Consider the following 72,089-nt stretch of genomic DNA (forward strand, 5'->3'; position numbering starts at 1 on the left):
TGCTCATTTTTATGAACTCTTATGCTTGCTACTTTGATATTTCAAGTTTTATACAATGGTCAACGCGCTACTTGGGTTTGCATGATGTTTTGGAACCTCACTAAGTTTTGGCTCATCCTATTAGTTTTATTTTTCTTACAGGTGATACGAGCATAGACGTGAGGCTGGTACAGGCTGATGTCATCTAGTTTTGACTTTTGTGATTGTACTTGCGCTAGTGCTCAATTAGGGTTGAAAGTTATCTAGAATTTGAATCTTTTGTTATATTGGAAAATGTATGAATGTTTGAGACAGAACTGGGTATAAATGTGCATCCTAAATTTGGAAACTGCTGTTTCATTTACTTTTGAAGTTGTAACCCGTTTTATTGAAGTGAGTGAGCGAGTCCTGCGAAAGTTGGGCAGGCGGTCCGCTAAACCCTGGGGTACGCCCTAGGGGGAAGTGGGGTCGTCACAGTTCTTCTAATGACTATGTGGAATGTTGTGAATGTTTGCTTAACTGTTAAACGCTTTTCAATTATTGTTAAATGGATTTTCAATAGGCGAGTGTGTACTTTATCGTACTCAACCTAAGTGAATGTGAATTTTCAATGATCAAATGATTGAACGTTACTTGTGCATGAATGTAAGCCTTTAGCTGAACTGGGCCCTTGCCCTTCGTCGCTAGCCTATTCGAGCCAGAAGTGGACTCGGTCGGGTAGGTTGGTGATCTTGGGCCATTGCTTTGGTATACTCGAATATGATCACGAAGTTTGGTGGAGTACTGACCAGTGAATGAAATGCAATGAATGAAATGATCACTGTTGGTGTTTTATTTTCAAATGTTTTCACATATTAGAGGAATAAGGAGAAATGGTCAGCGACTGAATGACTGAATGAATGGCTCCAAGTGAGCATGTATCCTTCTAATGATTGAATATTTGTTTCTTGAATGACTGTTTATTACTGTGCAAAGTGTGCAACTTGTTAAATGTAATACTTCCATATTTTATCTACCTGATTGCTTGTTTGGGAACCTCACTGAGCTTTTAGCTCATTCCTTTAGTTTTATTTTCCCTACAGGGATGGAGGTCTGGAGCAATTAAGTATGAACTAGTGTGTACAACTCTCTTGTACTTATACTTTCGGTAGATAGAATGTATTTTGACATTAGATATTGTATCTTACATTTGGTTTTTGGGTTGTAAATAAGTTTGAATTTTGGTTGAATTATAGAACTAAAATGTTATTTTTTGGAGGCTTGAATGGTTAATCTTGAGAATTGATTGAAGTGAATGAGTGAATCCTGGCGAGAGTAAAGCAGGCGGTCCGCCAAACCTTTGGATACGCCCTAGGGGGAGGTGGGGTCATCACATTTACAATTCACAATTGTTTAACCTAGATGGGAAGGGACTGCATCAGACTCGAGAATCATAAAAAATGCACTTAATAGAGAAGACAAATTAATTATTCTTAATGGTAATTTTAAATTTTAAATTTTTTATATGTATAATTACATATATTAGTGTGACAGCCCCACTTTCCCCTAAGGCGAACCAAAGGATTTAGCGGACTGCCTGCCCAACTCTCGCCAGGACTAACGGTGCAGTTTAGAGCGATCTACTGCGTTCCGGAACTTATAACGCGCGTAAACAAATCAAACTGGCAAAATAACCCAAAATAAAAAAAAATGAAATCCGGAGTCGGCCATGAATAGTAACCGACCCGTCAGAACCCAACCAAAAATCAAGCAAACATTCACATGTTGAAATTTAGCATTTACAAGCCAAAATGGCATATGAAAATTACTCAAAATTAATACATGTACGGTTGCCAAAAAAAAAGTGAAAACGGCCCCAATGGCACATTTAGGGTTTCAATTCATAAACTATACAAAAGAGATATTCATCTAGTTCATTCGGCAACCAATTATCAAAAGTCATTCCAAAAGCAGTCAGATTCCTGTAAGGAAAACAAAAGGAACGGGGTGAGCTAATTGCCCAGTGAGAATACTATCACTCAAGCAACCAAGTACATATAAGCATCAAGCTTTTCATTCAATACATTAAAAGTAAGCAAAGGCACACATCACATGTGGTGATAAAAGGATACGGGTGGCACTCAAGAGCCCCTTTCCCTCGTTTGCATTTCTTGATCGAATTTCATTGACTCTCCGTCAATTCAAAAGTAACCAACCGTAGACTCCACTTTACTTCCATTCCTTCCACCCAACATACCCCTACCGGGCCCGAACTCCAAACACTTGCACTTTGGTATTACTCGAGTAAACCGGAATCGAGAGTCTCTCATACTACAAGATTTCATATAACATTTCCCCAAGGCACATCAATTGGCACGACCAAGCCCTCGCCGGCTCGATTCAATCAACTACCAATGGGGTTGAGCTCAAAGATAACAATTGTAGTCGTTGGATACTCGTCCAAACGACACCAAGCCATGTACCTTCATTTCATGTAACATGTCGTATAACATTCCAATAACATGGTAAACAATAAGTGAGAGTGATAAAGTACGCTCTCACTTCAATCAATTCACATTCAATTCACTTCAAGCAATTCACATTCAAAGCCATATAGTAACACACAAGTGAGTAGTACACTCACCAAGCTTGCAAATGAGGTTTCATGCACTTCCGTCAAAAGAACGTCGTGCACCAACGTCACACCCTAAAACATGCAAACAAGTACAATGAGACTCGATAACAAGTCATAAACCAATGCCAAATACGACCCCAATAGGGTTCAATAAGCATATACAAGCATTAGAGAAAACCAGAAAATCCGGAAATGGATTTAGCTTTGCCCTGAAAAAAAAACAGTTTTTGACCTCTTTTTGCGGTAATGGCACTCAAGGCACTACGATTACAGGATGAAGGTGTAAGATACACCGTTTCGAAGCTAAAAGACAGGGCTACAATATTACAGAAGGTCACTCAACCCAGTTTTGAGTGCAACCATGTCAAAAATACAAGATACTACACCAAAACCGTAAAACAGATTCACAAAACGCATTCTAGCGAAAACATCATAAATCAGGATATCCAAGTCCAAATCCAGAAATTCCAAAACCAGATGAAAACTAAGAAACATGGCTACATTTCATCAGAAGGCCTCAACAACCAATTCTGAAGTATTCCTAACCAAAACAATCAATTACAGGCGCAATTCTTACATTCGGATAAAACCAGGACAGCAAGGGTAATTTCGACTTTTCTCATCCTACACTGCTCCGATTGACCTGAAATTTTGCAGGCACCACTAAAATATCATTCCCTACAACTTTTATGTTTTAAGCCAAAGCCACTTCAGCCTCTAACTATAAGATACAAAACGGGGCAGAATGTACCTTAATCAAACCCTAATTTTCCAGAATTGCTTCCAAAACAGAAATTGGTTGTAATTACCCACTTTTTCCACCTCCTAGAGTCCTTATACATCATTTCCAATCATCATAGATAGCCACACAATCATGTTCATATTAAAACAGAAAAAATCACCAATAAATAGAAAACTTCACCAATTCAACCAAAACTCAAGATGTAATCCATAAAGTTTCATCTCATACCACCACTAATCATAAATTAGGCATCATTAGAGGAAGGAAAGTGGTTCTTCACAACTCACCTTAGAAACAAGAGAGAGAGAGCAATAGGTCCACTTAGCTTTCCAAATAACTCCACACAACACCTCACTATCACTTAATTTTTTCTATGGAGCAAAAACAAGAATCAATGGTTGGTTTTGATGATTTGGAGCAAAGCTTGGAGAGTTTTCTTCCTTTTGCTTAGAGAGAGAGAGAGAGAAAGAGAGAGGGAGAGCCGGCCACAATAATGAAGATTTTTGATGATTTTTGGTAATTTTTGGTTTATTTAAGTCAAAGGGTAAGACAAGAAATAATGGTCAAAAGTTCTCCCAACCCTATGGTGACACTTGTCACCTAATTAATGAATCTCTATCTCTTTGTTCCTTCTCACACCAATCCAAATAGCTTCCTCTAATTATCTCTTAACACCCGTTAAATTAAACCCAATATCCGAAACTTAACTTAGTTGGCCGAATTTTTCTGAACTTTTCGCACTAGTGGGTCCCACGTCCGGTATACACTCTTAATTTCTAAAAACCTATTCGATACTAGAAAAATCATCTAAAAACTATATCTGCTCCTTAAAAAGATCTAGAATTTTTCGTAACCACGAAAATGCAGAAAACAAGCCATGAAAGATAATAAAACCTAGAAAATGGGAAAAATTACGGGTTCTCACACTTTCTCCCCCTTAAAAGATTTTCGCCCTCGAAATTTCTCACCTTAACTCACGAAAAGTTCAGGGTATTTCTTTCGCATCTCCTCTTCCACTTCCCAGGTAGCTTCCTCTACCCCATGGTTTCTCCATAGTATTTTCACTAACGGAATCTGCTTGTTTCTGAGCTCTTTGACTTTCCGGTCAAGCACTTGGACAGGTTTTTCTTCGTAAGCAAGCGATTCGTCCACGTCGATCTCCTCGGGTTGTAAGATATGGGATGGGTCGGGATAGTATTTCTTGAGCATCGAGACGTGGAAGACGTCGTGAATTCGAGAGAGACTTGACGGCAGCTCTAGTCTATATGCTACCGCGCCTATCCTCCGCAGGATCTTGTAAGGTCCGACGAACCTCGGTTACAATTTCTTTCCTCTACCCGCCGTGACACTCTGTAATAGTGTAACCTTGAGGAAAACACGGTCTCCAACTTCGAACTCCAAATCTTTTCTTCGATTGTCCGCATAGCTCTTTTGTCGGCTTTGAGTTGTTTGGAGTCGTTGTCGTATCAATTTCACCTTTTCTCGAGCTTCCTCCATCCAAGGAATAGTGGTTGGATCCAGTGCCTTCCTTTCGCCAACTTCATCCCATTAGATTGGTGACCGGCATTTTCGTCCATATAGTGCTTCATATGGAGCCATTTGAATCGACGAATGGTAGCTATTGTTGTATGCAAACTCTACTAAGGTCATGTGTTGACCCCAGTTGCCTCCAAAATCCAGAATGCAAGTTCGTAGCATGTCCTCGAGAGTTTGAATGGTTCGTTCCGATTGTCCATCCGTCTGAAGGTGATAGGTCGTGCTCAAGTTGAGTTTCGTCCCCAGGGTTTCTTGGAACTTTTGCCAAAACCGAGATACGAACCGTGGATCTCGATCGGAGACGATACTGACTGGAACGCCGTGTAGCCTTACGATTTCGTCCATGTACAGTTGGGCCAACTTGTCCATGGAATATTTCATGTTTACCTGCAGGAAGTGAGCCGATTTGGTTAACCGGTCAACGATTACCCAAACGGCATCGTGTCCTCGTTGCGTTCGTGGCAAACCTGAAACGAAATCCATGGTGATGTTTTCCCACTTCCACTCGGGTATCTCAAGGGGTTGTAATAAGCCCGATGATTTTTGATGCTCTGCTTTAACTTGTTGGCAAACGAGACATTTTTGCAAGTACAGAGCAATTTCCTTCTTCATATTGTCCCACCAATAGTTTCCTTTTAGGTCTTGATACATCTTACTACTACCCGGATGGATTGTATACTTGGATCGATGAGCTTCCTCTAGAATCTCCGTTTTCAACGATTCATCCTTCGGCACCACTATTCGGTTTCGGTATTTTAAAATACCCTCAGGACCAAAATTGAAATCACTGGTTTCTCCTTTTCCCACTTTCTCTCCCCATTTCTGCACCAGTGCATCTTCCTTTTGAGCTTCTTTAATCCTTTCCAAGAAGGGGAAAGTCACTTTAATATTGCCAAAAATTACCTTATGGCCCCCAAGGCAGGGTTTCCACTCGCAAACCGACTCGAGCAAATTCCACTCTTTAATCATTAATCCTGCTACTTGCGCCTTGCGACTCAAAGCATCGGCCACTACGTTCGCCTTTCCTGGATGGTAGTTGATAGTACAATCGTAATCCTCCAGAAATTTCATCCACCGTCGCTGCCTCATGTTCAATTCCTTCTGTGAGAAAAGATACCTCAAACTTTTGTGATCGGAGTAAACCTCGAAGGTTACCCCATATAGGTAGTGTCTCCACTTTTTAAGAGCGAAAACAACGGCAACTAGATCCAAATCATGCGTCGGGTAATTTTGCTCGTGAGGTTTCAACTTCCTAGAGGCAAAAGAGATCACATTACGGTTCTGCATTAGTACACAACCCAGACCTTCTCGTGATGCATCAGTATACACAGCATATCTGTCCACCCCGTTTGGTAAAACTAGCACTGGAGCCATGGTCAATCTTTTCTTTAATTCTTGAAAACTTGTCTCACTTCGGGCGTTCCATAAGAACCGACCATGTTTCTTCGTCAAATCGGTTAGAGGACCGGCTAGTTTGGAAAAGTCCTTGATGAAACGCCGATAATATCCAGCCAGTCCTAGAAAGCTGCGGACCTCGGTGAAAGTTTCTGGCCTCTTCCAATTAGTCACAGCCTCTACTTTCGCCAGGTCAACTGAAATACCCTCTTGAGAAATTATGTGTCCTAGAAAAGTAATTTTCTCCAGTCAAAATTCGCACTTGCTGAACTTGGCGTACAGTTGGTGGTCTCTTAAGGTTTCTAAGACAATCCTCAAGTGCTGCTCATGCTCTTCACAGGTCTTGGAATAGACCAGGATGTCATCGATGACGACTACGACAAAGCGATCCAGGTAGGGCCTAAAAACCCTATGCATTAGGTCCATGAAGGCGGCAGGAGCATTGGTCAGTCTGAAGAGCATAACTGCGAACTCGTAATGCCCATATCTCGAGTTGAAGGCGGTCTTCGGAATATCCTCCTTCCTGATTAATAACTGGTAATACCCTTGGCGGAGGTCCAATTTCGAGAAGACCACCGCTCCTTGCAACTGATCGAACAACTCATCCATGTGGGGCAATGGATACTTATTTTTCACCGTAATATTATTCAGGCCCCGATAATCGATACACATCCTCAACCCACCATCCTTTTTCTTCACAAACAGTACAGGAGCTCCCCAAGGAGACCCACTCTCTTGAATGAATCCCCGCTCCAGAAGGTCCTGTAATTGTAACTTTAGCTCCTTGAGTTCAGCAGGAGCCATTCGATATGGTGTTTTTGAGATAGGTGAGGATCCCGATAGCAGGTCTATTTTGAATTCAATTTTTCTTTCCGGAGGTAAGGCTACTAATTCATCAGGAAACACGTCCGGAAATTCCTTCACTATAGGCACATCCTCCACTTTCAACTTATCTGTGGGGGTGTTAATCAAAAAGGCCAAAAATCCTTGCGCCCCTCGACTTAGCAATTTCCTAGCCTGAATGCCCGAAATCAAAGCGGATGAGGCTAACCTACCCCTTATATCCAACCTTAAGGTCGCCTCACCAGAAATGCGGAATTCTACCACTTTTGTTTTACAATCTAGTTGGGCATTATACCTGGCTAGCCAATCCATACCCAATATCACATCATACCCCTTAATGACCAAGCTTATCAAGTCCCCTAACAATCTCTTCTCTCCTACCCACACTTCACAATCCCTATAAACCATACTAGTAACCAAACGTTGATTCCCCATAGGTGTACTAACTTCTAGGTCGTATGGTAAACTAGCAGGTTTTATATCGATGCCACACATGAAATCAGGGTTAACAAAGGAATGAGTGGCACCAGGATCAATTAAAACTTTGGCAAAACGGTGAAAAATAGGGATCGTACCTTCTACGACCTCTGAGGAATCTGGGACCTGTTGAGGTTCTAAGGAATATACTCGAGCGGGCACCTTAGGTTTCGCCTCATTCCCCTTATTCAGTCCCGAATTGGTCTTTGGCGTGGTTTGAGTTCCCCTTCCGTCTTGCTTTAAGAGTGGGCAGGTAGCAAGCTAGTGGTCTGCGCTTCCGCAACGCAGACATTTGCCTCCCTTCTTCCAGCAATTATCTTCGGAGTGATTCGGCTTTCCGCAGTAACCACAGGGCCCGCGGGACGCCGAACCTGAACCCTTTTGGAAGTTTCCGCCTTGGCCTCTCCCGGCTGGGTCACCCCTAAACTGAGCCCCTCTGCCGGAACCTGACTGTCGTCCACCTCCAGCTCCGCGTCCGAACTTGGAGGGAGTACCTTTATCCCCTTGTCCAGAGCTGCTTCCAGGAAAGCCCCGCTTCTTCGCCTGGAAGTTCCGGACTTGCCATCGAGCACTCTCTACCCTTTGAGCCTTTTCTACGACCTCGCTAAAAGCATTAATTTGAGCCACTGCGAGGTCCTTCTGGATTTCGACGTTTAGGCCCTGAATGAAACGCCTAATTCGCCGTTGCTCCGTCATGATCAGCTCAGGCGCAAATTTAGGCAGGCGGGTGAATTGACTCCCGTATTCCGCCACCGATTGAGTCCCTTGGCGGAGTCGAATAAACTCATCTTCCTTCCTCTCCTGAACTAGAGGAGGGAAGAATTTCGCGTTGAATTCCCCAATAAAATTCACCCAAGTTCTGGGCGTTTGTTCCCGTTCCCATTTTTGTCGTATCACATTCCACCAGGAACGGGCCGCCCCTTCTAACTGGAATACGGCAAAAGTCACCTGCCGTTCATCGGTGTAGTGCAAGGCCGCAAAAATATCGACCATCTTCTCAAGCCATCTCTCGGCAACATCCGGATCTGGCCCCCCAATAAACTTGGGTGGAGCAAACTTTTGAAAACGTTCGAGAGCTCTATCTTCGCTCTCGATGTGGTTGCCAGGGTTTCCGGGGTTAGGGTTTGGGTTCTGGCCTTGTTGCTGCACTACTTGTGCCAGCAAGTTAGTCATTTGCTGCATAGCGGCAGCGATTTGCACATTGGGGTCAGGGTTAGGTCCAATAGAGGTTTCCCCAGTACCCCTATCCGGTGTGGGTTGTCTATATCCGCGCCCACGTCCCCGTCCACTACATGTTCCTTCCATAAACTTTTACTTGATCTAGGCAATGGTACTAAACCAATATAAAATAATGCATGTAAGTAAAATCCAAAACCTTTCCAAACAGATATATACATTCCAAGCAAGGCAAACAGCACACATATTAACAATCAGTCAAGTCAAGTTCAATCAAGTCGAGTACAAACATGGACAATCCCCAAGGGAATGGCCTCAACAAAAGAAATATACACGTAACTAATCTAGTCGTACAAAACGATTAGCTAAGGCACTTCTCCCTATCCACCCTATATACAAAACCAAACTATCCAAAACAAACCCTAGGAGTCGTGACCTAGTCCGATGACGAGCTAGTAGACCCACCCGACGGGGTGGATCCAACCCCAGCCTCGGCCCCAGCACATGCATCCTCGTCACTCACGCCCTCGACCACATCCGCGCAAAGGTTCAGGATCAATGCAGCTCGAACCTTCACCTTGCGAGCTCGTTTAGTCTCGCGCTCTTGGACTTCCCTAAGCTGAGCGCAGAAGTTATCAACCCTATCCTCTGCCTCAAGTACGTCGTCCTTCAAACCCTCAATGCGCTCGGCCTGTCTCTCATTGGCCGCCCTAAGTTGGGTCACCTCGGCCTCACGTCTTGCATTCTCTCCGGCCAACTCCTTACGCTCCTCGGCCACGGCAAACACTAGAGCGTTAGGGTAAGCATACTTATGTCGACACTCACACCGTCGGAGACGGTTAGACGGGCTCCAACGCACGACGGCCCCTCCTGGCCGTATCTGGTATGGTATCACGGGGAGCGCTCCACGAGGTCTCTCGCCCGGAGGACTATCACTAGGCTCACCCTGTCCGGCCATCCTACACCAAAAGAGCAATTAACCATAAATAAGCTTAAAGGCCATAAACAAAGAACCCTCAAATCGAGCATTTCTATTACACCCAAACTAATTCAAACCTAGGCTCTGATACCACCTGTGACAGCCCCACTTTCCCCTAAGGCGAACCAAAGGGGTTAGCGGACTGCCTGCCCAACTCTCACCAGGACTAACGGTGCAGTTTAGAGCGATCTATTGCGTTCCGGAACTTATAACGCGCGTAAACAAGTCAAACTGGCAAAATAACCCAAAATTAAAAAAAATGAAATCCGGAGTCGGCCATGAATAGTAACCGACCCGTCAGAACCCAACCAAAAATCAAGCAAACATTCACATCTTGAAATTTAGCATTTACAAGCCAAAATGGCATATGAAAATTACTCAAAATTAATACATGTACGGTTGCCAAAATAAAAGTGAAAACGGCCCCAATGGCACATTTAGGGTTTCAATTCATAAACTATACAAAAGAGATATTCATCTAGTTCATTCGGCAACCAATTATCAAAAGTCATTCCAAAAGTAGTCAAATTCCTGTAAGGAAAACAAAAGGAACGGGGTGAGCTAATTGCCCAGTGAGAATACTATCACTCAAGCAACCAAGTACATATAATCATCAAGCTTTTCATTCAATACATTAAAAGTAAGCAAAGGCACACATCACATGTGGTGATAAAAGGATACGGGTGGCACTCAAGAGCCCTTTTCCCTCGTTTGCATTTCTTGATCGAATTTCATTGACTCTCCGTCAATTCAAAAGTAACCAACCGTAGACTCCACTTTACTTCCATTCCTTCCACCCAACATACCCCTACCGGGCCCGAACTCCAAACACTTGCACTTTGGTATTACTCGAGTAAACCGGAATCGAGAGTCTCTCATACTACAAGATTCCATCTAACATTTCCCCAAGGCACATCAATTGGCACGACCAAGCCCTCGCCGGCTCGATTCAATCAACTACCAATGGGGTTGAGCTCAAAGATAACAATTGTAGTCGTTGGATACTCGTCCAAACGAGACCAAGCCATGTACTTTCATTTCATGTAACACGTCGTATAACATTCCAATAACATGGTAAACAATAAGTGAGAGTGATAAAGTACGCTCTCACTTCAATCAATTCACATTCAATTCACTTCAAGCAATTCACATTCAAAGCCATATAGTAACACACAAGTGAGTAGTACACTCACCAAGCTTGCAAATGAGGTTTCATGCACTTCCGTCAAAAGAACGTCGTGCACCAACGTCACGCCCTAAAACATGCAAACAAATACAATGAGACTCGATAACGAGTCATAAACCAATGCGAAATACGACCCCAATAGGGTTCCATAAGCATATAGTGAGAATACTATCACTCAAGCAACCAAGTACATATAAGCATCAAGCTTTTCATTCAATACATTAAAAGTAAGCAAAGGCACACATCACATGTGGTGATAAAAGGATACGGGTGGCACTCAAGAGCCCTTTTCCCTCGTTTGCATTTCTTGATCGAATTTCATTGACTCTCCGTCAATTCAAAAGTAACCAACCGTAGACTCCACTTTACTTCCATTCCTTCCACCCAACATACCCCTACCGGGCCCGAACTCCAAACACTTGCACTTTGGTATTACTCGAGTAAACCGGAATCGAGAGTCTCTCATACTACAAGATTCCATCTAACATTTCCCCAAGGCACATCAATTGGCACGACCAAGCCCTCGCCGGCTCGATTCAATCAACTACCAATGGGGTTGAGCTCAAAGATAACAATTGTAGTCGTTGGATACTCGTCCAAACGAGACCAAGCCATGTACTTTCATTTCATGTAACACGTCGTATAACATTCCAATAACATGGTAAACAATAAGTGAGAGTGATAAAGTACGCTCTCACTTCAATCAATTCACATTCAATTCACTTCAAGCAATTCACATTCAAAGCCATATAGTAACACACAAGTGAGTAGTACACTCACCAAGCTTGCAAATGAGGTTTCATGCACTTCCGTCAAAAGAACGTCGTGCACCAACGTCACGCCCTAAAACATGCAAACAAATACAATGAGACTCGATAACGAGTCATAAACCAATGCGAAATACGACCCCAATAGGGTTCCATAAGCATATACAAGCATTAGAGAAAACCAGAAAATCCGGAAATGGATTTAGCTTTGCCCTGAAAAAAAATAGTTTTTGACCTCTTTTTGCGGTAATGGTACCCAAGGCACTAAGATTACCGGATGAAGGTGTAAGATACACCGTTTCGAAGCTAAAAGACAGGGCTACAACATTACAGAAGGTCACTCAACCCAGTTTTGAGTACAACCATGTCAAAAATGCAAGATACTACACCAAAACCGTAAAACAGATTCACAAAACGCATTCTAGCGGAAACATCATAAATCAGGATATCCAAGTCCAAATCCAGAAATTCTAAAACCAGCTGAAAGCTAAGAAACAGGGCTACATTTCATCAGAAGGCCTAAACAACCAATTCCGAAGCATTCCTAACCAAAACAATCAATTACAGGCGCAATTCTTACATTCGGATAAAACCAGGACAGCAAGGGTAATTTTGACTTTTCTCATCCTACACTACTCCGATTGACCTGAAATTTTGCAGGCACCTCTAAAATATCATTCCCTACAACTTTTATGTTTTAATCCAATGCCACTTCAGCCTCTAACTATAAGGTACAAAACTGGGCAGAATGTACCTTAATCAAACCCTAATTTTCCAGAATTGCTTCCAAAACAGAAATTGGTTGTAATTACCCATTTTTTCCACCTCCTAGAGTCCTTATACATCATTTCCAATCATCATAGATAGCCACACAATCATGTTCATATTAAAACAGAAAAAATCACCAATAAATAGAAAACTTCACTAATTCAACCAAAACTCAAGATGTAATCCATAAAGTTTCATCTCATACCACCATTAATCATAAATTAGGCATCATTAGAGGAAGGAAAGTGGTTCTTCACAACTCACCTTAGAAACAAGAGAAAGAGAGCAATAGGTCCTCTTAGCTTTCCAAATAACTCCACACAACACCTCACTATCACTTCCTTAATGTTTTCTATGGAGCAAAAACAAGAATCAATGGTTGGTTTTGATGATTTGGAGCAAAGCTTGGAGAGTTTTCTTCCTTTTGCTTAGAGAGAGAGAGAGAGAGAGAAAGAGAGAGGGAGAGCCGGCCACAATAATGAAGATTTTTGATGATTTTTGGCAATTTTTGGTTTATTTAAGTCAAAGGGTAAGACAAGAAATAATGGTCAAAAGTTCTCCCAACCCTATGGTGACACTTGTCACCTAATTAATGAATCTCTATCTCTTTGTTCCCTCTCACACCAATCCAAATAGCTTCCTCTAATTATCTCTTAACACCCGGTAAATTAAACCCAGTATCCGAAACTTAACCTAGTTGGTCGAATTTTTTCAAACTTTTCGCACTAGTGGGTCCCACGTCCGGTATACACTCTTAATTTCTAAAAACCTATTCGATACTAGAAAAATCATCTAAAAAAGATCTAGAATTTTTCCTAATCACGAAAATGCAGAAAACAAGCCATGAAAGATAATAAAACCTAGAAAATGGAAAAAATTACGGGTTCTCACAATTAGTAACTTGCTGAAGTCTTTATAGGTAAATTTTACCTTGTTGATGGTGGCTTTATGTTAAAAAGTGGATTACTTACTCCTTATAGAGGCGTTGCCTACCATTTAAAAGAGTACTCAAATCGGGGGCCCAGAGATTATCGAGAACTTTTCAATCTTTGACATACATCATTGTGTAGTGCAATTGAGAGAGCATTTGGAGTCTTGAAAAAATGCTTCCCAATCATAGGTGATAACTAGCCAACATATGATGTCAATACGCAATCAAAAATTATTCTTGCTTGTTGTATTTTGCACAACTTTTTGATGGAAGTAGATCCATATTTGGAATATATTGACGAAGTAGGTGCAGAATTGGCACACCAATCTCCTGTCGAGGATGAAACTATTGCATCTACTAGTACTGAAGATAATTCATCACAAGGCGAATCTTTGAGAAACCAAATAGCCATGCAAATGTGGAATGATTATGTAGTTTAAAATTCTTGAATTTGGTGTAAACTTTTTGAATATTTTTTTAGCTATAAACTTCCTAACAATTGCTAAATGATATATTCTGATCTTGTTTTGGTGCATGCACAATGTTATCAAGATGTTGCAATGGTTTAAAATATTTATTTGTTGCTAATTGTGCTTTGTGACGACCCCACATTTCCCTAAGGCGTACCAAAGGGTTCGGCGGACCGCCTGCCCAACTCTCGTCAAGATTCACTCACTCGTATCTCACGCATACATCCATAGACAATAGGTAACATCGCAATTCAAACTTATAATATACATCAATGCACAAATCAAGATACAAATCTTCTATACACCCAAAATAGTTCAAAGGATATACAATCCAAGTACAAAGCATCCTAATCGAGTGATAGCGCGAGTACAAGTCAAAAGTCAAAACATCTAGTCTATACTAGTCTGTACACGTCTTACGCCCCGCTCGTACCCCTGTAAGGAAAACAAAACTAATGGAGTGAGTTAAAACTTAGTGAAGTTCCAAATATCAAATTGTCGATCAAATAAAGTAAAAGCAGCATAATAGTGATATAGCGAGCAAAACAAGTCAAGAAATGAGTAATAACACTTCACATAGCCAAACAATAAATTTTTCGCATTTCACATATAAGGATACAGTTGCTCATATATCGGCTCCACCATAGCTTGATCGAGTGGTAGTTGACACTCCGTCAACTTTCAAGTAAGAAACTAGTCCAGTAGAACACCACTTAACTCCACTCTCCGTCCACCGATCAAACCCCTTACCGGGCCCGAACTCCACAATAAACACTGGTGGTAATACTCGAGTATACTGATTAGTCGAAAAGATAACACTCCATTCGACATCACTAACTATCCAGGGTTCGTTATCTCATCGATCAGGCCCTTGCCGGCTCGACTCGACTAATTAGCCATAGGGTTTCTGGAATTCCAGACAAGATACAGTTCATATGCATGTATAGCAAGTCAATTGCAATCGATGAACAAGAATACATCTCATTAGGGCAAGTGCGATAAAGTACACTCTTGCCCTATCAATTCACTCATATATATCATGTAATCACATTGGACAAGTATTACACATAAATGTCAAGTTCAATCAGATATTTGGAAACACTCACCAAAATGTAATGCCTCAGTGATCATGTCTGGGTTGTACTCCAAGTTTGGAGTCCAAATCTGCGATAAAACATTGTTTAAGAACCTTGAAAACGACTAAGATTCGAAACTTAAACGTTTCGTTCAATAAGAATCAAGTAATTGAAATTTGTTTGGAGAGATTCGTGAAACACTTGCTCGCTTTTTAAACTGTGAACTTTTGTCACAATTATACTTGGAAATGCCATTGAAGTCGAAAGAACGAGGAAAAACGTATTTCTAGTAGTCGTTGTTTTATTTTCCAAGGGTACAAGTTCGGCCAAGTTCTAACTTATATACCTCGATAACGAAGACGCAAATATCCTAGATGGTTTAAGTGATATGCGCTCTCAAACCTTACTCAAGTCGCAAGTATATCTTTCTAGTTCTTGAGCGTAAATTTAGGCAGCACGCCCTTTGTATTTACCTATTTTCCAGCCATTTATGACTTCATTATTTTCCTCGATCAGTCCCAAAATCACACAAAATAATCTCATTTCACTAGTTGTTCAATAGGCTCAAAGTCATACAAATACAAAATCAAGCTAGGAACATGTGCGGAAATGAAGTTTGAGTCAAAAAACAAAAGATAGATTTGACATTGTTTTGCGTAACGGACACAACCGAGGCTACACTTATCGGATTGGGATGCAATTTATATCCTTTCGAAGCTAAGATAAAGGGTTACAACTTTGATGAAGACCACTCAGTCCAGTTCGTAGTGTAGCTAGGTCAAAATCTCAATGTACAAAACCAGAATCTCACAAACAGGTTCGCTAACCGTACTATGGTTAAACAACAATAACTCAGGCTACCGAAGTTCGATTGAGACGTTTTCAGGGGCGTTGGAAAGCTAAGACATAGAACTACAACTTTTGTGTTTTGGCCAAATACTAATTCAGTACGCATCAGGGTGAACAGACGTGGTCAGATTGGTGAAATGTCAAAACTGTCCCTAAAGTTCTACCTATGGCAGTCAGGGGTATTGTTATCTTTTCACATGTTACAGTGCTCAGATTGAGTTGAAATTTTACAGACAGCTATAAAACATCATTCTCTACAACTTTTATGTTTTATGCTAAGCCTAATTCGACCTCCAACCTAGTCAAACAGAACCGGTCAGAACAGGGGAGGTGAAAAACTGAAATCTGGAAGTTGGGGTTTCAAAGGGAAATCTCTTCATTTCTTGCTTACATCACTACCACAACCTCTTATGCAAGCTTACATATACCATATACCATCCAAACAATAGGAATTTCAAGTGAACCATTCTAAACCCTAACTCAAAATTCATCACTACAATCATCCAAAATCACATGAATTAAGCATCACAAGCAAGATTACAAGTTACTACTCAACTTAGACAAGACTAAGGGAAATAAATGTGATGGTCAGCCCATATACCTCTCAAATATGCTTATAAGAGTTATCCACCATCTCCTCTTGTAAACCTCTTGCACACCAAGCTTTCCAAGTGCTCAAAGAAGGATTTAATCGGTTTAGAATCTTATTTTTTTCACTCAAATGGTTCAAACTCAAGATGAATTGAAGTTGCTTTCTCTTGCTCTCTCTCTCTTATGCTCACGGCTGGTAGGAAGAAATGAGAAGCAATTGTGTGTTTTGTGATGATAAATATGGAGGAAAATTAGTTAGGTAAGAATCCATGGATGGCCGCCACTTGTCGCCACCAAAATCCATCTCAATTTTTTTTTCTTGTATTTTTGGGTCAAAAATTTTGGCCAAGAGAGCTGAGGATGGGGGAGATATTTTGCAACAATATCAAGGATATGTTATGGTAGGGAAGTTGTAGTCAAGTGGAGTGTTCAATCGGTAGTGAGCGATACCCGTCGGTTCAGGCCGATTTTTCTTAAATCGCGTATTCTAGGGTTTTAACTTATAATTCACTAACTTATTATTATCACTTCTAATCCGACACTTAATATCATCTAAAACTCACTCTTAATCACCAAATTTGATCCACACTCCGTACCGGATAGTCACACTACGGATAGGCGTAAAAACCCTAATTCGCACTATCTTGAAAACAAAAGGGAAAACCCTTAATTCTATGTTCATTTACACTTATTGTGGGGTGATTGAGTAGTAGGGCTATTATAAAGTAATATTTTTCAAATAAAAGGGAATTTTTAAGAAAAATATAAGGAATTTGCAAGTCCTCACATGCTTACTATCTTATCATTACCATTTAGCATTTGAAATGGGTGAAAATTTGAAGAAAGATCAGGAAGTGAAGAAAGAGCACTTGAAATGGACACAAACTATGGATGATGCTTATATCTAAGCATTATTGAATCAGCACTATGAAGGGTATCAAGTTGATGGAACTTTCACGACAATGGCATACAACAACATTGTCAAGGAATTGAAGGATAAACTTAGCAAGGATTTGACCAAAGGTCATTTGATGAATCAAATGAAGACACTTAAATTGCATTTCAATGAGTGTTATGACTTGTTTAGAAGTGGAAAATTTAGTGGCTTTTCTTGGAGCCCTGTGACAAAAACTTGGAATGCTGAACCTGAAGTTTAGGAGCAACTTTAAAAGGTATGCGCTCGTTAAATTTAGTTACTTTTTTTTTTTTGCTTATTTTCAATTCCTATTGTAACAACACTCCTATTTTTTTAGGAAAAACCGGATGCTGAAAAATGGAGGACAAAACAAATCCATAACTATGACAAATTAGAAGAGTTATTTGCTAAGGATCAAGCTACTGGACAAGGTGCTGAAACAGCAAAAGAAACACACAATAGATGGGCCAATGAACCAAATGGTACTGAGTTGGAAAGTTTTATTGACATCGACCATCTTCACTCTCAAAATGAGATTACTATAGAGTTTTGACAACACAACTAAAGATACTGGTATGAAAGTTTCCAAAGCTTGCAACAAAAAATCAGTACAAGGTATGTCATCTGCTCAAGGAAAAAAAGAAAGCTATCTGTTGTTGATGAAGAACTTGAAATTATAAAAGGTGCACTTGATAATATTGCTGATGCAATAAGGGAGGGAAATTTTATTTTTCAAAATTCTAGAGAACACTTGTACACTGAAAATGAGATTTACAAGGAGCTAACTAGTATTGGAGTTGAAGCGGACTCTATTGATGACTGCTATCTCTTTTTGACTCAAAACCATGCTAAATCAAGAGCATTTTTTGGTTGTCCAGCAGAAAGGCGCAAGAGCATATTGAGAAAATGATGCAACAACATATTGGGAAAATAATGGATGGTCTTCGTCATTCAGTCCATTTGGATGAAAATAGAAACACATTTGAACATATAAAATGAGTTGTGTTGACACCTGTACATCCTCTCTGTTTTGGTCTTTTGGAAATAGAACATGCTTTAGCTATATTTTTTGCATCAGGATATAAAGGCATGCAGAAAAGCCTTTTTAGTTTTTGGTATCAAGATGTAAAAGCATGCAAAATATCTTTTGTAATTATGTAGATCCCTTTATTTTTGCCTTTGGGATATGGAACTTGGATTCTACTTTTTTGTATTAGGGTGTACTGATATGGAAGTTGTAAACATAATTCTATTGGCCTTACCAGTTGTGATGATGAAATGGAACCATATGAATGTTAATATTTTGTTGTGTGGTTGTAGTAATTGTTAACTTGTATCAATTGGACCTACATGATCTAAAGTTCTTGACATAAGTAATTTACATCTTTTACTCTATAGTTTTCAATAGATTGTAGCATATGACCAAATCTACATTAATTTGCTTAATTCACATTTCTTTATAGAAAGGGCATATTTGTAAAGTAATTTGTTTGAGTATCTTTTCTTTTCATTTGTATTCAACTCTCAAACAAAAGAAAACTACTTATTTTCTTTTCTTTCTTAAAACTCTCAAACAATTTAGATAAAAACTTTGATCCTTTTTTTCTTTCCTAACTTATCCTTTCCCTTCTTTTCTTTTCTATTCTAAACTCCCAGACTAGCTATAAAAGAAGAAGAAGAAGAAGAAGAGATATGACTTCGTTGGTTCCTTTTTTTTTTTTTTCAAACCTGTTGGTTTCTTGCTCTATCTTAACTCCTTGCCATCTAATGGGCCACACAAGACATAAACAATGCTGATTTCAATTGGACCTCTTAGATAAGAAAAACATGAAGTCCATTAAAATAGAATAAAATTTCTTGTGCCAAGTGTCAAACAAACAGCAAGCCACTTATCAAAAGAAGGGGCTTGCTACAGTGAAAATACTCTCTTTTATTATACTTGAGGGACATTGCAACGACATATTGCCTCCAATTTTTTTCTCCAAATCTCCAATAAATAAATTAGTTTATATATGAAAATGATCAAGTCATGTACTCCAGGGACATGATGGGATTCAAAATTTTTCATGATTCTACCAAAATAAGAGAACTTATTATTGTTATCTCATTTTTACTCCAAAAAGAACAACCATACAATTCTTGAACAAATTCCAACATTCAAAATTGTTTGAATCACAATTATATCACATATAAACATTTGTGATTTCCCTTTAAATCAATTTTTTATTTGGGGTCTTGTTATACAAAGTTAAACTTATAGCATAATCTATTGGTAAATCCCAGAATTTCATGCTTAAGCATTTTTTTTATTGCATCAAAAACAACAAAGGAAACTCTGTACCCAAAATTTTGAGTTTCTTTCTTATATAGCATCCTTTAAAATTCATTTTGAATTTTAATGACTTTAAAACAATACCTAGACGGTGTACAACCACAATTAAGAAACATCTATTAACTCATCTGGACCCCTGGTCGCACAAGAGGCCTTATGAGTATCATTAATCATTGTTGTTGGTTGTTTGGCCATGTGCTTCACCAGTGATGCCATGGATTGGGTCTTTGCGAGAATTATTGGGACAAACATATTGTACGTTGGCTGAAAAAAAAAATGTTAAACGGTTAGGATAAAATGTTTGATCCACCTACTGGGATTAGCTAGGTGGCCACTAGTAACCCCTAAAAGAATGTTTGCTTGCGAGGAAATTGTGGAAAGGTGAAAGAAAATTACTAAAATTGGTAATATTTGCTTAGAACAAGAAACGTACAGAGAGACGATACATTTTGTGAATTGGTTTTGAATACATACAACTCGCAAGACTGAATACTGAATCCAGACATGGCCTTACCATGTGCTACCATATTTGTACTTTGTTATTCAATATTTTTGTTGTTTAGTTTTTCGTTTTGTTGGCAATTTACAATAGCTAGAATAATTCATAGACGAATAAAAGGTTACACAAGCACAACGACAATGAAGAAACATTCTAAGGTCAGATCATGGCATACTAAGCTACAACACTTAATCCTACTTACAAATTGCAAGTAATAGTTTGATTCAAAAGATAGAACTTGAACAAAACCCCTCCTTTTTTTCTTAAAAAGTTCCTTTTGTCCTTCTGTTTGTAATTTGGACATTCAGTTTTCAAGTTCTTTTTCATGTGTGGTGTGTGCCATTCAAAAAAACCCTTGTCCGGTGAAAACTCTTCTGATTTTGAAATTTGCCATGACGGGAACGTGATCAAATGACCATACAGGTGAAGGAATTAACCTCTATCCCATTCTAAACTACAATCAAGAAGCTTTAAACGGGAGTGTAGGTTTTTCAACATGGTATAAAGCTTGGTGCATCGCTCATGCACAAATGACGAGGACTCTTCTGTTCGTTGAGTTTGCCTTCACAGATATCTACCATGATAATTCTTTAATTCCTTGGCATAATGTTGGCTCTATTCTTGACTGTTGGACTCTATCTTCCAAATCTAGTCCATGCGATCTTTTCAGTCTGAGTGACGTGCGATGAGGATATTAATCAAGCTAATCCCACAGCGGTCTAGACCAACTAAACTAATTAATCATCTTCTCCAACTTCTCTCTACTTTTCCTCTTTTCAAAAGCCTTCCCTTTGGGAGGGAGACCACTCCATGAATCTCATTTTGCTTTATTTTTCTAATACAGTCTCTCATAAGTCTTCTTAGTGAAAGTTTTCTGTTTCTTTTAGACATTTCTAGTGAGAATTTTCTATGCTCTTAGGAATTCCTATGGAGATTTTGTGTTTCTTTTTTTTCATTTTTTTGTTGTTAAATTTGAATTTATTTCAGATCTAGTTGTCAGATCTGAAATTTTTTTGGATCTTGGATTTATTTCAACAGATTTTATCATCATCACTGTTGGAGTTTAAAACCATTAGTCAATAGATCTAGTAATTACAACATGCACAGAAAGAGTTGCAGCGATCTATCTATTAGAAGATAACTTTAAAGTTTTTGTATTTTTTAGATTTGTTCATAATTTTTTGATTCTATCGTATCTGTTAAGTTGGAGATTTGTAATTTCTAATACATATTTAACCTACCATTAGAGTAGTGACGTAGATTAAATTTGCTGGACAATTTTCAGCAGTTTGTTAACAAAATTTGCTTTTATAAAAAAGATTAATAGAGATTTCAGATATCAATACTCACTATTAATTGGCTTTGAGATGGAATTCTCAATTCTTTGACAGTTTAAAACGGTTAATGACAAGTTTAGTTCAATCACTCTACACTTTTGTAATATAATAGTATCCCCAGTTTTAGACTATTCTCTCTCTTTAAGTGTGGAAGAGTCCCCCAAGGATAAAGCCCTAACTATACTAAGGCTTGAATACTTCAAGTTTTAGGGCGAATTTAAAGAAATATTTCAATTAGAGCTATTGATTGATTCCAATGAGTAGTGGACCTCTCTAGTTTTAATGTTACGTGCACATTGCAAAATTGAACAAATTTTAGCATCAAGAACTTGGATTTGAGAAAAACTTGGTTTGAGGGCGGTTTGACAAGAACCCATGTACCAGCACAGGACGATATTGACACTAATATGTGTCTTTTATTTGTTCCATAGATAATAAGATGGATTAATTTCTTTGAAAAAAGTTGCTAATGTCGGTGTGTAAATTGCAATTTACGATTTTTTTTTTAAACCTGGGAATACAAACAAAAGTAACCACGAAATGACTTTCTCATATGTCCCTTATGCTTTTCGAAATAAAAAAGTTGTCATGATGAATGCAAAGAAAGTTGTCATTTTACTAAAGCATTAACCAGAATAAACTACAGCTTGAGTGAGATTTGTATGTACAAAACGAATTGTTTAGCATATGATTACAATGGTTGACACATTTCAGACAATACTGGTTTGATAGTGTCACACTTTGAATCTCCTCAAATGTGAATACTCGGAAGAAAAAAAATAAAAAAGAAGAAGGCTTCCATTGATCTATCCATTGAAATGATAAAAAGACAGACTTTATTTGTCTCACATTGAGTAATTTACTTTGCATTAAAAAAAGACTTTATATATTCATTATAAAGTGTTGTATGACAAATTGTTATGATGATGTTTAATTTAACCATAATCAAAGAAGATTGCTGTAAAGATCTTAGTAATAATTTTGATAAGTAAACTTTAATTTTATTGTTTTACACTTTTTATTTACTACATTTTTCAGCAGGAAAAAAAGAAGACCATTACTTGTGTTTACTAGACCTGTTCAGTTATTTTCTGCAAGCATATCATGTTGTAACTTGTAAGTCCATAAAACTCTCAAACTGTGCTTCTCTTCTAGAGTTAATGCTTATTGACTAACAATAATTGAAATTTGCATTTTTTTTTCTGTTTAAATAATTTTTTTAGGGGAAAGCACAGAAAGTAATTGAGAACTGAAAATAGAGCCTGATTGCAAAGTGCCCCCCTTGAACTATAATTCTTTCTCCATCGCTCCCTTCAAGTATCCCTTTTTATCACTTTACAACGTTATTACTAATTTTTTAAACATTTAATAAATCGTGATAAAACTTTCTTGTTTCTGACCCAAAATACCCTATAATTATGCAAACATTTCAAGCATCATTGAGATAGAAGAACCTGATTGGTTAGAGGCGGAAGGAGAAAGGATCTTGTATTACAAAGGGAATATGAACCGAGGTGGGCTAATTGGGGAATATGGTTTATTTAGAGTAAAATTCGCATATTATATTTTTCTCAATTACAAGTGATGTAAGATTCCAGACTTTTCAAATTGTGAATTTAGGGGTTAGTGGCAATTGATGATATTTCAATGGCTCGTATTGCAATTAATCCTGCTAATATTCTATCACTTGATTAGGGTTAAAATACGAATCAAGTTACTCTATTTTGAATCAAGCCAGTAAGCTTGTATTCACATTAGTATTCATTGAAACTTTGACTTTGACTGAAGTTTGATTCAATTAGTACAAAATTTGGTCTACACAGACAAAATCCAGACTACTCAAATTTGACTTGATAATAGGTTGTTTGAATTTGGCTAATTGGCTATAAGAAATAAATAACCCAAATTTGCATACATTTTTGAATTTGTTAAAATAAATAACAATTTAAAAGGCAAGAAAGTTGTAGCTTCTATCTATCTCTTCTCTTCTCCAATTTCTCTCTATTTTTTCTTCTCTTCTCAAAAGACCATTGTTTTCAAGAGGAAGGCCAAGGTGGTTTTTCTCCCATAGATTCCGTTTTTACTTTCTTTTTTTAAGTAAAATCTCTTCTAAAATTTTTGAGTGAGAGTTATCTATTTCTGCTAAAGGTTCCTTGTGAGAATTCTCTATTCTCTTGAGAAAAACTAGTGAGATTTTTGTAGTTAGTTCTAGTTATTAGATATGAAATTTTTTTAGATCTTGGATCTATTTCGACATATTTCATTTTCATTATTAGAGTACGAAATAGTTGCTTAATAGATTTGATGATTGCAACATGCACGGAAGGGACAGCAGTGATTTACTTTATTGGAAAAGTATTTTTCAAATCTGTTCATAATTTTTTAGATTTTTGTATTTGTCAAATTGCAAATTCGTTATTTCTTGTGCATGCTTATTTTGTCATTAGTGCAGATTTCTATTATGTAAATTAAATCGTGCTAGACAATTTTCATCAATTTTGTTAATGAGATTTGCTTATTATAAAAAAAGAAAAGAAAAAGATCGGAAAAGTTTTGATCTAGTCATTAAAATTGAGATCAAGAATTAAAGGTTTTAGGTTCAAATTTTTTCCTCCCTCTCTCCTCTTCTTAAAACCAACTCGTCCCCTACTCTTAAAAAAAAAAAAAAAAAAAAAAAAGACCTATATCATTAATTTCATTAAACAAGTTTGCGCCTCTATTTTTATACATTATATTCACCAGCTCTGTATGCTTGTTTTCCTTGGGTTTCATAAAGGTGATCATAGTGGTCATTTGTAATTGTCGGGCGGCAGGATGGTTCGCCATGCCCCGTGCTAATTGTCCTCCATGTTGTAAAGAATTCACGTGTTAACCACAAATGGATGGAATAGCCATTTTGTTTATCCTACTTCATTAAGCTCCATTAGCTCTCTTAACACTATTAGAGTTTCGCTTCAAGAGAATGTTCATTACGAGAAGGCAATCAATATTAATTTTTGTTGCCCAAAGCTAGTAAGATTTCCACGGGATCATCTGAACGTGGAACATAATTTTTTTTTTCTTCTTTTTTCGCAGCCAATAGATACTTATGGTACATACCTTGGGAAAATACTTACAAGCCTATATATTTAGCTTGTTATAATTACTGACAAACTTCGGAAAAACTTGAAATGCAAACATATTTTTTTGTTTTACAAATTCGGTGACTTTGATTGATAGTAATTAAAAGAATCATAAAGAAAGGCCAATTAAAAAAAAATAAAGAAAGGCTATTATATTCATAAACTACGGGTGAAAGTGAGTGTTTCATCATTCCACCCTCATGTTCAAATCCAAAGAAAGTGAAACCTTATGTCAGTCCTACAACTTGTCTTTGTCATAAATGTAATGAATTCAACGTATTGATTCTACTTCATCCCACTTTTGGATTTTTTAGAATGTTCTTTCAATGCATAGAAGAAGAATTATTCATCGCCACTACAGGTTTAGTTCACCATATTACTTTGGACTAATTTTACTTTATGCCAAGAGACTTGTACCACATTTCCATTTTACATTATAAACCCTCAAATTTGAACACTTTTGAGCACTGAACACTCAAATTTGTACCATTTACATAATTACATCTAATGAACGACAATGTTAGCAAAATTAATGAAATAAATGATAGTACAAATTAATGACAATGTATCGTAGCTATTTTTTGACTTCTTTATTATCACTTTCAAGCACACTATCATTGTTTTGTATGGTTCTCATTACTAATATTGTTGACAAAATTAATGGGACAAAGGATGACAAAAATTAATGATAATATGGCGTTCGGTTCGCATGTTGGAATCGGATTCGGATTCGGAATCATTCATCCTGGATTTGGAATGGAATCAATCATTACAATACATTTATTTGGTTTAGTGCCAGAAATGTATATCATTACTATAGTTGATGTTTGGTTCGTTGGCTCTTTGTAAATGGGATATAAGAAATTTTCACTAATTAAATATATTAATATAAATGTATTAGTAAATTTAGTATAACTAATTAATAATTTTTATTAGTAAACATGTATAATTATTAGTATAATTAATAATATCAATTATATTACATAGATTAATATATATTATATAATACATATAACTAATAATAATATTATTATAAGTTTGAAACTAATAAAATTAAATATTATATATATAATTAAATATATAATTATAATCATATAATATATACAAATATTAATTATACTAATATTTTATATAAATATAATATATATTACATATTAAATATACTTATTATTATATATTATTATTTTTAAAATAATAATTATAATTATAATTATATAATTTATTAATATTATATTCATGTATATATTATAATTATATGCCCATATAATATACATTTATAAATATATTATTATATAATATTAATAAATTTATAATATATATTATATAAATATAATTATATTTAACTAAATAATTATATAATATAATAATATCATTATTATAAGTTTGTAACTAATTAAAAAAATAATATATATATATATATAATTAATTATAATTATACAAATGTTATAATATAATTATATAATTATAATTATATAATATATAAATATTAATTATACTAATATTTTATATAAATATAATGTATATTACATATTAAATATAGTTATTATTATATATTATTATATTTAAAATAATAATTATAATAATAATTTATTAATTTTATATACATGTATATATTATAATTATATGCACATATAATATATATTTATAAATATACACATATATTATAAATATATTATTATATAATATTAATAATTTTATAATATATATTATATAATATAATTATATTTAACTAAATAATTATATTATATATTTATATAATATACTAATATTATAATAAAATATTATAATTAATAAATATAAACATATAAATATATAATATATTAATTATACTAAATATTATGTAATTATAAGATTTGGGAATCATACTTGGGTTTTGGACAAAACCCACCAACTTATTAAGGAATGGTGGAATGCTAAATTGTTAGACATCATTCCAAAATTTCAATTCCGATAGTAGTGAACCAAACATGAATCATGGGGTTTATTCCAATTCCCCATTCCGAAACCCTTTTACCAAACGCCTTTTGATCTCTTGGCTCCTTTTCACCACTTTCAACATAGAGTCATTGCTTTGGATGGTCCTCTATTTTATTAATTTTGCTAATGTTATTATTGATTGGATTCAAATGGGATAAACTTGAGAATTTAAGGTGAAAAGTATCTAAAATTAAAAGTTTAGGGTGTAAAGTAAAAAAGTGGTTCGGAGATGCAAAATGGAATTAGTCCTATTATTTATTCTTGTCTGATCTGTTCAACCTATAGCCTAAAGGTATATCTACATGTGGCACCTTTAGCTTCAAGGACCCAGCTTACAATACCACTAATGAGAAAGTCCCAAGTAAAACTTCCCAGAATCGTTCGTTTGGATATCCTATTATTTGTCAAAAAAAAAATGAAAAAATAATTGCATCACAAATATATTTTTGAATCACTTTTTTATGTTTTAAACCACCTCATTATCTCAAATTACATCACTCACAAAATGTACTACACGGTTCCAAAATTTCCCAGAAATTTAGGAGCCAAAGATGAACATTTTAAATTTTGGGGGCACCTCTAGTCTTCTAGGATCCACAGTAATGTGGCTTTCAAATACCGGGGGCCGACTCCAGATCCTTTAATATCCACATGAATGTTCAGTTGCAGCTTTCCTGCTATACTATGTTCACAGAGAGCCTTTGTGTGGGAGACAGATTTGACCATACTCCATAGTGAGTCGGGATTGTTTGTATACTGAAAATACTTGAAGGACCTGATCTATGGACTCAATAGTGGATCATATGGCGTTAAAAAAAGTGATAATAGCTATAATGTATAATAGAGTGCGAACTTTCATGTGGGTAAAAAGAATATAACATATTCTACAAGTGAATTTGTAAATTGGATCTACCTAATTATTTGTCTATATATTATTCCCTAAGAAGGGAAATATATGTTTCTAGGCGTCAAGTTCTATAATCTGTTATCTATTAGTTTCAACTTTATTATGTACTCTAGAAAATTGGAAAATTTCTTCTCTCACAATATATATGGCTGCAAGTATATCTTAAGCCTCTTCAAACTTTACCGTCTAAAAATTGCCTCATAGATATTTGGCATGCCAAACTTGTAAGAGCATGTTATTTACACTACATAGAATTTGCTCAAATATTAAAGGCTATTCAATCAAGATCCTAAAGTTTTTGGACTACTGCTCCGAAAAAAAAAAAAAAAGGATCCAAAAGTTTCTGAACAAATGCTCAATGGAATAGTTATTAAACCCGATCTAGACATCAACTTAGTAAGGCTATTGTTTCAAGGGCGTTAGTGGTTCAAGTGCTAGTTTGACGGTTGAATCGGTGATTATATAATATGGTAAAATAATATATGTGATTTATTAAGAAAATATGAATTATTGAATTGGTTATTGAACCGTGGTTCAATCGGCCACTTATTTGAGTTCTACAAATTGAACAGAGAAATTTTATAGTTTCCTCCCCCGTTCAGTCCAACTACTAACTCAACTTGATTAAGTGGTCGGTTACTAGGGTTGATCAGTTGAACTATTAGGTGGGCCGGGTTAAATACCATGCTCAGTGGGATCATTGCACACTTCTATTTGGTAAAATCAGAGTGAAAAAAAATGATGTCAAATCTTTCATGCATGTAGGATTAAACTGTGTACTACAGGCATTAAACTATACTATTACTATGCGTAACTTTCTAAGCCCCTTGTCCATACAAAAGGTGAACATAGAAAGATATCTGGCAAGAGATCATGCATCCGACTTTTGTCCAACAAACATCAAAGTTCATCATTACTACCTAGATTAAAAATGGTCAATTGATTGTGCATGTCTGAGAATGCCATTATAAAGCAAAGAAAGTCATAAAAGTAGAAAATATTTTTAGAAAGAGACTGGAGTTCATTGTGGAGTCAGTTTCATTTGCTATAGAAACTCTTGTGGTTGAATTTCTCTACTTTTGATGAAACATCGACCTAGGAAGATCAAATTGATATAGAACTATCCTTGTATTGGGTAAAAGGTCGAAAATTCTTGGCATTCTTGTCTTGTTTTATCCTGAAGTGAAGGATGCACAGGCATGCTATGATCTTTTATTGCTGCATTTGTGCAAGTTTTGCTCTTCATCTTCTACCTTGTGTTAAATGCTCATCCATCGAACTCAAGCCGGCCAGCGATAATAGCATCAAACATCATGTAAGTAGCATCTTCTTTGGTCTGCTTCTCTGTATCAATATATGGAAACAACTTGGGACATATATGTATGGCCTGTTCAATTTTGAGTGTTTTAATTCAACACATTCATACAAATCATAAAGGGGTGATGAGAAATGAAACCACCTTTTGATGGGAAATAGCAGCGTATACTAGCGGTACTGGCTATTGCCCTTGATGTATGGATGTTAAATACATACAGGTGGAGTTTAAATTAGTTTTGGTAATTTCTGCAGCAGGATTCTCAGAAGACATTTTATATTGCAGTTCATGGAATTCTTTTATGGGTTTCAATGGGTTTTCTAATGCCTGTTGGAATACTTGTTATCAGAATGGCCAGTGCACAAGAATTTCACAGAACTACACTTAAAGTCTTCTTCTATCTTCATGCAATTGCCCAGGTAAATTAGAGTTCATGATTTTGAAATTTCTTTCTGGATATGGCTTTACGAGGTTAGGAAGTATAACTACATTAAGTAGAGAATTAGAATGCTGATTATTAAACCCCCCCCCCCCCCCCTTCTATTTATCACGTGATTAGACGATCCAAAGCCCCTTTAGAGTCACAAGATGTTATGATTAAACACACTTCCTGTTCCTTTTTCTGTCAAGCAATCATGAAATACACTTTAATTATAACGGGGGGATAAAGGTCTTTTAAAAGAAAAAAGCACTTGGGACATGGCAACAACAATGTGAGCCCACAGTTTGGTAGAACCAGACTTTTGAGATCATGCTAACTGTGAACGTTGTGCTAGTAGCATGAAGAATAACTTGATTACACTGCGTAGTCTAACTGATAAAAGCATACACTGATCAATGATGTTTGTTAACTTTTGCACGTCCTAGTCTCTTCATAATCTTGGACTCATTAGAACTCCGTTGTGTTTTAGACTTCTAGTATGTATTTGTGCGCACATACTTTTGGTCTAAAATGTCTATATACTGAAAATAAGGGATATAAGATTATGTTCATAGAGAAAGCATTTGCAGGTTTCAATCGATATTTGATTCATAAGCTTGTAGAATTAACAGATGCTTTTTCTCTATCGTGTTGATAAGGTGCTTTCGGTACTACTTGCTACTGCTGGAGCAGTTATTTCAATCAGAAGCTTTGAGAATTCATTCAACAACTGCCACCAAAGACTAGGATTAGGACTTTATGGTGCTATTTATGTGCAAATCTTAACTGGATTTCGCAGACCAAGGAGGTGATTAATCATCTTATTTTCTACTATAATTAGTACTTGCGTTCCTTGACAGATCTTGCAGGTCAATTAGGATAGAAGGACAGAATTTCTGAGTTTCCCTTTTTCCTCCTCTTTCTGTATGCAGGGGAAGGAAATCTAGAAGCGTTTGGTATCTTTTCCATTGGATAATGGGAACAGCAATATCTTTCGTTGGGGTTTTTAATACCTACACTGGCTTAAAAGCGTATCATTCGAAAACATCAAAGAGTACAAGCCTTTGGACTGCACTTTTCACGGCTCAGGTCCTTGTCATGGCATTCTTTTACCTCTTTCAAGACAAATGGGATTATATGAAAAAGCAAGGTGTTATACTTGGCAATGAACCTATTACAACCTCCTCGGTTCAAATAATTACTCAGGGGGGAAATGACAAGGACAGCTCAACAACAGAGCCATGTAGGAAAAGCAATTCGCTTGGGACTTATTTTTCAAGAAGCAATGCTCTAAATAAGCTGTTTCAGCTAACATAAGTCATTGCTTCACATTTTGATTCTTGCACTCTCTTATGGTGTTATGATAATGAATTGATTTTGAACTCAAAGTATACTGTTAAACTAGAGTGCAAGCATCAAAATGAGGAGCATCCATAAATTTCTACTATGATTTGTTTCCTTTGTGCAGGACTAATAGCTTGATTAGTTACACAAATCATAGAATGGATGAGTTATAGGGAATGAGATTGTTAGCAGATGATGCCCTACTTGTACAGAGCAATCAATCACATGCTTGTTAAGATCAGATGGTAACTAAATAAACATGACCATTTGGTTGTTTTTATGTCAAATTTTGAACAAGCATGATCAAAATTTTGATGGAATATTTAACCATGTCTTGTGCTCATTCAAATTACATTTTCATTTACCATCATGTTATCAAGGTAACTCTATATGGTCTTACATCTTTGTTGACAAATTTTGGAGACAATCCTACATATCCATTTCACTAAATAGAATAATTGACCTGAAGCAAGGGGAGGTACTGCTTTTCTACCATGACTGCTTGAACTGAAACCAAATGACAAAGCAGCAAATATGTAAATTTAATACATGTTGCAAGTACAGTATTTGACAGTTATTATGTGTACAGAAACTTTCTTCTGTTTCAATGGTGCACAATTTTTTGAATGAATTTAAGGCTACTATTCAGAGCATATATGATACTAACTCTGTAAACTAAATTCTTCTTATACTCGTAATCGTTTGATAATTAGGTGCCCAAAATGATTAATTTGGTTCCCGACTACTCATTGAAGGTAATTAGGTAAGAATTTTTTGACCAGCATTGTCATTGAAAGACAAACAATCCTCTCAATAGGACATCTCACAATCAGCTGTGTAGTTATAGATTTCTGCAAATGCTGCCAGGGTTTCATGTACTTGAAGCATCGATGGTCTGTGATCTGGATTAGGCAACACACAGTTCTCAGCTACTTGAAGGAATTGGATGATTTCATCATCAAATCCATGACCAATCAGAGTTTGATCAACCTCAGCCAGAGTAGAAAATTTATGAGAAACAGAGGTACCACAGAGATTTTCAATGAAGCTTTTGACTTGCTGAGGTTGCTTCCGTGTTATAAGCTCTAGAACCATAATCCCAAAACAGTAGACATCTTTTTTGAAAGAATCCAAATCCAGAGAATCACTTGACTGGAAAAAACTCCAATTTGAACTTTGATCTTCTAACTTAATGAATTTTGCTTCCCAGAAATTTGATATTTTGGGATCAAAATTCTTATCAAGCAGGATATCTTTTGAGCTTATGGTCCCATGGACCACCCTTAAACTACATTTGTGATGAAGCCATGCTAACCCTTCGGCTATGCCAGCAGCAACCTTAACCCTCAAAGCCCAATGTGCCATAATATCCACCTCATCTTTTCTTCCATGTAACCAGTTGTAAAGATTGCCATTTGACATGTACTTGTATACTAGAAACAAGTCCTCCTTTTCAGGGCAGAATCCTATTAGAGGCACCAGCCTCCGGTGCCTTAATTTGCCTAGAGTTATGGTCTCAGATGCAATTTTTTGATGCAACTGCTCTGAGTTGAAGAGACCCTTGATGGCAAGAAACCATCCGTTTGGGAGTCTTGCCTTGTACATAGTTCCCATCTTTCCAATTCCAATGATGCTATCTTGACTGAAATTGGCTGTTGCACTGCTCAATTCTGCAAAAGAAATTCTTGTAACGTATTTTTCCAGCCGCGCAATCTGCAGAATAAAGATTGTATATGCTATTCTGAGATTTCAATGTTAAGAATTCTAGCAGAAATTAAGAGGAAATTTTGTTCAGTTCATAATTACTCTGGAAGAGAATAACACATACCATATTAATTTATCTTGAAAGCTTATAGAGTAATATGATTTGAGAATGATGTGTCAAAAAAAAAACCTAAATAATAAATCAATAAATAAAGACCGTTCTGCATAATGTACAACATTTGTACCATCTTCTTCAATGTCTGTTGTGTGACTTAATAGGAACTGCTTTACTCTTCCTGGAAAACAAAATCAACAATGTAAAGGCAGCCCTGTTCTAGTCACATTTTCAGGTTAGCAACAATGTCATAACTTTTGAAGGGCTAGAAACCATCAAAAAAAAAAAAAAAAATCTACACCACCTGGAAACTGAAGTTTATTTGGGATGTTAATTGATTAAAATAAAATAAAATACAAAACTGAAATTTTTGGACCCTAAAAGCAAGGCAGTCTACAGATTTTTGATAAGCGGGTCGATTATTGGTTCCTTAAATCCAAATGTCATGTAAACTAGGTATCTAATTCATGAGAAGTCAAAGTAACAACCTAACATGTGTAAATGAATAAAGAATAAGATAAATGTAGATATTTAGTACCTTGTTATTGTAATCTATTTCCAATGCTTTTGGCCCTAGGCTCTGTACATCAGCAAGGGCGTTTATCTTCTCTTTCATCTTAGTAATCAGCTTCTTCAAACTCAGCACTGGCATACCAGATAAACATATAAAGAGAACCAGACTCATTGTGATGGCCCAACCAGTCATGAATCCACTTAAGAATAGAACTCGATTGCTCAAACCGGAATCTAAATCGTCCTTGCAGACTTCCAAGGCTGCCCCACAAAGTCCCAGATTATTTTCATACCTCACTTCAGGAGGAGTTGCTTTGATGAAATTCGGCACCGGCCCTGTTAACATGTTATTGGCCACTGTGGAAATCGTGATGCGATTCAACATGCCTAGTTCTTGTGGAATTGGACCCCGTAGACTGTTGTCATCTAGTTTCAAGACAGAAATGTATTTGCAGCTTGCAATCGATGGTGGGATTAAGCCAGAGAACTGATTATTTGAAAGATCAAGAGTTGTGATGAACTTGAGAACTTGGCCAATATCAAATGGGATGGGGCCCGAGAGCTGGTTGTTAGAAAGGTCCAGATCCACCAAACTAGTGCAGTTTTCCAGTCCTCGAGGAAACTGGCCCTTCAGTCCCATTTCGCTCAGCCTAATATTTAACACCTTGTTCTCATTGGCATGCCAGCAACCAATGCCAGTAAAGTCACAGATGAATCCTTCTTCAGTAGCATTGTCGAAGTTCCAAGTCAATGACAAGTAATTATAAGGATGTTGTAGGCTATCCTCAATTGATTTCAGGCAGTAGACATCATTCTCAACAGCACTGATAGAATGAAAACCTCCTGGCAATGATAACAAACTGATCAGAGAGCTTGTAACAATCGCAAAATGTACTACACTTGCATTCACAAATAAGGGGTAACCATCCTTGTTCAAAAGGTTGAATGGTTTGACGATTTCATCAATCATTGTTTGAAAGGGTCAATTGCTTGACAAATTGGATAACTCAATAAGGAAGTCCTTCCAAGTCTAAGTCCACCCCCAATTAATTAGTAACATATTAGCTAAAAAAGGGTTGATTCTAACACAATCGATCAGAGCCCATTTTTCTACAGCGGTTTCAGAGAGAATCAATCGTGTTGTGAATAGTTCAAAATCGGACCAACAAGGTCCAGTTTGATCTCTGCCTTTCATTTCAAAATCAGTTGATTTTAAAATAAATTTTAAAATAAATGATCGAGATCGAGCCAGATCTAGTTAACTCAATTTTGGATCGACCATAGCACGGGACGGTTCTCCTAGTAACCATAACACAACCTAACTCCAATTAATCCAACTAGAAAGACTTTTTGGAGTCCACAGTTTGAGAGATAACAATAATATTTATTACATACAAGGGTCAAGAAAGAATTTCTTGGTTACTTGTTTTCAACGCACATTTATGCATATGCAACTAATATAAGTAGTATTTGTAAATATTATTCTCATCAAAAGGATTTTACACTTTGACACTCAATGTACAAAGAGTTTAACTAATAAAAGTATGTTGATGAATAGACATTGATAGTTACTTATAATCCTTATCCTTATTCAGAGTTAGTAACATAGTATAAGAGTTTAAAGTAATTTGAAAAAGTGGGCGAGACTGCATACCAATGGGTGCATCTCATAAATTTGTAATAGGTTTATTAGTTATAATGGGTAGGGTACTGATTTAGTGCATAGATGATTAAGTTATTAGTTGGAGAAGGTCATGATTTTGTGGTTGATTTACAAATAACCAATTAGGGTTGCTTTATGAATTATGCTAAATGACAGAAATTGAAAATTTAGGGCTATGAAGGTTGAATTGCAGTATCCAACCGTTTATAAAGGTTGATGGTGCCCAAGAAAATTTTAAGACTCAATCACTTGTTGTACATCATTTTTAATGCTTGTATGGGGTTCAACAAAAATTGATCTAAATTTATTTTGTGTTTAAAGTAATTTACATTATTTGCCCAAGATGATTCATAGTTTAAACAAATGAACTTCTATTTTGTTGAATTGGGCAAAACTGTCTTGAGATGATTGCCTTGCTACTTCCCGGAAATTGTAACACCAATACATGACTGACTGAAATATTCTGTGCAATAAGATTTTAGAAGTGACGATAATTGTAAGACAACTCAAAATAGAAATTAAGCTAAAAAGTTTGAACCGTATTCGATGCAATAAGATTTTCAGTAGTGACAATAATTGTAAGACAACTCAAAGTAGAAATTAAGCTAAAAAGTTTGAACCGTACTCAATCATATGCTTATATTGGAATAGATTTCAATGACAAATGGCAGTGAAAGGAGTGCGGAGAATAAAAGGGTCATTTAATATGTAATGCAAATGGGCCTACGTATATCCAAGTCAGGCCTTACCTTTTTTTTTTTTTCTGAAATCGTTAGGAGATTTTATATTTTTAGCAAAATTGTATAATATAGGAGCAAGGGCCCCAAACTTTACAAAATTGCATATCAGAACAATGGAATAGTATATGACCTAATCATTCATGTATAAAAGCGTGCAGCGCTAATAGCCAGTTTAGGAGGAAGAAAATGAATAGAAAAGAAAGGTTTTGAAAGGATAATAAACTTTTTCTATCTTTTTTAGAGCAAAAATGAGAAGAAAAAGAAAAGATTTGAAAAGATTTCACTTCCCTTTATGTCTTAAAAAACTTTCCGCCCAAAGTTGGGCGAAAAAGGAAGAAAGACACGGAGCTTTAAGTGAATTTTTTTTATATGAAAATATTGCTCTTAAAATTGTGATACAAATAATTATTTCTCGATGAATCCCTCAACTTACTTAATTCACATTTATTTACAGAAGTGACAAATTTGCAAAATAATTTGTTTGATTATCTTTTTTTTTTATTTGTCTCCACCTCCCAAATAAAAGAAAACTATTTAATTTCTTTTCTTTTTTTAAATTCCAAAACAACTTAGATAGAAACTTAGATCATTTCCCATCCCCTCTTTCTAACTTCCCCTCTCTTCTTTTCTTTTCTATTGTAAACTCCCAAGCGTGCCATAAATGAATAGTGCCAGAAGTGACAGGTTATAGCATAATTAGGCTAATTTCTTAGATTATATGTTAAAAAAAAAAACTTCGCACAAATGTACGCCTGACAGACTCTGTTTCTAATTCTATACCTGGCGTGCTGAGTCAGCACGGCAGCAGAATAAATTGTCAGAGCCCTTAGCCCCTCTGCAATAAGTTCAGTGCACTAAGCGGCCCACCTTTTTTTTTTTCAATAACCCTGTCCCCAGTCGTGCTGACTGGACACGGCTGGGGACACCAAGTTCAAAAAAAAAAGGCGCTTTGTCAGCCTTTGTCCGACGCACCCCCAACCCGGTATTTTTAATTCTAATGGCCAAAATGCAAATGCTGCAAAATCCATTTTTTTTAACTAACCTTTTATTCATACTCTACTCAAATTTAGGCTACTTAGACTACCAAAGTGATTTACAAATATGCAAACAAAAGAGTATTCATACTAGTTTCATAAGTAGACTTAAATTAAATCGGATCCCAAACAAATTTACTTAAACCCCAATTTATACCTGAAAAGTCAGAATTAATTTACCAAAATACAGATTAACATCATAAAGAAAGGCCAGGACTCAAAAATGAGAAATTATATCCATTTTTTTGCAAATGTTGACGCCCTAGCATAATTATGTAAGAGTTAGGGGACAAATTATAAATATAAATTATGGACTTAGATGAAAATCAATGAGCATAAGAACAAAATAAAGTTTTTACAAAATTAAAGTTTTTAGGCATTCTTTAATTTTGTAAAAACTTTATTGTGTTCTTATGCTCATTGATTTTCATCTAAGTCCATAATTTATATTTATAATTTGTCCCCTAACTCTTACATAATTATGCTAGGGCGTCAACATTTGCAAAAAAATGGATATAATTTCTCATTTTTGAGTCCTGGCCTTTCTTTATGATGTTAATCTGTATTTTGGTGAATTAATTCTGACTTTTCAGATATAAATTGGGGTTTAAGTAAATTTGTTTGGGATCCGATTTAATTTAAGTCTACTTATGAAACTAGTATGAATACTCTTTTGTTTGCAGATTTGTAAATCACTTTGGTAGTCTAAGTAGCCTAAATTTGAATAGAGTATGAATAAAAGGTTAGTTAAAAAAATGGATTTTGCAGCATTTGCATTTTGGCCATTAGAATTAAAAATACTGGGTTGGGGGTGCGTCAGACAAAGGCTGACAAAGCGCCTTTTTTTTTGGACTTGGTGTCCCCAGCCGTGTCCAGTCAGCACGGCTGGAGACAGGGTTATTAAAAAGAAAAAGGTGGGCCGCTTAGTGTACTGAACTTGTTGCTGAGGGATTGAGGGCTCTGACAAATTATTCTGCTGCCGTGCTGATATAGAATTAAAAACAGAGTCTGTCAGGCGTACATTTGTGCGAAGTTTTTTTTTTTTACATATAATCTAAGAAATTAGCCGCAAAATTACGATGAATTTAATGGCATTTACATAGCTGGAGTGCACCGACATTAAATAAGGATGCGTTGTGGCCGGTTGAGAAAGGATACGGGGCAGGAGCTGTCCTTCTGACCGCTCCTGAACGGTCCCCTCACAAGCTTCAAGGAATGGAGCAAAATAAGCCACGTCAACTGGTTGTGTTGAAGGAAAAAAACGTCACCGTTTGACGAAAGAAAAAAAATAAGATTGACGGACTCCGTTTCCTCTAAACGGAAGATTTGAAATTTTGAAAATGAAGTTGAAAATTTGAATTAGCCGCACAAAACAAAACCGAGAGAAGAAAGCAAGCTGGGTATGTCATTGTTGCTTGGCTGACGTGAAATTAGGTGGAGAGAGTTGGGTTATGGCATCAGAAGAAGAAGGAAGAAGGCAAACAGTTAGAAAGCTGTAAAAGAAGGCCAACGATCTCTTCAGAAATTGTATGAGCAATGCGGGCAAGACAGGCGTCAAGGTAGAAGCGAATTAAAGAGGAAATTCATTATTTGACGTTGCCCACCATTTTTTGTGCAACTTAATAGCAGAAGCAACTGTGCATAAGGGCATTCGGTGAAACAAAAAGCTCTCAACGGGCCAAGGTAACGTGATTCAACCATATCAACAACTTTGTGAATCTTATACCAGCAACTTTTCTGAATGTTAGATTCAGTAAAGACATAATATGAAGATAATAGAAGAATAGTCAATGTGTACTGTATGTGTGTGTGAGAGCGTGCAGTTTTGCAGTGATGAACTATTTAACAAGTGAATGAATGTACATGCTGCTGTAGATAAGTTACAGGTTATAACCACCCTATTACAATCTTTGTGCATCCACTAGTATTGATCCATGGTCATCACGCAATTTTAGTTTGCCCCTCTGTTGAGTATGCAGTGTGTATAAAATGGAGGTCTGGGGTTTGACCTAGGAAAAGTAGAGGAAAAGATATATGTGAATAATAAATAGATGTACCTGGTTTTGTAAGTAAATTACATGATGTAAGAAATGTATTAGAATGAGTAAAAAATGCTTGTTTGGCCCTGAAAATGTAGAAATAGTAGAAAATGCACAGGAATTGGCTTAGGCGATTGTCAGTAACGAATTACATAACGTCCAATGAAACAAAGTACCTAGAACCTAAATATAATCACCAGAGTGGATGTACATATAGTTAAAATAGACTTACATGGAGTGAAAAACACATTACAGTCCGTATAACTTAGTATACATGGAGTTATATTTGTACATAGATAATGCCATTGTATTAGAGTAAAAGTAAAGTGATGTAAATCATTAATCATATCGATGGGAGTATTAATAGAATTTGGTATACGAGTAATGTGTGTAACATAACATATTATAAACGGTAATACACACTTATGTTGTCGTTTACATACATACTATTCATGAACTATTGTAAATTATGGTGTTGGATGCATAATTGGTAGGAGCAGAAGTAATGAATTGTAGAGAAATTGGCAGAAGATGGGACTCATGAGTTAGGAATGGAGTTCAACATGGAAGAGGATGCGTACAAGTTTTACAACAAATATGCCTTTAAAATGGGATTTAGTGTACGCAAAGACTATTTAAATAAAGACAAAGACTATTTAGTCTATTTTATGCGGTTGTCATTAACGAATGACATAAGGTCCAGTGAGCTAAAGAATCTAGAATCAAAATATAATCACCAGCGTGGATGTACATACAGTTAAAATGGACTTACATCGTGTGACCAATACATTACAATCCGTATAAGTTAGTGTACATGGAGTTGTATTTGTACACAGATTGTCTTAGAGTAAAAGTAAGGTGATGTGAATCATTAATCATATTGATAGCGTAATAATAGAATTTGGTATACGAATAATGTATGATTCATAACACATTATGAATGGTAATATACATATATGTTGTCGTTTATGTACATACTATTCATGAAGTGTTGCAAATTAGGGTGTTTGATGCATAATTGGCAGGATCAGAAGTAATGGATTGCAGCAAATTGGCAGAAGATGGGACCCCTGAATTAGGAATGGAGTTCAACAGCGAAGAGGATGCGTACCAGTTTTACAACAAATATGCATTTAAAATGGGTTTTAGTGTACGTAAAGACTATCTGAATAAAGACAAAGACGGCGTAACCACGTCTAGGAGATATAGTTGCTGCAAGGAAGGTGTAAAGCGCAAGTACGAAGGTGATGTGATGCCAAAAGAGGACACGAGCGCCGACGAAAACAGGGTGTGGAGCTAAAATGGTTATCGTGTTGTTTAGAGGAACAATGAAGTACCGTGTGCATGACATTGTCTTAGAGCATAACCATGAGTTGCACATTGTTCAATGTGCGCACATGATGCCATCACAAAGAAAAGTGAGTGAGGCTCAAGGATTCCAAGCTGAAATAAGCGAGGACGCTGGGCTTTCATTGAAACAGAGTCATGAGCTTACGAGAAAGGAGGCAGGTGGGATGGGAAATGTGGGATATACTCGGGAAGACCTGAAACGATATCTTCGTACTCGACGGGAAAGGAGTTTGAAATATGGAGAAGCAGGTAGCATGCTGAATTATTTTCAAGAGCAAACACTCGAGAATCCATCATTTTTTCATGCCGTACAGCTGGACTGTGAAGAGCAGATAACGAATATCTTTTGGGCTGATGCAGGAATGTTAATTGACTACAAATTTTTTGGAGACGTAGTCACATTCGACACAACCTACAAAACAAATAAAGAATACCGGCCACTTGGAGTGTTTGTGGGTTTTAACCAACATAGGCAAATTGTGATATTCGGTGCTGCCCTTATGTATGATGAGACTATAGATTCTTTCAAATGGGTGTTTGGTACATTTCTAGAAGCAATGTGCGGAAAGCGTCCAAGTACCATACTAACCGACCAAGATCATGCCATGGCAGCCGCTCTTTCAGTTGTTATGCCTGAAACATTTCACGGTCTATGTACGTTTCACATAAGGCGTAATTTTATGAAACATCTTGGCAATCACTACAAGGAAAATAGTGATCTTCCATACATGTTTGGTGCATGCATGTATGAGTTTGAAGAAGTGGAACAATTCAATAGGGTGTGGGAGGCGATGGTGAAGAAACACAATCTTGAAAATAATGAATGGCTCTCCGGGTTGTACAGAATTCGTGATAAATGGGCAAGGTGCATGATGAAAGAAAGATGGACCGCGGGAATGCGAAGCACCCAACTTAGCGAAAGCCTAAATGCAGCAATTAAAAACCATTTGAAACTGGATCATGACCTTGTGCAGTTCTTTAGACATTTCAATCGGGTGGTTGATGAAAAGAGACATAATGAACTGATCGCAGAATATGAAATGAGGCAAAAGCTCCCCATGGTCGGGTTAAGGCAAACACCTATGCTCGTGCATGCATCAGAGACGTATTCACCAACCGTATTTGTTGCATTCCAAAATGAATATGGCGAGTCAACAGCTATGGTTATATTGAGACAGCAAGATGCAGCGATGATTGTGGAGTTTGCGGTCATGAGGTATGATGGAGGACCTGAAAGAATAGTGGTATTCAATCGGAATGATCTAAGTGTACGTTGTAGTTGCAAAAAATACGAGAATGAAGGCATTTTATGTGGGCACGCGTTGAAGGTGTTTGATACTGTGGGCATAAAAATAATTCCTCCTGAATACATTAAGAGGCGATGGACAAAAAGAGCTCGGGCTGGAGACTGTTTTGATCGGCGAAGACGGGAAGTTGTGGCTGATCCTAAAATAATGATTTCAACTCGTTATCGGGAGCTCGCTCCAGCCATGATTAAGGTCGCAACTCGAGCAGCAATGTCGGAGGACACCAGCAAAGTAGCAATCACTGTCATATCCGATTTGGCAAAGAGAGTTGAGCTCCTCCTCTCAGAAAGTGAAGAAGCAACCTTTGCAAAATCAAAAAAATCTGAATATGGAGGAACGGGATAAAATTGAAATTGTGAATGAAATGGGGGAGGCAGTAGTCGCAAGAGGCATTAAAAAACGAGGTGGTGGGAAGAAAAGTAGAGTGATGCGAAGTTGGATCAATAAATTTGACAGAGTAAAAAGAAAATCTAGATTATCAAGGACTACACAGACTACGGTATGGATCAAATTTTGGTACTCGGGGAACATTTATGCTAAAACTAAGTTATCGTTATGCTATTAACTAAAGTTTAGGTATCATTCATGATGAAATAATATTATTGCCGTGTCAATACTGTAGGCCTCAGAATCGGAGCCGACATCTGTTTCAATTGACGAATACATGTTTATGGGATGTCGTTCATCTACTGACTCTGTTTCGGTTAGTATAAAACGGACATGACCGTTGCTTTCATTTGGATGTTTCTAACAGCATCAATAGTTACATTGATCTTACATTGTGTGATAATGTTGTTACGGCTGTCATCCCTCCTGATATACCTATTTTGATTGTCTTATACAATGATTTGGTCCATACGAAACTCGTAGACGCATTCAATGAGCCAGACAGTGAATGGCCCTCCAAACGCTATTGCTCCGAATATCGATGAAAGTGAAACGGTATGTATATATTTAGTAGTTAAAATAAAGACCTTCTTATTCGTGTAGTAGAGCTACCTTTTTTTTAGGGTTAATATCAGAAACCTCCCTTGAGGTTTCTTCTAATCACACCTAGAACCCCTCATGTTTTTGAAATCACACTTAGCACCCCTGAAATGACAACTTTGGTATCATTATCAGCCCCTCATTATTTTTGTTCCACTTTTACCCTCCTTGTGAACTCTATTTATGTAACTCACATCCCTCCAACTTTTGTAACACTACAAAATCGTTCTTAAGCAGTGTAACATGTTTTGAACATTTTGTAATTTTATGTAAGCTTGTTGTACATCTTTATAATAGATTGTGTTTCTGTTATTAAGTTTTACAAATAATTCACATAAAGTTACACATTGTTTAAAAAATGTTACATTGATCTGAACGGTGATAAAAAAAATGTGACTATGGATTCACAGCAATAGTTTCAATATGTGATTGTAGTTGTAAATAAACTTGCTCTTCCATTTTTACGAAAATGAGGTCGTATAAATAGCTTTTTGTGCATCCTAGTCGAATGGAGTTTGTAAGTTATTAATATTGCGATACCCTATTATCAAGTAAAAATGGATTGCTAATGCTATATACTCATGAATTCCCATCATCTTTAAACCTCTTTTAGATTATGTTATTATTCACTTAGAAATTGCAATTTTGGCAATGGCACTATGTCCATTGCCAAAAGTCAACATCACTGGAAACTCTATAGCTATTTAATATTAGGGAGTGGGATAGGAACAATTGTTAGATCAACCATCCCTAAACCTAAATCGTGTAACATTTTTTGAACATTTTGTAATTTTATGTAAATTTCTTGTACATCGTTACAATAGAAGTCTGATAAGTTGTTAGTGTACATATGAGTCCAATATGTAATAATCGTATTTGTGTTGATAAATTTTACAAATAGTTCAATTAGAATTACACTTTGTACAAAAAATATTACATAATTACATAATAATTTTACATAATTTAGGGAAAACCTCAAGGGAGGTTTCCGAAATTAACTCTACATAAATAGAGTTCACCATTGCGGGTAAAAGTGGAATAAAAATAATGAGGGGCGGACAATGATACCAAAGTTGTCATTCCAGGGGTGCTAAGTGTGATTTCAAAAACATGAGGGGTTCTAGGTGTGATTAGAAGAAACCTCAAGGGAGGTTTCTGATATTAACCCTTTTTTATAGTATTGTAATGGTGGGCACCCGAAAGCTGTCAAATCATGCAAATTATGTAGTTAACGTATGCTCGCTTTAATAACATATTATTTTTTATTATTCGAAGGTTCACCGTTTGGCTAATCAGGGGCCTCCTACAAGTGTCCCTACAGAATGGATGCATCCCAGATTTTCTATTTTTTCCAAGTATAACTCTGTAAGAGATGTCTTAATGGTCTGATATATCATTTTTATTATAATGTCTAGTCCAATTTAACTTTTTAAGTGAGCAATATAGGGATTGGTAATGATTTGTTGACTGTCGATTACTTATACTATGTAATGTAGGAGGAGCGTGCAGCACTTTTAACACACTGTGATGTTGATGCATATCATGTATTTGCACCTTCACCCCAGGTGATAAACTTTTATCGTTACAGCACATTTTTGTGTGCTGTTGTTAATTGGAGACTTGGATATCGTATATCATTAATCGTATGTTTCATTAATAATATTTCTGATTTACCATCGTTACGCATTTCAGGAAAGAAATAACACCCAGGGATTGCAACTTCGCGCTGACGTTGCCTCCCCCGAGAATGAGATTGATGAATGATGTGTAACTATATTTTGCGAACGAGACATTAAATGGTTGTCCCAACTTAGGAATACTGCATATGTACGTGTTACAAGCAGTTAATAGGGTGTTACAACTTATTGACGAGGTTGTACAGGCAGCATTGATATTTCACTCTTTTCAAATTTAGACAAGTGGATTACAATTGTAATCACATCTAGTGGTAGTAATCATCAATAGTTTGTATTGGGTTATATAAAATTGTTAGGAAATTATAAAGTTGGTAGAAAATTGAAGTAACAATTTTACAATAGAATTGAACGTGTTTTTTGTGATCGGATATTTTTCACTAAATCGACCATAACAGTTGAATGGCTGGCGTGATATGTAGACCATTCTACTACATTCAATTGCATACCTTAATGGCCATAATTATTGGCATAGATCGCACCGGCAAAGGTACGATGTATAAGATAACACAGTCTAAAGTATAAATTGTCTTGATTTTGTTACGATGCTAAATTCGAATTATTATTGGGCTATTTTTATTAAAACATTATCATTTAGGCCATTTGTTTTGTATCGATTTACGAATTTAGCGCCCCATTGACATGATGTATCACTAATGGCATCAATTGGTATTACAAGTTTTTAGGTTAATTGAATTATGGTCAAGCCAGGTCACGACCACATGTTGGTAATAGGTGCGCATAAGAAAATGATTCCTTGGAGAATTAATTTGTAACGTTAAAACGAAGTTTTACAATGTCACAAAAAGGAAGAACGAACAGTACACAATGGGTTACAACCAGTAAGGGATATGTTACTGTTACGTTACAACTAGTTACGACTGTCGAAGGAGGCATGATTAATATCCAAATATGGTAAGCAATTTGTTTGAGTAGAGATTATAATGAGTATAGTTTTATCGCTACCCTGTCTTAATGGACTACATCCCTTGTTATCAGTTGTATCCCATACAACACCTGGGAACGCTGTCATGCATTAAACAGTGGGGTATGTACCTTTGAAAGTCATCGTCGCTTGATTCAGTAAAGTCAGATAGGTCCGGGTCCGATATAAGCATGGGATCTGCTAAAATGTGTTGAACCATACCATGTCTTTTTGCGGCCTGGATCTCGTGGAACCTGTGAAGCCTACGTTCCATCTGCATAACTTCTCACTGTAGTCTGTGTAATACGCTTGCATCATTGGCTTGTGGTTCTATAACAAGATCCGCTGACCTTGTTCTCGGGATGCGGATGCCATGCCAGCGACAAAATACCTCTAATTCCATTCTTCGCTCACGAACAGGCTCCCATATGGGTTCATGGTCAATAACGAAATAGCCAGCCGATAGATGATCGTTGACGGTATTTTTAAAAAATGTGACCAGCTAGTCCCAGAGAATTGTTGGTGTTAAGTGGAGCGTTCCTGAACTCGCGTTTGGTACCATATAAAATCCTCCCATCTGGTGTTTCATACGTGCTTATGGCATTTGTTATCCAATGATACTTTCCGTCTTTTTTGCCGAACATTTGATGGTGAGCTTGTATGAGACCCTTCGTTTGTGGATTGCATGACTACGCTAATACCTACTATTTTTTGGTTGGATGAAAGGAAGGATCTACTGATAAAGAATTAGGTGGGAGAAAAAAAGAGGTAGAAATTTTTAACAGAGCACCTATTTAAGACCATGCATAGTAAATGGTTTCTTCTGACAACTTGACCAACTGCTTGCTATGTCATTTCATGTTGTTCTCCACGGGATAGTACTCCTGGTGAGTAGATGAAGGCATGGCAACCACCTATTAACGAGACAATAGACTCAACATTTAGTCAAATGTATAGCGTGTGGATGAAATAATTGTTTAATTTGATTCGATCATGACCTGTACTCCAACAACAATTTGGGTCAGGTGAATACCCAATTATTCGAAGTCACCTTACTTTTCAAGTGTAACAAGAAGTTACCACCAGTATTTACATAAATTACAGGACGTTAATAAGCTGTTACCGCTTATTGATGTTCTTGTACAGACACCTTGTCATTTGCCTATATGTTAAAATTTAGACAATTTGCCTACAATTGTATTAACAATGTGATGGTACCTGAATAAGCACCTCCTTCTGCTCCTGATGCTTTATTACAGATTTTCAATTTGACAAGTAATTTTATGAATGTTGTAACTTAGGACGAACAAAGCTGTAAGTAAGAACGTACGAATTGTAACAATTTACAATTAAGGTCACCATTTGTGCATCATTATACAATTAATAGTTTCAATTAGTTGGAGTCATTAACACAAAACAATTGAACAACACAAGCGATTTCACATAAAAGAGCAATCATATAACTTCACAAAAAACTTTCAATGTGACGTGGAGTTACTAACCTGTTACGAAAAATTGTTACGTGGAGTTACTAACCTGTTACGAAAAATTGGTGCTGTTATTGTCAAAGGAACTTAACAACAGCTACGGGCCGGTGCTAATGTACAAAGCGTTACTGTGGCTTATATAAAGAAAAAGGGATAATTTCAGATACCTCCCCTGAGGTTTCTGATAGTCTCACTTCCCTCCACTGTGGTTTCAAAAATGCCACAAACTTCTCCTAAAACTAAATAAGCAGTCTCAAAGTAGGCCCTATTCAAAAATACAAACAATAAAAAATGGGTAGTTGGAGAGAGAAACAACTATATAACTGTGAATACCCTGATTATCTTGCATTAGTGAGTTAATCTCATATGAAACAGGCACAAAAAATTGGTGTTTGTCCTTGCAAGTTGCAGTAGGTATGTAACACCCTTCTCTATATGACTAATACTGATTTAACTATAAACACCTTACTCGGAATGATCTATAAGGTACAATAAGTTTACAAACATGTACATTATGTTATATGTTAATTACTTGCCTGTTTTTATATTGGTTAAAGGTTCTAACAACAGCTACGTTAATTAGATTAATTGTGTTTATAACTAACTTCACCAAATTTGTATTGATAATCACGAAATATTAGCTAACTTGTTAGGGTATTTAAGTCTTTTTGGCCATGATAATGTAAGAAATGGGACCTAAAATTCTGACAGGGGAGGTTTATGATATTTTTTAAATTACAGGAGAGGAGAGTGAGGCTGTCAGAAACCTCACCTCTAAATATCTGAAATTATCCCTAAAAAAAAGGGGTGATTCTTCTGCTTTTGTATACGTGCAACCAATTTGATGGTAACCATTATAGTTTGAGTTTTGGTCCAATGTCAATAAAATGAGAGTATGAAATGGGCCTCTGAGTAAAGTACGGTTAGACGAGAAATTTTGTAACAGGGGTCAGTATATTAAACACTGAAAACGGGGCAAGAATGACCTCGCCTGGGCTGTTAATGGCCATAATTTGGCATCAACAAATTGTGCGATCCAGATCACAAATTGGACATCGATTTTTCCACCGTGTGTGGGACCCACAAAATTTTGTACTAAAATTACACGTGGTGCAAACAAAGTTACGCCGTGTGCAACCAAAATTACGCGCTGTTGAAAATGGCCAAAACTAATATCTCTAATATTTGATGCAATTTATTACCAGTCTGACTAATATAAAGTGCGATCAGGTGAAAGTTATAAACTTGCGCAAGATTCAAGATATCTTATACAACAACAGTATGTGTAACTTTTTACGTGCTCTATGTAACACACTTTCAACTACGAAAGCAGATATATACCAATCCATGTCAATTAATAATCCTTGCGTACAAAGCGTGAAGGCGATAAGAACGAGCAATGGCACTATCAGTGTCATAACGTATTTCTAATAAGTCATGAATTTTGCCACTGCTCTTCATTATCCATAATCTTCGTAGTGCCGGTATTACAAGTAGTTAGCAAAAAGTCACAGACAGATTTAAAACAATTAATGTTCGGCTAATGTTATTACTGACAATATTCTAGTGACAACTCAAAACCTAACTTAAATTACAAATAGCTGCAAATATTGACGCTAATGTGTCCAGAAAAACAAAATCAGTAACTGTTTCAAAAAATATCCTTTGCTATTATGCATAGCAGAAACAACAAATTACATCCCTGTTGAAGATGCTCTTGCAACCATTTACTATTTACTCCCAAGCATGGCGGAAATAGTGTCTACAAACTTTGTATTATGCTCCGAACTACAAAGCCGCGCGGTGTACAGCATTCGATACTTCGTAATATTTTCCTGCCACAATTTCACCTCTGATAATCAGCACCACGATTAAGTCCAATTTATTAACCATTTTATTGCCACAAGTACGTACAAAGAGTTACAAAACGTGACCACACCTTTGTAATTCGCATAGCCAATCTTCCACTCCAGTGTTCAAGAAAGGTCATCGTGAAAACTCCACTATCGAACCTGGTCAGATCAACATGAATCTTCTCAGGAATAAGGATAATATAGTAAAGTGATGGTAGTACACCATTGCAGTGATAAGGTATCGGGGAAAAGGACATGGAAGATCCGATATTATACCAGCTATCGGGTGACTGATGAGGGACATCAGCAACTTCGAGTTTGAAACTTGCAAAGTCAATTTTTATCCCAAATTTAGCTGCCATTATCAGTCTGAGGCCACGTTGCTGCACGAAACATGGTCAAGTAACTCAACATATGATAAAAATCAATGAACTAATCCCATAAACAATCATACCAAGCGCTTTAGAACTGTAATATCTTTGCTTTTTGCTTGTTGTGGGTCAGGGTCTAGCAGATGGACTACGTGATGCGTGACATGGAAGGAGTACACGAACCAGTAACTATCTACGCAGACAGGGACAACAATCTGATGCAGAGCAAAGACCATTTCAATGGTAAACTACCATAATTTTCATGTTTACTAATAATTTGCCAATAAATACAAATTTAGCAATAGTTACGATAAGATTATGTCCATACCAACTGACACTTGGAAGGATTAGCCGAATTATCCGGGCCGCGGATCTTGAACAACTTCATAAGCTTAGCAGTTAGGATGTCATCCGACTGTGCATCGAATTTTCGAAGATTCAGGATGCCATCCTGTTAATAATCAGTACAAGGGAATATAAGTGTTAACGGTGATTTTCAGAATTAGTATAAGATTACAACATGCATTTGTGCGAAATTTTCATAATAGTTTAATGAATAACTTGCCATTAGCCAACAACAATTTTAATGCTTACAACTGCTATAGGCTCGACAATATAGCGTTTGACTCTACTGGTTGTGCTAGTCGCCCCGCCCCAGTTGATATGCCGGGCAAACATGTCGATGACCTGCTTATTCACAACACAGTGACAGAATTGATTTAGTTACTGCCATTTCAAAAACCTATCACTTTACCTTACCAAACCAACACAATGTATTATTTGTCGTATGTGTCAAATATGCCTAACCCGAGTCGAGACGTGCATGCCATCACAAAGAGTCCTGAGGTCATCTCGTGTGAGAGAAAGTTGAAACATTTGAATGAGAGTCTCCCTGCCATTACGCGAGACAAAAGGAGGCGCTATTTAAATTTGCCAGTTCTTATCAACCATGAGTTACAAAAATGTAAATGCTTTATCAAGTTGTTACACTCAGTTTCAGCCAACAAATAGTAGCACTAATAAACCATGCATCCCCTAGGCTGGAGAAATTTTACTACCTTCTGCTACTTCTTCATTATAATCAAGTAGTAAAAGATACGTAATTTGGGAGAAATTTTACAACCGTCTTCTAAGAAGAAGTGATGCCACTGCAAACCAACTTTAATTCTAACTGGGAGAGCATAAAAATTCAAAGGCAACATTCAAGAAATGACTGACTATTTATAAAAGGGATAATTTCAGATACCCTCATTCAGCTTTTGACAGTCTCACTCTCCTCCTTTGCGAATTCAAAAAATTTCAGAAAAAGTCTTACACACCCTCCTTATCATAACTTCAGGTCCTATTTCTTACATCCTCGTGGCTAAAACGACTCAAACCCACTCACGACTTTGCTATGTTTTCGTGATTATGGGTTCAAGAATTCGTCTAACATTGTCAAAAGTAACATTTGAGTATTCTATATCTAATCTCCATTCCACATGTACAAATAATCAAGTAACTAACACCTAACAGGAAGTACATTTTGCTAGTCTTAACTTGGTGACTAACAAATAATTAAATCGAAGAAGAGGGACATTGAGTTAACCTCAAAACATGCATGAATTCATTAGGAATGGACTGGAGAGATGCACTTAACAAATAGTGGCAACTATAAATTCTTAAGTAGCTGTAGCATAACCTTATAATCGTATTATAAACACATTGGAACCTTACTTGGGATTCTGATCTACCTCCCACGTGAATGCAGCGATCCTTTTATCGTACGTGCTGACTGTTACGTGTGAAGGCAGAAGGTACTCGGCTGACCGTAGCATGCTGCTTTTCTTCGTTGCCCGAGTTGGTCTCCCCTCATTCTCATCTTCAACAGCTGCTGAAGATATCAATACATCAGAAAACATAATTCAATAATTACTTCACACTGACAGAATAATGCTTAGGTATGCGTGTTAAACAAAAAATTAATAGGTTAGCAGCAGGGCAGTAACGTTTAACCGATTAACCGATCAGCCAAGTACTCTTCAATTGATATGCAAAACTAAAATGCATTACGCAATAATTCAGCCTCAACGGTATCAGGGTTTACAGTCGACAGAACATAATACAATAAATTCATGGAAATTCGTATATCAAATTCTTGACAGCCACCAAGTTTACTAACCTTTCCTTTTGCGACTATAAGACCGCAACCTTCTCGGTGTGTTTGGCCCATCCAAAGGATGCTCAATTTGTATGGGACCTGTTGAGCAATCATGCTGCATATGTTGTGTGGCTTCATCCGTAATGCGGTCAGAAATGCTTGTTATATGGTCAGTATGTACTTCAACGTCTCGTGAATCAGGTTGGCCAATTGGTGGGGTATCATTTGCCTTGTTTCCACTGAATGAAATGTCCTTCCCATCACCTGTGATGCCATCATTTTCTGCCTCCTTTCCATCACTAGTTCTCCCACTTTGCTCTTTTTCAACCGTCTTCTGCCCTATTGATTGCCGATTTGTTGGTTCAGTCTCATCTATTGATCTGATTGACGTCCCAATGTCATCGGCAGTACCGCCGGCATCTTGTTCTTTTTCACTATCACCGTCATCGAGATCTTTGGAGTCCTTTCCATCCTCAGCCGATTCATATTCTGAATGATCTTCGCTTTCCATATCAAGATGTATCTGCTCTGAATCAGACAGCCTCTGTTTCTGCTTTTCCTTTGAAACGACCTCTGTTGCTGCTGCTTTGGCCCTAGGATGAGAACACAATATTTCTGCAATCTTTAATATCCTTCTTTGACAATTCACTGTCATACTGTACACTTCTGAAAGCTCAGCCTGCTTATACATTAACAAACTATAATGAATAGCTCGTTTCGACTTAATCCAGAACAGATGAATAGCAAATTATGCATTGATGTGTATTACTTCCTCGTGGATCTCACTAAATCTGCCTTTTCACTTTCAATTGGTGAAATATTTTTCATGACTAAGTTATGAATATCCAGTTATATGTGAAAATGCCTTCAGCTGTATTTGCCACTCGAATCGAATGAGGTTATGATAGTTACTTTTATATTTTGCATGAATAATATGCGAGAATTTTTTTCACTGCTCTTTTCTGTCATAGAATATGGAAAATACGACACGATCTGTTCTATGCAAGAAATGTACCTAGCTTAGATCACAACAATAGTGTTATTTGTGACCGGTATTTGAAAAATGTTGCCACCTTTTACAAAGCTTAACAAACGATTGGGTGTACTTATTTGTCCCAAACTCCACTTACAACTAACTTTCCTATTTTTGTATGTTATGCATAGCAAACGCAAAATGATTGTATGCGGTCATGGAAGATTTATCATGATTGTATCGGACAAGATAACTTTCCCCAGTTACGTAGGTTTGGCTGCTTACAAAAACATCAGTATAAATGCATAACATTTGCTCTTAAGCAACAACATTACAGAATGAACTTTCTTCTAAGAAAAGTTAGGCAGCTTACAGCAATGTCATGATGACCGCTGTCCATCATTATTCCAACTAGCTCAGGGGGTAGTTCATTTATCTGTGCACCTGATTCAGCCTCTTCCTCTTCATGCGCCCCAATCTACGAAAATAAAGTCAAACCATCATTTCATAAGTACATGGTATGTGTGTCTTATACATATGAACTAGTAAGTTACAATCCTTATCCAAGCAAAAAAATAATTATCTCTCTTACTAGTTTTCCTTTTCCATAACCTCCGAGATTATCGATCTCCAATGCATCCCGCTGTGAAATTAAAGCATCTGTCCATGCCTTTGCTCTTGGTGTAACTCGAGCCACTCTATGCTTTAGTATTGTCACTCGATCGAGGTAATGCACCTGCAAGCCAATTGGCGACTGACTCATCATTTATATCATTTGCAAACAATATATGTATCACGAATTTCAAAATTTTATTTATATCTAATGTTCGACAATCCTCTTTCCCGTCCTTCATACTCACTTATCATATCATAATATGTACGTTGCATAAACAACCTTCATGTGCCTAATTAAAATTTCAAAATCGTTGCATCCCCTACTAGTTAAATGACTTACTAACTTTCAATAACGTGTAATTAAACTTACCAGTAGAACAAAGATGCAGCCCCCAACATATTGGTGCTGCTTTCCGCTTTTCTTCTGCACTTCTAATATCCTATTGCATAGTACATTTCTAATGTACTGGGCCCAGTTTAATGAGGCCACCTCAGTAACCACCTTCGTGCAACCCCATAGCCGGATTTTATGCTCAGCCCGTGTAGTTGGAGCCAATAGACATCCACAAGCAAATGCAACAAATAGTCGCTTGAACTCGTCCCCACTGCTCATGGATACTAACTCCTCCGGCAGCTCTTTCCATTTGTATGTTCGGCGACTTGGTCCAGAATCTCCACCCTCACTGCTATCAGCATCTTCAACTGGTAAGGGGCCATCATTTGGGATTCCAAGGATGAAACCGATGTCTTTTGCTGTTAGGGGTAGCACACCATCTCCATGTAATTGAAAGCTGCTTAGTGTAGGATTAAAATTGTCGACCAGCCAGGTTCCTATGCCGTTCGGAATGGAGCGACACTGTATTTCCAGCAGCCCTCCAAACCCCATATCTCTGATTTGCTGTTTTTTTGTTTCATCAATGTTCGATGCTAACCAAACCATCTGATTTGGTGAACAACGAATGGTGTACTTCGGATTCTATAATCAAATTCAAGCGAAAAACTTAGTTAGTCATACACAGATTATTACATACAAACCTAAACTTCATCCATGCTTTGTGCTTACCTTATACTGCTTTATTGGCGGTATAGTCTTTCCAAGTCGCGTCATTTCTCTCTTATACTCCTCTTTTTCTTTCCAATAGTTCTCTTTTCGCTTCTGTACTTCTTCCTCGCTCAATTTATCATATGCTGCTTTGACCATTTTATTATACTGCATTCGATGCATATAATCGTTAATCATTCCTAATGTCATCATCATTTTCTAATGGGTTAATAGTATAATTCCTCCCCTGACTTTTGTTCTAATCACATCTGACACCTCTCAAGTTAATATTATCACACCTAGCACCCCTGGCAGTGGGATGTGACAGATTATCCTAATCAAAAGATAACAAATTATTCAAAAATCACCAACATCTACCCCATGCCACAAATAACCTTAACTCATTCAGAGGCAAAAAAAAATCTGGATAAATAATGTTATACCACAACTAAAGTTGAATGGCCATAATTTAAAAATAATCTATGCAGTATACGGAGACCAATACTCCACTACAAAACTAAGAACAAAACTGTATACCAAAACAGATAAAAAAAATCAGAAAATTCTTTTAAGAATTTTTTGATAACTATTCTGAATTATGTTATATTTTTTTACAAATTGTAACTCTAATTGAACTATCCGTAAAACCTATCATAAGAGATACGATTATTACGTATTGTACCCATATGTACACTAATGTGTTACACAAAATTACAAAATTTTCAAAACGTGTTACCCTGTTCAAGGATGATTGATCTAACAACCTTATTTACCTCGCATCTCTCCAAACGATACATATCGTCGTACTCCATGGTCTACAAAATAACAAATTCGGTTACAGTTTCATACAAATCCTATTACAACCCTGATGCTATCCTATTATTTATTATATGATCATTTACGTATACTAAAAATCAAGATTTATACCTGTTTTGCTCCTACGAAGTATACTCATTTTGGGTTATGGATAAAAGAGGAACAAAAATAAAGTCTCTCTCCTATACTTCATTTTTTACTACTATTTTCAAATAGAGGGGCTGACAATGACATCAAAGTTGTCATTCCAGTGGTGCTAAGTGTGATTTTGATAACATGGAGGGTGCTAGGTGCGATTCTAAGAAACCAAGAGGGAGGTTTCTGATATTAACCCTTTTCTGATTGTGTTGATTACTTTTACCGCGCCCCAACTTTCCAAATTAATGTTTTATTTAGTTCTTATGCGTACCTCTGTTATCTTAATGCCTTTCGCTGGAACGGTGCTTTCATACTCCTTCCTACACACATTCAATATTAACCAATTAACTGTGCATTCTACTCATCATTATTATTTTTAATAAACACCAACATTACCTAAACTTCATCCACGCATTCAGCGGTGGAACTGGTTGTCTAACTTCACTTGTCCCCGCTGCCTCTATTCCTTCATTTTCGTCTAAACTCTTGTTCCGTCTTTTGCTTCTTATCCGTGCCATCCTGTTTATACATAGCAATGAATATAATAAACATACACCAACGAAGTCTCAAATACGACATACCAATTACGCACTAACTTTTCTACTCTATTTTTTCTCTGTACTTATTAATCCACACCATGTAACACTTATCCAACACAACCGTGAACATGCACAAGAACTAATACAATTAACATACATTAATGCAGTTTCAAATGGAAGCAAATTTGAATTTCAATCTAACATTTCTCTTCACTTTCTGGCCTGTGCCTGTTAGTCCACACCATGTAACACTTTTCCAACACTTTGTTGATGCAAAAGAACTAATACAATTAACATACATCAATGCAGTTTCAAATGGAAGCAAATTTCAATTTCAATCTAACATTTCTCCTCTTTCTGGCCTGTGCCTGTTAATCCATACCATGTAACAGTTATCCAACACCATGTAACACTTTTCCAACACTTTGTTCATACACAAGAACTAATATAATAAACATACATCAATGTAGTCCCACATACGACATTCCAATTTCAATCTAACCTTTCTCTTTTCTTTCTGTTCTATTCCTGTTAATCCACACCATGTAACAGTTATCCAACAACATGTAAGACTTATCCAACATTGTGTTCATACACGTGAACTAATAGAATAGGCATACACTAATGAATATCCAGAAAAGACATACCAATTTGACACTAAAATTTCTACTCTGTTTCTTCTCTGTGCCTATTAATCTACAACAAGTAACACTTATGGAACACTGTGTTCATGCACATAAACTAATACAATAAACATATACCAATGATGACCCAAATACGACATATAAAATTCAAACGATCAATTCTATTCTATTTGTGTCCTATTCCTGTTAATCCACAACATGTAACAGTTATCCAACATTGTGTTTATGCATAGCAACGAATACAATAAACATACACCAACGAAGTCTCAAATATGACATACCAATTATACACTAACATTTCTACTCTGTTTCTTCTCTGTACTTGTTAATCCACACCATGTAACACTTATCCAACATTTTGTTCATGCACAACACCTATTACAATAAACATACATCAATGCAGTCCCAAATACCATATTCCATTTTCAATCTAACATTTATGTTCTCTTTCTGTCCTGTACCTGTTAATCCAAACCATGTAACAGTTAAAGGACAACATGTATGACTTATCTAACATTGTATTCATGCACTTGAACTAATATAATAGACATACAGTAATGACGATCAAAATACGACATACCAATTTTACACTAATATTTGTACTCTATTTCTTCTCTGTGCCTGTTAGTCCGCAAAAAGTAAGACTTAGCCAACATTGTGTTCATACACACCAACTGCTACACTAGACATACAGATCTGAAATATCAAATACAACATACCCATCCCAAACTAACGTTTCTTATGTTAATACTTTACACTTAACACACCATATCAATGTTTCTCCATGTCACTTTTTTCTCACATACCATAACATAATTTTTAGCCAACATGCTGTATGACCCATCCTTCACTGAATTATCTTGTGACTATTTGATAACGCAGTGTATCACACACTCAACATATTGTACATCTACTCAGCATATAGTAATTAGAACATACACCAATTTTTTACACCTACGAACTCCCTCCCAAATCCATGCACACATTTTCTCAAGCGGTTGTGCCGCAACATTTTCCCCTCCTTTCCCACTATCCTGTTTCGACGATCAAAGGCTAACACGTAATGCTCCTATCACGCTGCACTTATCAATTACTATACACAAAATTTTGCATGTGTGCCATCCCTCTGTACAATCATCATAGTGTACACCAACAACCAGAAAGTAAGGTTTTTCCACTTTTTGGTCAAATTACATGCATTACTATATCATTCTAGGCTTCCTCATGTTTTACCTGACTGATTTGTGGTCGTTCACTACTTTCGAATCCCACGATCTTCCACTTTCAAACTTGGGTTCAACTTTCTTCTTCTTTTATTAAACCCCAATCACCAAAAACTTTTACTTCCGCCACCACTTCTTCCTTCTCTTTGCTCTTATTTTCCTTCAACGATGCCGCTGTTCCACAACTTTTGCCAATGTCGCACTTTGTTACCCGTCTTCTAGTTTCCTCTTTTAGTTCCTCCACTCCAATCTTGCCCTATTTTTTTACATTTGTTAATTTCAGCAACCGCTTCCTTTGGGAGGGAGTGTAAGTGGGGCTCTTCTTGGGGAACGTTTCATTTTAGGCGGGACTTTGCTTGCCATTGGTGCTGACGGTCCGTTACGGTCAACACCGTCATCTATTTTTTTTCCCTTCATTTATATTGAAACGACGTCGTTTTGGAAGTCTGCTGACGTGGTTCATTTCTTGCCTTTCCTTTCTGCTTGTGAGGAGACCGCTTGGGAACGGTCAATCTGATGACCGTTCCCGCCCCGTATCCGTTGAGAAATGACGGCATCTTTATTGATTACTTCCTGTTCTACCTGTCATTCCGCGCTGGGGCTGTGGAGGACTTCCATGCAAGTGTAAGACGTAGTATCTTCTTTTCGTCCGGTACCATGCAATTAAAAGGCTAGCCCTTTTGTCCCTTGTTCCCATGCGTAAAGAGAACTTTTGTGCAATTGTGCAGCTTGTGGCCGTTGAGGACTTCCATGTAAGTATATTACGTGGGCTTTTTTAATTGGGTAATTCGGGAATCGATTGTAGGACTGTCAATGGGGTTGGGTCAACCCGAGCTCGGCTCGTTCAGCCCGACAGAAAGCCCGATAAGCCGGACTATTTAGTGAGTTGGTCTGAGTTTGAGCTTAAAAATTAGGCTCGAATTAAATATGAGCAGAGCTTGGGCCTTAGTAGGCTCAAACCCGATATAGGCCCAGCCCTTTAATCACCTATATATATAATATTTATATTTTGATATTATGTATAATTATATATCCAAATATATTATTACTAAATACTAAATATATATATAAATCACAAAACACAAAAATACATCTAAAGACTCTTTCATGAGTTTTCTTGAGAGCCAATATTAGTATTGCATAACTAAATCTCTAACTTTGCTTATTGGTTGAGTAAATTTTTGTATTGGCATAATATTGGTTGATTTCTTTTTGGTCTACAAACACAAAAATCATCAAGCATATTTGGATTTAAATCACAAGATTATAAAAAAAAGTTTCAACTTTTAAAGATGTGTTGGCTTATGATCACATGTTTTATTACTATTTTTCATGCATTTTGAACGAATTAAATATAAATATTGTTGAAAAAATTTTTGGTTTATATACTTTTTAAAAACTATTATTTGTTCATGTTTAGTTTTAATATTATAGTCTTGTAAATGTTAAATTAGTTTTACAACTTAATAGTTATAGTAATTATATTAAGAAAATTAAGGGGTAATAAGTGAGCGTGGGCTAAGCCCGATTAAGACTCACAACCCGAATATTATGTGAACTGAGTATGAGTTTTACATTTATGAATCTGAAGCTCATAGCCCGAAGCCCAAAAATGTTTCAAATTAAATGAGTTGAGTTTGAACTCCTCAAAGCCCGGCTCATCAGGTCTGATTGACAGGCCTAATCGATTGTTTAAGATCAATATACTTTAATTTGGTAAATTGGATCAGAGAATAGGTAATTCGCCAATATCTGAAATTTGAAATGTCAATAGTGAGTTAAAATATTTTAATTTTCTCAAAAAAATTTATTATAACAAAATAATATCCCATATATTTTTTCAATAAAATTCAATCAACTTAATTCAAACAAACATGAAATGGAAAAACAAAAGGTTTATAATCCTTAGTCCTAACCCATAATCTCAATTGGAAAAATTGTTCAAAACGTCCCTCACATTTTACAAAATAACTTTTTTCGTCCTTCACTTTTAAAAGTATAATTTTACGTCCCTTATAAATTCACATTGACCAAATTTGGTCCCTATCTAGGTTTTTGACTAGTTTTTGACCGGAATCCACCACATGACTTGCATGTGATCATTTTTTAAGGGTAAAATTGTCAAATCAATTTTTTACATTATCTGATTCATAGTCTCTCACATTTCACAAAATGAATTTTTTCGTCCCTAATATTTTATAAAATGAATTGTTTCGTTTCTCACATTTCAAAAAAATGAATTTTTCCATCCCTCACATTTTTCAAAATTAATTTTTTCATCCCTCATTCATCACGCGTATGAATAGCCTTTTTTCTATAAACCCACGTATATGTCTATTTGATTTTACCTAAACAGTACGAATAACATGTAATTTATGTCTATTGAATTTCATCTAAACATGCTAATCGTAGTTATACACATGCTATTCAATAGATATATATAGGGGTTTAAATCTAATAATTTTGTTTGAAACTCATGTATATATTTATATGATTTCATTATTTGAACCTATTCAATATTTGTGACATTTCTCTTTTGATAATAATTTATTTATTGAATTGTATAATAAGGACATCTAATTAACGGGTCCTAACTCGAATTCTATAATTGTGTTAACAAATTTCAGTTTAAATATGAAATTCTACTTGACACTTTTAAGACCAACAATTGAATTACTTGCCTTGTGATTGTCTTAAAATTTGAGAATACCAATCACTTATTTCTTTTTGTCATACTTTTTTTTGTTTATTTTTTCTTTCCAAATTTAATTCGATATAAACACTCGATAATATTTAGGATTAAATGTCTTCTTTATTTTCAAATTTCGAGTAAAAGAGAAATGAATATAAGTGAAAAACTAACAATTTTTTTAAACCCATGTATATATTTATTTGATTTCACTTGAGCAGTACAAATAGTATATAATATATCTCTATTTGATTTCACATGTTATTCGTACTGTTCAGGTGAAATCAAATAGATATATACATGAGTTTAAAAAAAATTATTCACACACATGATGTGACGACCCCACCTCCCCCTAAGGCGAACCAGAGGGTTCGGCGGGCCGCCTGCCCAGCTCTCGCCGGGACTCAGTCGCTCACTACAGTCCTCAACCCAATTACAATATAAAACTCAAAATTTCATCAAATTCTCCAATGATTACATATTTCAAATGCAGCGGAAACTGATTCCAATCGTGGAACGTATACTTACATCCATATCAATTTCAAATATTTATACAAGACCAACTCGTACACAAAATAGATCCAAACTTAAACTGTACACGATATAAGCCATCCAGTCACGTGAATAAGCACTCCCAGCTTTTCTTCGCCTTGAGCCCTGTGGGGGGGAAATAAAACATTTTTGGGGTGAGCTAAAAGCTCAGCGAGTAACCATTAAAATCAGTAATCAAATCGGTTTCACAATAGTTCATTTCAATGATGTCATATATCAAATGATAAATCCAGAAACAACTACAACATTTGCAAAACAGTAAATATGGATTATCAATAATTCAAGAAACATTTACAATGGAAAGCGATAGTAACATTCATGAAAGGATACATTCATTCTCCTGACATTTCCTCGCTCATTTGATCATTTATTTCATTTCATTCACCCCGTCCCTGGCTTTTGGCCAGGCTCCACCAACCTACATAGGTAATACTCGAGTATACCAAACGTTCACCCAAGTTCCTAATCGCCTGACCGAGTCCGCTTCTGGCTCAAGACGACCGGTAACAAGGGGCAATGGCCAGTTCAGCCCAAAAGGCTTACATTCATGCGCAAGTAACATTTCAATCGAAAATTTCACATTTATCGAGGTCGAGTGCGATAAAGTACACACTCGCCCCGAAAACTCGTTTTGGAAATCATTATAAGCGCTTAACACGTTATCAACCAAAATACAAGTCATGAAGTCAAGAAATATAGCAAACAAGGCACACTCACATGCCAACACGCATGATATGCAAGAAAACATTTCCCAAAAGTAACTTTGGAAACAGTTCAAGAGTAAATAATGTAAGAAACGGTTCATAAATAACTTTAGAAATAGTTTGAGGTCACTCACCTCCATGGCTCAGAAAGCATCCAGCATATAACATTGTCTTGCGCAAATCCAAGTCTTAGATCACAAACATCAATGCAAACAAATCCCTTCAAAGTTCGGACAGCACTTCCCCTGAATTTACTAACTTTTCCAGCCATCATGGCTTCATTATTTCCTCATTCCAACCCAAAGGTACACACACAACAACAAGTTCATCCAATAGCCATTCAGCAAACTCCAAGTAGTACGAGTACAAGTCAAGCTAGGGAAAAGTCCGAAAAGGAAGGTTTAGCTCAAACCAGAAAAACAGTTTTGGACGTCACTTTCCGGTAATGGCACAACTTGCACTACGATCATCGGATTAGGGTGTAAGACCCACCATCTCGAAGCTAAAATACAGGGCTACAACAATGTAGAAGGCGACTCAGTCCAAATCCCAGCACAACTAAGTCAAAAATGCAGAAAACCAACCCAGAACCGTAATTGCAGGTTCCCAAATCACACAAAACTTTAATCAGTCCAACTCAGTCTATACAGGTCCAAATGCATTGATTCCAAAGGCATATGAAAGCTAAGACATCAAGATACATTTCATCAGAAGACACCAACAACAAAATCCAAACCAATTCCAGTCAAAACAGACAATTACTATCGCAGTTCGGACATTCTGTTCACCAAAAACAGCAACAATAAAAATGGTATAACTCACTCTATACTACTCCAAATGCCCTGAAATTTTGTAGGCACCTTAAACACATCAATACCTACAACTTTCATGTTTTGAGCAAAGTCCAATTCGGCCTCTATCTATGACCTAAAATTTCGGACAGATTAGGGGTTCATGAACCCTAACTTTTCACATTTCATTCCAAATCCAAAATTGATTGCATTTATCATCAATTCACACCTACTAGAGTCAAAGCCCCTTATTACCAACCATAAAAAACAACCACACCATCAAGATCATATGAAACCAGAAAATTCCTCATAAAATAAAAAACTCAACCAATTCACTTCAAATCAAGAAATAAAACACATAATCCCTCACTTAAGCCACCATTAGGCATAAATTCAACATCATTAGAGGAAGGAGAGGTGTTCATCCACCACTCACCTTAGCAAAACAAGAGGGAGAGCTACTTGTCACCTTAGCTTCTCAAACAACTCCACCAAACAACTCACAAACACTAAGTGAAGAGGTTTTATGGAGAAATTTGAAGTTTTAACGGTTGGATCAAGAGATTGAGCAAGAAAATGGAAGGCAAAAGTTGAGGGATTTTCTTTCTTTTCTCCTTATGTTGCTCGGCCAAGAAGAACCAGAAAATGAAGAAGATTAAGCTAGTTTATAAGGTAAGAAGGTAGGAAAAATAAGGATTAATTTCCACCACAAGTTTGGCTAACACTTGGTCTAATTTCAACCACACAAATTTTCTCTTTCCTTGTTTTTTCTTTGCCTTAAATTTCGGCCAATAGGATGGCCAAGAGGGGAAAGATATTTTGCTCCATTAATGATAAACTTGTATGGCAAGAAAGTGGAATCAAGTGGTGCATTTAACCGGTAGTGCGTGGGTCCCTCGTTCAAAATACGCTTTTAATTTCTCAAAAACTAACCGATACTAGAAAAATTATTTTAAAACTATCTTTGCTCATAAACTTTATCTGGGGAATTTTTCTAATCAAGAAAATGTAGATAAGGCAGGCGTTGAAAAAAAATAAACCCTAGAAAATTAGAAAATTTCCGGGTTCTCAAACTCATTTTTTTTCGGGGTGTCACACATGATCAATAAAAGATGAAAATTTTCATTTTGAAAAATGTGAAGGATGAAAAAATTCATTTTGTGAATTGTAAGGGACGAAAAAATTTATTTTATGAATGTGAGGGATTATGAATCGAATTATATAAAATTTGAATTGACAATTTTGCCCTTAAAAATGATTACGTGCAAGACACGTGGTGAATTCCGACAAAAAACTAGTCGGAAACCTAAGTAGGGACCAAATTTGACTAATGTGAATTTGTAAGGGACGTAAAATTGCATTTTTAAAAGTGAGGGACGAAAAAAGTTATTTTACAAAATGTGAGGGATGTTTTGAACGATTTTCCCATCTCGATTCTTAAACAACATTGAATTAAATAAGAACTCCAAATTTAATGTCAAACTAAACTCTAGCATGTCAACTTCCGTCAAAATTTGACTTCCAAATATAATTATAGTTAAGTTAGCTAATTACTAATTACTAATTAGTATTTAGTAATAGGATTAAGTTTTACTCTTATATTTAGTACATATATAATATTATGTTATAAAAATTTCGATAATTCGGCTGGTAATCAGTAATTTAGTAATGTATTTTTAATATCCATTCTCGAACCATTTTACCGAACATTATATTTCTGTTTTTTTTTAATTCCATTTTATCGAACTCCAAAATCCGATCTAGATTGGATCGGCCGATTTCTCAATTTTTTCCGAAATATGAACACTCCTAATACATATTGATATTTCAAAGACAGTGATGGATGAGACATTGAAACTAGGAATCAAAACTGAAGGACGTTTTGATACTTACAATATCCATCCTCAAGAATAATTTTTACTCTTGCTGTGGGGATATCTCCATTAAAAAACTTTGATGAATCTCCTATTAGAAGCCTTATCTTAAAACATGGCATCCACTGCAGCTAAGCTTTTATTGTTTTTATTAGTTACCTTCATAGCACAGTTTAGTGTACAGATTGACAGTAACGTATTTGTAAATGTTACATTGCTGGGTCCAAGTTAACTCTCAAACCTGTATCTTAGTTTACATGTATTTCAACTTATACATAATTAGCTCTATATACCTACGTATGCAAGATCCCAAATCAAGTATTTAAGATACAAATCTCAACAAATCTGGATGCATAGCCCCCAAAAATTAGTGGAGTCAAAGTGTATGTAGCATTAGGGCTGTACACGAATCGGATCGCGAGCGGCTCGAATACGAGCTCGACTCGAGTTCGGTCAATATCGAGCTCGAATTCAAAAATATTAAACTTGTTGGTTCGCAAGCTCGATTATATATATATTTTTATTTTTTAAAATAGTAAAATTACATATATATCCCTAATATTTTATTATTTGTTAAGAAAAATTATTATTTTATTCATTTTTAAAAATAAACTAATTATTTTTTTTAAGCTCGAGCTCGAGCTTGACATTTTGAACTCGTCGAGCTCGAGCTCGAGTTCAAGTTTCATAAAATTAATTGGATATTCGGTTCAATTAGCGCAAAACTCGACTCGACTCGTTTGCACCCTTATGTAGCATTGATTAGGAGTGCAATAAAGTCTACTCTATTCAAATTTGACTCGAATTAAAAAACTTGGATTCGCCCTTGAGTTTGAACACGATTTTATTTTACCTTACTCAAGTTCAAACTTGAGTTTAATCAAGTCCAATCAAATTTACGTAATTTTATACATATATTCATACATACATAGATACATATATGTATGTACGTATGCATGTATCAAAATTTAAACAAGGGGTAAAATGGGTAAAATTGGCATTTCATACAAATCAATAAAATTAGGATTAATTACATTTACCTCCCTTTAGGTTTGGGCAAATTACCAACTGGACCTTGAGGTTTGATGAAATAACAGTCCACCCTTTGCAATAAATAGATGTTTATCAAAAACCTCCCTAGCGTCCTAAGGTGTTAGAGAAACTGCTGTCATTGGGGCGGGGGTTGGGGTGGGGGGTGGGGCGGGGGCGGGGGGAATTTTTTCCCTCCATTTAGAAACAGGGCCCCCGCCACCCGTTTGAAAAACTATATATATATGTACATAATTATATATATATATATAATGATATTTTCAATTATACTACTAATTATACATGTCTATTAATAAAAATTATTAATTATTTATACTAAATTTATTAATACATTTATGTTAAATTCCTAACTACACTTAATACAATAACACTTTTTTCTAAAAAAAACACAATAATAATTTAGTGATTGTATTTGTATCAAAAGTGAAAACTTGATTATTTTAGTTATATTTATTTTATCATATTAGATTGTATTCAAATAACCTTTGTTTAATTATTTTTATGAGTTTCAATTGTGAAGTTATAATGAATAATAATTTGGTGATGTGTTAATATTTTAGTATTTGATTATTTGTTCAAATTTAATTATAATGAAATTATATAACAAAATTTAATGAAATTTAATTTTAATACTTACCCGCGGGGGAAGTGAAGCGGGGCGGGGGAAGCCGAGGGCAGGGGACGGGGCGGGGGTAATTAAAATGCCATCCCCCGCCCCCCGCCCCATTGCCACCCCTAATCCTTCTGGTGCCCATTTATCAAGACAAACTCTTAACTCATACGTTTGGATTGCCAATTTTTTCAAAAAACAAAATTTTCAAATATAATGCTACAGTAATACACAAATAAAAATAATTCAAAAAAATCTTATTCATACAAGATATCAAATATTTTTAAAAATGTTTATAGTAAAAATTTTTCATATACATTATTACAGTAAAAATTTTCAAAAACACCTCCAAAAACAGCTAATCCAAACATAAAAAGTTTTTCTTTTTCCATTTCTCTATGGTATACTAACAAAATTGTTGCACCTTAAAGGGAGAAAAAAAAAAGACTTTGTTGTAATGCTGTATTTTGTAACAGCAATTGTTAAAAGAAAATGGGCAAATTAACAAAAAGAAAATGTAAAAAAGGAACGAAAATAAAAAAAAATGGCAAGGAAAAAAAAGAAAGGAGTAAAACAAAATCTAGAAAAAAAAATCCCGTGAAAAATTTGCCAATACAAGACGGAATTTGCCAATACAAAACTCCGTCTTCCTAACCCTGCCTGCAAAATGGCCTTTGAACATATATTCTATTCAACAGGATCCTCTCGTGGCTTCCGCTTCCATAAATTACCTTCTTATACTAGTGATCAGGTGACTCGGACAAAGCATCTAGCTATTTGGAGATTGCCTGGTGATGGGTTCGTGATTGGGAGGTTTCCAGGAAAACAGATGGGCAGATGAGGTCCTATTCCATGCTCACTTTTTCCGTGACCCCGTTGTTCTGCTGCAATAGTGGTGTACAGGGTGACAAGTTTTGCTTCGAATCAAGGTCCAAATTCTAGTTTAGAGTCATTTTTTATGTTATATGCTCTATAACAATTCTAGTTTAGGAGTTTGTGGTTTGAAAGGAAAATGGGTTTTCAATTTTTAGGGATTTTTCAAAACGAAGTGAGTTTTGAGGTTTTTGGTATTTGGCTCTAATCGTTGACGTCTCCTTCTATATCTATAGCTTGGTTTGTTTTTCGTAAGCATTATTTTCCTGTGAAGTTCAAGAATTTTGATGGATTTGGGTGTGAGTGGAGAAGAAGGCCACAACTAGTTACTCTTATTTGGTAACTTTTCAATCAATTTTTGTGAAACTTGGGGATTCAAATCATGGATCTACTCTAAAAACTGAACTCATCCTATAACTTTGGCAAGATTTCGCTATTCCGTGGTGATAGGCGGAGGTGGAGGTGGCAGTTGTGGCAGGGAACTGGCGCTGCGCTTCCATGGCTGCTACTTTAAAATATTTTAAAATTTAGTGAGGAAGAAGATTAATATAAAATTAAAAAGAAAATAAAAGGAATTAAATGGATTTCTTAAAAGTAGAAAACAATATTTAGGTATTGTCAAATCCTTTCCTCATGGAATTAAAAAAATATAATAGTCCAGTTGATACTAGTTGGGCATTTAGTCTTTACACCAGTTCCATCCAAAATATTAAACAGAAGTTACTTAAAAGGGGGCATTTGTTATTTGGCTAAACCTCGGGGTTTGTTTGGTAGTTTGGCCAAAGCTTAGGGGAGGTAAATGTAATTAATCCATAAAATTATACATATGTGTGTGCATGTTTATGTGTGTCTGTCACATATTACGTTCAAGCTTGAGTTAGTCAAACAACTCGAGTTGCTCGAACTCTAACTCAAATTCGACCGATATTAGTTCGAAGTCGAACTTTGATCAAGCAAACTCGCAGACTATTCGATTCATTTCAATTCATTTCTCCCTCAACATTGTTCTATGTATATTTCTGCTTTCTCCTCTATAATGCTTAGTGAGCTTAAGCTTGTCTATTCTATTGGGAATCCAACTTGTTCATCTGCGAATCCAAAATCACATGCCTAAGGTTTGTGTTCATGTTGATTTTACATTGTCGTGTGAAATTTTAAGTTTGTTTTTGAGCTTTCCCCTAAGGTGTAGTTTCCGAGGCATGTCGAAGGCTGATTGAGCATTTGAGCATCTACTAGTACTAGCCTTGACCGAGTTTCTAGCAACCGTGTTAGGACTCGTCTCTATAATCTATTCAAATAAGTCGGCCGAAACTGGATAGAGTTTAATAGTGGACATGGTCTAAGTCTTATGTGTTATTGTTAGCTCTGAACAAAAGTAGGAATGGCAGTGAATTGGATATTTTCAAAAATCTTTCTTATCAAATCCTAATATGTATATTTAAATTTTTTATCAAATCATATCAAATAATCCTATAGATTTTAACTCTCATTACCAAATCCTTTCGTTTTGTCTTCGAATTACACATCGAGTTTCTTCTATCCGCTAATCTAAATAGTTTAAGAAAAAGAAAACCAACTTTTATCCAACTAAATTCAATGCATATCATGTTAAATCAACACATTACATTGAATTTTAAAATTAGATAGAGCTATATAGAAATTCAATATTTTATGAAAGGGTAAATTTAACAATTTTTCAAAAGAAAACAACTATCTCACATTTTCCAACAATGAGTTGTACATAAAACATGTCAAATAATAGTTTAGAATATAAACATATGTTCCAACTTAATACAAATTAAAGAGAATAAACATGTTCTATAAAGGTATCAATTCCTCAATACACAGATATATATATATACACACATACACATGCATATATATATATATATGTATATATAGATATATATATATATATATATATATATATATATATATACAAACATGTATACACACATGCTCTATATGTGTATATGTGTGTGTGTGTGAAGTATCGAGAATCGAATTTTAAGGATTCTCTTATCAGAATCCATTGGATTATTCGTTGGTAACATCTCATCAATATCAAATCCTAACGGATTATCCATCAGTCGTCTAATCGAATCAATCATTGGGTCGAGTACCTATGGATATCGGATTTTATCCTATCTGCTGCTATTCCTAAAGAAAAGTGGCTTGTATGCGAACTTGGAAGGAAATATTTGGAAAAACAAAGCCGAAAAACAATAATAAATGAAAAGGTAAAATTGGAGCATTATGAATTAATGACAAAAGGGATTCACCCAAAAAAAAAAGGCAAATTGAGATTTATTAGATACATGGGATTATCAAAATAAGACTAACCTAGATTGATCATACCCATACCATATTAGTCCCATGACTAATATGGAATTGCTCATTTATAAAGCCAATATCTTGTAATCTCATTTTGAATTCCATCCAAAATCTCAACCATCCTACCACTTTAGAAGTAGCAGGATCGGTGCATTACCCGTTCTCCAAAAAAGCTTGAAAAATTTCTTAGGAATGGGCCCTACAATCTTCTCACCACTCTATTCTACATTGAAACAATCAACAGCTTAGGTTGCATAGCATGTTCAAGCAGGGCATTTTTGGAACATTACCCACAACAATTTGAAACCTAAGCACTGTCGAATAGAACGTACACTCTTGCAATGTCCCCTAGCAAATGATGTCTGGGAAGTAGCTCCAGTAAGGTGGGATGGAGCAAAAAACCTGAGGTGCAACTTCACAAGGTGGTGGGGAAGGATCACAGAAGCTAAAGCTAGACAAGAGGGCAACAGCCATATTGGCCTCACTGCAAACATCTTATGGCAGATACGGAAAGAAAGGAACAAGAGGGAATTTGAGAACCATGATAACCACCAACCATGCAAAGTGATCCAGAAAGCACATAAAGAATGGCTGGAGATTGAGGAAGTAAATAGGCTAGAATCTAATCAAAGTACAACAGAAACAATGCCAGACCTGGAGAATGATCATCAGGAACAAGAGGACCTGGACTTGATACGACTGAACGTGACAACAACTAGCTCTGTGAGACCTGCCATGCTGGGTATTGGGGTTGCTATCAATTCAAGATCACATGCTGTAACAGAATACTGGGCTCTTAAGGACAGAAGTCATGGAAACAAGAACATGGATACAGCTTCAGCAGTCAGACTAGTGTTGTGCAAAGCGCTGGGAAGAGGATGGCACAATATCAAAGTACAGATCCAAAACAAAGAAGTGCTGAGACAAATTAAGCACGGCACATCATCTGATGGTAGATTGACAATGATCCTAGACGATATATTTTGCTTAAAGTCATTGTTTCGAATGTGCTCTTTTTGCTTAGATAGGAATGATAATAGTATTACTAATGCTAATGTTAGCTCATATGCCTTAGGCATTTGGTTGGATGAGGAAGCTTCTTTTCCTCTGTGTTCTTGAACACAAGTTGTATAAGTCAACGAGCCGTTGCTCGAATTGTAAAGTTACCTTTTAGATCAATGCAAGTCTTCTAACGTTTTAGAAAAAAAAAAAAAAAGAAACCTAAGTACTGTTGAAACTTGAAAATTAGTCGGATTCACAAAGTGTGACTGAAATTTTCAATGTTTTTAAATTCAGACCATTGAGTGACTTTGCTGAGTGGCCTTTTTTCTTTTTTTTTTTGGTTCAACCAATCGAATCACAGTTTAATGTTTATTTTAATGTATATGACTAGGCTGCAAACGAGTCGAATCGAGTCAAGTTTTGAACTTATCAAGTCGAGTTGGACTTGTTAATGTGCGAGTTCGAATTCAAACTCAAACTCATCGAGCCCAAAAAATGAAGCTCGAGCTCGACTTGATTTAGGAAAAGAAAAGTTCGAACTCGACTCATTTCTGACTTGTGAGCTAGGCTCGATTTCTGGTTCGCGAGTAGTTTGAGATGTCAGTTCAAGTTTCGGTCGACATTCTGACTCGTGAGGAGTTCGAAGTCAGCTCGATTTTAATTGATGTAGGGGCATTTTTGTAATTTCATATCAACTCGAACTTTTCGAGCAGCTCATCAAGCAATCAAGTCTAATAAATGACTGTTCAAATTCAATTCGTATATATTAGCCCTCGGTGTTGACCAAGTTCGAGTTGAGCTCTGGCTCGAGCTGCTCGTTGCAGCCCTATATATGACAAGTTAAATAATTCATCAGTAGGGCCAACTTAAAGTCAAGCCCAATAGTTCCATAAGACTGAACATTCCCAATTGGACTTGTCAACTCTCTAATTGGATCCAACCAAATAACATTCCAATTAAACCCAAAGCAATAAAAATTATGTCTTTTTATATCAATCATCAGAAAAATAGAAATTAAGAGATTCACCGGAGAGGGTATCAGATGAAGAATAGGATTATTGTGACAAAAAAATGAATATCTACTCCCACAAACCCAATTAACAAAATCTGAATATTAAAACATATTGGAATAGGATAATTGATATATCCTAGTGTTGAAGAAAACAAGAATATCATCAGATTTACCTATCAAGAAATTCTTGAAAACCCCTTAAACTTACAGTAGAGTTTACATATAAAGAAATTTGGATTTATGAAGTTTATGAGTAGGGGGAGCTTGGATCAATGGAATTCTGGTTTTGGAGATAAAAAAAAAAGAAGAAGATAGTGTGGCTATAATGGTGTTTGGTGGAGAGGTGAAGTTGCTTGATCTTTGGATATTGGTGGCAGCAATAGCACTTGACATCAAAAGATGTGAGAAAAGTTTGAGGGTTTCTTTGATTATTAATTTTTTCTTTATAGACTAAACATTGGGGGTGAAATATGAATGTGAGGTGAAGTAGATAGTCTTACAGGTAGCCAGAAGGTCACATTAAAGAATTGGGAATGGGGGGCTGATAAGTTTATATTTTGTGTGTTTTAGTTATTTTTATAACTAATTAACTAGATTTTTAGTGAAGATTGACATTTTGTGGTTTAAGTGTCAAAAATTGCATTTCTATGGTTTAAAATGGCAAAAATTTCATATTTGGTAGGTTTAATGATTCAATCATCAAATAGAATTAATTGAGAAGATATTTAGTGTTTTAAAGGGAATATGAAGTGCCAAATGCTCAAAAGATGAAATGCAATAAAGTATAAAAGAAAGGGAGTTTGATAACTTTGACACTTGTTGGTATTTCAACTATATCTTAAACTACAAGTATCAAATTGAGGTGATTCTTGAACCATTTTGAAACTAACACATAGTTATAAATTTCATATGAGACATCGAAATCCAATTCATGAGTTTTCCTAGTCAAAAAGTCGAAATACTGTTGTCGCGCCCCATTTTTAAATGAAAAAATAACGTGTTTATAAGAAATGAATTTTTGATTAATTTTGAGTAAAAATGAGTTTTTGATTTTTAGAAAATAAATAAAGAAAATGGGCCTAGGATGGGACTAAAAAGTGCGACAATTTTGACCCAAAAATAATAGTTTAAAAAGGGTTTTTAATGAAAAATAGGAGTCACCACTTAGTATTGAGTTAAGGTGTACCAAGTCACCTAAAATGAATTTTTAAAGAAAAAGTAGAGAAAATCCTTTTTAAACAACTCCAAGTTTGCGAAAATCAAGAGAAAAGGGGTCGGGAGTCATATTTAAAGAAAGGGAAGGTAAGGATAAAATCCAAGACACCCTTTCAACCTAGCCAAGGCTAGTTGCGTGATTTAGTCAAAAAAAAATTTCTTATTCTAACCTAAGAATTTATCACATTTGGATGTCACTATATGGATGCAAAACCTAAATCTAGAAGGATATCGGGGGGTCGGAATATCTCTTCAAAAGCTTGATTGATGCAAATCGCATTAATTGCGACGCCCAAAAGTAATTCTTTGAAGAGGTCACGAATATGCAACAATAAGACTTGAAAAAAATAGAAAATAATATACAAATATTTATGCCCTAAAGGAATGCATCATAACAGGTGCGGAAAACTAAAATTCATGACTCAATTTTCTCTTTTTATAGAGGGAATACGAGCGTGCTAAGGCTGAAGAGCCACACTCGTCCATATCCCATATTCAAGGGGGATTTCCTATCTAGTCAAGCGAATGATCTAATCTAGTTCTAATTTTTAAATGAAATGCAAGTCTACATGTTATGTTTCATATATGGGGATAAGGGATATACGTATAAGGGAAATGTCATGCAAAAATGATAAAACCCTAAAAGATAGAAAATATGCATGAAAATGTAGTGATTGGTCACACAAAACATGATCTAACGCGTAACGGTTTCTAAGGGCCTAGTGTTGAACTACCCCATGTCTATACATTCTCACTAGCATTGGATTAGCGAGAAAGCAGGAAAGAGGACCACAACTAGCATTGGACTAGTGTGGAATAGAAAAAAAGGGGGCCATAACTAGCGTTGGACTAGCGTAGTGACGTCATGCATTTATTATAATCAAATAAATCATATAAAACATGATAAAAGCAAATAAACACA

General features: G+C 36.0%; 4 protein-coding genes and 1 long non-coding RNA gene across 5 annotated transcripts; 2 read left to right on the forward strand and 3 right to left on the reverse strand.

Moving 5' to 3' along the window:
- The first annotated feature begins 28,464 nt into the window (after window positions 1-28,464).
- LOC113709374 (cytochrome b561 domain-containing protein At4g18260) lies at window positions 28,465-30,836 on the forward strand. Its single transcript, XM_027232122.2, has 4 exons — window positions 28,465-28,784; window positions 29,039-29,203; window positions 29,865-30,013; window positions 30,138-30,836. The coding sequence occupies exons 1-4, from the start codon at window positions 28,659-28,661 to the stop codon at window positions 30,520-30,522; spliced, it is 825 nt and encodes a 274-aa protein (XP_027087923.1). The 5' UTR covers window positions 28,465-28,658; the 3' UTR covers window positions 30,523-30,836.
- A 523-nt stretch (window positions 30,837-31,359) lies between these two features.
- Window positions 31,360-33,851, reverse strand: LOC113710039 (probably inactive leucine-rich repeat receptor-like protein kinase At5g48380). The gene is made up of 2 exons (XM_027232889.2): window positions 32,907-33,851; window positions 31,360-32,262 (listed from the first exon to the last, which is right to left on the reverse strand). Exons 1-2 carry the CDS (start codon window positions 33,849-33,851, stop codon window positions 31,360-31,362), a joined length of 1,848 nt encoding a protein of 615 aa, XP_027088690.2.
- A 5,807-nt stretch (window positions 33,852-39,658) lies between these two features.
- Window positions 39,659-41,359, forward strand: LOC113710038 (protein FAR1-RELATED SEQUENCE 5-like). The gene has a single exon (XM_027232888.2). It carries the CDS (start codon window positions 39,659-39,661, stop codon window positions 41,357-41,359), a length of 1,701 nt encoding a protein of 566 aa, XP_027088689.2.
- A 6,370-nt stretch (window positions 41,360-47,729) lies between these two features.
- On the reverse strand, window positions 47,730-48,294 carry LOC113709748 (uncharacterized). Its single transcript, XR_003452782.2, has 3 exons — window positions 48,237-48,294; window positions 48,047-48,119; window positions 47,730-47,942 (listed from the first exon to the last, which is right to left on the reverse strand). It is a non-coding gene; the product is annotated as an uncharacterized lncRNA (long non-coding RNA).
- A 2,339-nt stretch (window positions 48,295-50,633) lies between these two features.
- On the reverse strand, window positions 50,634-57,018 carry LOC140014579 (uncharacterized). The gene is made up of 15 exons (XM_072065635.1): window positions 56,932-57,018; window positions 56,045-56,104; window positions 55,931-55,934; window positions 55,632-55,699; window positions 54,678-54,733; window positions 54,452-54,574; window positions 54,327-54,375; window positions 53,875-53,916; window positions 53,376-53,435; window positions 53,123-53,269; window positions 52,430-53,035; window positions 52,037-52,180; window positions 51,818-51,922; window positions 50,701-51,150; window positions 50,634-50,651 (listed from the first exon to the last, which is right to left on the reverse strand). Exons 1-15 carry the CDS (start codon window positions 57,016-57,018, stop codon window positions 50,634-50,636), a joined length of 2,019 nt encoding a protein of 672 aa, XP_071921736.1.
- Between the last annotated feature and the right edge of the window lie 15,071 nt (window positions 57,019-72,089).

This window comes from Coffea arabica, chromosome 9e (genome assembly GCF_036785885.1).
Source record: "Coffea arabica cultivar ET-39 chromosome 9e, Coffea Arabica ET-39 HiFi, whole genome shotgun sequence".
NCBI lineage: Eukaryota > Viridiplantae > Streptophyta > Magnoliopsida > Gentianales > Rubiaceae > Coffea > Coffea arabica.

Coding starts and splice junctions, on each gene's coding strand:
- LOC113709374 (XM_027232122.2), top strand. CDS start 28,659: ATGCACAGGCATGCTATGATCTTTTATTGCTGCATTTGTGCAAGTTTT. Junction 28,785..29,038: donor ATAATAGCATCAAACATCAT/GTAAGTAGCATC, acceptor TAATTTCTGCAG/CAGGATTCTCAGAAGACATT. Junction 29,204..29,864: donor ATCTTCATGCAATTGCCCAG/GTAAATTAGAGT, acceptor CGTGTTGATAAG/GTGCTTTCGGTACTACTTGC.
- LOC113710039 (XM_027232889.2), bottom strand. CDS start 33,851: ATGATTGATGAAATCGTCAAACCATTCAACCTTTTGAACAAGGATGGT. Junction 32,263..32,906: donor AAATAGATTACAATAACAAG/GTACTAAATATC, acceptor TTTATTCTGCAG/ATTGCGCGGCTGGAAAAATA.
- LOC113710038 (XM_027232888.2), top strand. CDS start 39,659: ATGGTTATCGTGTTGTTTAGAGGAACAATGAAGTACCGTGTGCATGAC.
- LOC140014579 (XM_072065635.1), bottom strand. CDS start 57,018: ATGCCGTCATTTCTCAACGGATACGGGGCGGGAACGGTCATCAGATTG. Junction 53,917..54,326: donor AAGGCATTAAGATAACAGAG/GTACGCATAAGA, acceptor GTTATTTTGTAG/ACCATGGAGTACGACGATAT. Junction 51,923..52,036: donor GTTATGGAAAAGGAAAACTA/GTAAGAGAGATA, acceptor TTATTTTCGTAG/ATTGGGGCGCATGAAGAGGA.